Source organism: Garra rufa, chromosome 7, assembly GCF_049309525.1.
Source record: "Garra rufa chromosome 7, GarRuf1.0, whole genome shotgun sequence".
Classification (NCBI taxonomy): domain Eukaryota; kingdom Metazoa; phylum Chordata; class Actinopteri; order Cypriniformes; family Cyprinidae; genus Garra; species Garra rufa.
In genome coordinates, this window is record NC_133367.1 from 38,389,018 (window position 1) to 38,451,295 (window position 62,278).

Consider the following 62,278-nt stretch of genomic DNA (forward strand, 5'->3'; position numbering starts at 1 on the left):
TTGCAAAGCAAAGCTTGCACAGCTGGGAGAAGAGGCAGCACCAAACAGGTGCGCCAGCATGCGATTGTCTTTTGGATTTTGCTCAATGTCCCCTTCTGGCCACCAGAAGACCCTTCGCTCCCACAAGCCTCTTTGAGCACATGGTCATGGTGGAAGCCATTTAAGGGATTGTTGAGGCCTAGTGAGCAGGAATGGCCATGACTAGTTTATTTGTTGTGTGGACTATGTGCGTGCATGAAATTAACTATTGTTCAAAAACAATGTGCCTACTTTCGGATGAATGAGGTTTATGATTAATCAGATACAAACAGAAACACAAAACCAATCCTAAATGAAACAAAACAAGTTGACAAAACAAGTCTTTGCGCAATTGTGAATTTTTGCGGGTGTTTTCTGTCAATGAGAATGACAAATACCATGACAGTCTTGGGTGCAGTATTATTTCGGTTTCTATTATGCTGAAATGAATGGGCGACATTTGAATTTCTATTTGCATCTGAGTAATCGTAGGTTCAAAAACGAGGTGCCTACTTTCGGATGAATGAGGTTTATTAGTTAATCAGATGCAAACAGAAACACAAAACCAATCCTAAATGAAAGAAAAGAAGTTGACAAAAAGATTGACTCCAATATTTAGTAATAATAAAGCATGAGGTTTATAATTTAATCAGATGCAAACAGAAACACAAAACCAATCCTAAATGAAAGAAAAGAAGTTGACAAAAAGATTGACTCCAATATTTAGTAATAATAAAGCATAATGAAAGATTTATAAGCAATTGTTTGGAGTCCAGTCATTTTTGACCGGGAACACAAGTGTGACTTTTTGCAATTTCGTACAAAATAAAAGCATTTAAAAGCAAACTTCCTGATTAAACATTAAAGCACACTAGTGTGAGAAACCGGGAACATCAAAGGTGTGACAGGAATCCGAAAAACAAATCTAGTTCATCTGGTTCAGCTGGTTTCATGCTGAATCAAATAAGGGTCCGAGAGGTCTCTCAAACTAAGAAAAAATAAATAAATAAATAAAACATAGCACCTTTGTTTTGATATATTAAGTTTTATAATTCTGCTTTTCTTAAAAACTGGCAAGATCTGAACTGCTCAGGTGTATTTACAATATTTTTTTCTTCTGCATCTTGATGTCTTGAACTAAAGCAATAACAGTAGCCACACCCATCAGAGCACATGTGACCAATTACATTAAAGCTTCAGTAAAATAACAACACTGAATACAAACTGACGTAAATATTGTTGCTTTTTAATGAACACACCTGGCTAATTGGTCCAAACACATTTAGCCAGGGGTGTGGTTACATGCTTTTTGTGTTAATATGAAAATTAAAAATGTAACATAGGTTTCTGACCTCAGCACTTTCCTTATACTGTTTAGCATTTGTTAAGAACCTTGATTATTTTTGATTATTTAAACCTCTAAATTGTCGAACCTGAACAATCCAATTACTGAACATATTCAAAATGTCTGTCAGCATACGTAAGTGTGAGTAAGCTTGTGTGTATTGCTTTGTGTTTGTGCTTTGGAACTTTGGAATTTCAAGATGACTTATACAAGCTTTATGATAAATAAAACCAATAAACGCAACACTGGAATGGAAAAAAAAAAGAACATTAAAGCAGTTTAAACATTAACATGGTGGATATTACTTTTTATTATGTGCATAAAAGTCCAGTACAAAAGTTGCTATAAAACAATAAAAATGTTGTAACATGATGTTGGAAACTTCCTATAATAAACTTATCATGGTCATGTGTTTTTTGAAAATTGATATGTTGATACTTAGATTTAGATTTTTTTTTTTTTTATGATTTTACCTTATAAGGCACATTTGTATTGTATTGTATATATCTTCACATATCAGTGGGCCTTAACATGAATTAGCGATGCCTTTCAGAATAATACCTCCTTACTCATATAAATGTATATTTATTTATTTGTTTGTTTGTTATTTTTGTTTTGATAATTATTTATTGGGTTTAAACAAGGTTTAACTTTCATTGCAATTTATAAAGCAAGCCTTTAACAGTGTTTTAACAAACACTTCCTGGACTAAATTTAGAGACCCTGTTCACCTGAATGATATTTCTCTTTCTTGTTTTTCTTTCTTCTTTCTTTCATTCCTGTAATCTAATCATTTTTGACCGTAATTTTTTTCAGTTGTGTTGTGTACAGTATTATGAAGTACCACCCAAAATTCTGAAGATCTTTGTATTCTACAGTGGGTCTGATTTAGTCACAATACTAGATTATTTTTTCTTCTGATGTTTCCTTGAAGTGTCCCATTTATAAAGAAACGAAACGAGCAGGAAGGAGGCTTGTCAGGGCACATTTTAGTGCTTTAGAGTTTACCTGAACAGGCTGGGCGTTGTCCTATTTAAGTTCTGTGTGACAAAAGGAGTTTCTCATTTCCACTCACAAGAGCTGGAGCTGCTGTCTTGAACAGGATAAATGTTATATGAGATCTAATGAATGAATCAGTCTACCACACAATTTTCAGACTGCACAGTTGGTTCAACAGGGGGAATATGAATAGCTCAATGCGTTCAAATCTTGTGTTTCTTTCTTTATCACTACTGATCTTCATAAATGGTAAGATTTTATAGTTTCATCCTTTTCTTGCAACTCATGAACCACATACATTGATCAATCTGTTAGTTTGTGGATTTAAATTAACTTGTTATTTAGGATTTAAAACATGAGCTGAAATGTGTGCAGTTTGCAGAAAGAGAGAAATTTGGTTTCTGCATAATTACAAAGCTGTATGTCACAGATTCTCATATTCACTGTGACACACATCGGGAAACTTTATAACTAATTTATTTGAAAAAAGATACCTAACCAAAAGTGTGTCTTCTGTGCAATGGAAACTTCTGCGGGACTTGACACTGTAAATAAAAGAAAGATCACCGGTGTATGTTGTTAATGTTACCGAGGCTTTGAAGCTGATGTCGAAAATGCAAGGTACTTCCAACCTGAGGTCTAGTGATTTAGCCGCGTTTGATTGCAGTTCTTTGATAAAGTGTTAACTTTTTTCAAAATCGAGTCTGAAGACAATGAAAGAAATAGTGTTTTTAAACTTCCACTTCCAATGCATTTTGTCCGGTCTGCATTTTATCCAGTCTAAATAAACCTAACTGTAACTCGTTCTTATGTTGTACAAAAATAAAATATATATTTGTTAAATGATAATATGCTAATTTGTCTTCATTTTCTCAAAGGTTTCCCAGACTACTGATATCTTTAAACACTTGTTTTCATATCCATAGTTTGTCTTTATCCTATAGTTGAAACATTATATGGGACCAGTGAGGGTAGTAGTTAGTATAATTTGACAGTTATTCCATTTGTGCCCAAAATTTAATGCATATAGTCATGTTAATAGTGTCCTCTGTGCATATGAGCTGCATTTTTTTCCTTCAGGGTTTTTTTTTTTTTTTTTGTATTTGAATGTGTGGCAACTATTTGCCTATGGGCAAATATGTTGTATGCACTCCTTCAATGTCAGGAGGAGAACATTTGACATCTAACTATTAAAATAATAAATAAAATAACAATGCATACAGACAAATTGGCATGGCAAGACATTTGGAATGGGAAGTTATGTCTGTCAACCAAAAAATACGTATTAGTAACATGAAAAGTATGTTTCTTTGGAAGGGTTTGTCTTTGCCATCTTTGCACATAGAATTATTTACAGGCAATAGTTTTACTTAAATGGATAGTTCACCCAAAAATGAAAATTGGATGTTTATCTGCTTACCCCCAAGGCATCCAAGATGTAGGTGACTTTGTTTCTTCAGTACAACACAAACGAAAATGTTTAACTCAAACCGTTGCAGTCTGTCAGTCATATAATGGCAGTCAATGGGCACCAAATCTTTGAGAGTTAAAAAAAAAACCATACACAGACAAAACCAAATTAAATCGATACATTGATGTCTTAAGACACAAAACGATCAGTCTGTGCAAAAAACTGAACAGTATTTATATTATTATTTACCTCTGATTCACCACAGCAGTCTACCGTCTTAAGCGCACTAACAACAGTCGGCGTGCCACGCGTCAACATGATCCGCCTGATCTGTAGATCTGTCTTGCGTATACCTCACTTTTTGTTTACACAGTGCATAGCGGCTACTCGAAATGGTAATTAATTGTGCTTATCCTGATTCTGGCAACCAATTAAAACTCATCCAGGAGAGTTGACTTCTCACAGAATCCTTTGCCAGGGTATGTTGACGCGTCATCCGCCGGCTGTTGTGAACACGCTTAATACATTTGAACATTTGATATAAATACTGTTCAGTTTTTTGCACAGACTGATCGTTTTGTGTCTTAACAACTCAGTGTTTCATCACTAGCTGCAGGGTTTAATTTGGTTTTGATTTGAGTGAAAAGTCTTTGTTTGTGTTCTACTGAAGAAACAAAGTCACCTACATCTTGGATTCTGTGGGAGTAAGCAGATAAACATCAAATTTACGTTTTTGGGTGAACTTTCCCTTTAACTACTCATTACTGTCATGTCATTGTTAATCATGTAATCATACACCTTAAAACTGTTTCTGTTTTTGTTCACAAGGTGTGTTTGGTGTTGAGACAGAAGAGGTGCTGGTGATGGAGGGGAATCCTGTCAAGCTACCCACAGGTGTTGAAAAACAGAAAGATGATATGATAGTATGGTATTATGGACCTGAAAAAACTCTAGTTGCCCAAATCAATGGAAAAGCCAGTAACACCATAATAGGTGATAGGGTTGCTGGCAGAGTGCAGTTGGATAGTCAGACTGGATCTCTCACCATCACAAACATCAGAACCACAGACTCTGGACTTTATAATCTTAAGATCACCAACAACAATAGGGTTTCTTACAAGAGATTCAGAGTTTCAGTCTATGGTGAGTATTTCAATTTCAGTATACAAATATATGAATGAATATATGAAATTACATTTAAAAAAAATTAATCAATCAATCTTATAAAAAGAAACACTAAACAAACATCACTCATCAAACAACCAGAAAAATAAAACTCAACTGAATTTATTGAAAATGACAAGGAACATTATAAGAATACATTAGGTTTTAGTGTTTTGTATCTTCCTGTAGTCTATTATGAAAAAACAATCTTTTCTCTATTGTGTTTAGATCATCTTCCCATTCCCGTCATCATCAGAAACTCTTCACAATGTTCCTCATCATCTGAAAGTTCATCAGTCTCTAAATGTTCACTGTTGTGTTCAGTGGTGAATGTGAGTGATGCGACTCTCTCCTGGTACAAAGGGAACAGTTTAATCTCCAGCATCAGTGCGTCTGATCTCAGCATCAGTCTCTCTTTACCTCTAGAGGTGGAATATCAGGATAAAAACACCTACAGCTGTGTGCTCAACAATCCCATCAGCAACCAGAGCAAACATCTGGACATCAGTCAACTCTGTCTACCATGTGCAGGTACATCAGAGATGATATAAGTGTTAACAAACTGAGCTGTCTCTGTCAGTCATGTATTTAATAAATGTGGATTTAAATCATGCAATAATTTAATTATTGCTTAGAACTGAATGATTGATTAGCATATACACCAAACCCTTGATACAGTAACTGCATGTAGCAGGCTTAATTTAATGACTAAGTACTAATTCTGTGTAATAAAATCACCTTAAAATAAAGTGTAACCACAAGTAATTATCAGCCGGTTCTGATCAGTGACCAGTTGCATCCCTAATAGCTACTGTACTTGTAGGTCCTTAATGTATTTCATGTCAGTTTTTGTTTTTCTGTGTCTTTTTAGGTGTGGACATTGCAACCACACATTCTCCAGTGATTTTGATTCCAGTGCTGGTCTCTGTAGTACTAGTAATAGTACTAGTAGTAGCTGGAGCTGGAGCTGGAGCTGTGATATTCCTCAGGAAACAGAGAGGAGGATATAAAAAAGGCAGGTCTTATTTTAGAAACGAAACATTTTTCCTGACTTACGAATGTCTCCCAATGATTAAAATAAATGAAGACATCATTATGTGTCATTCTGTATTTCAGCCAACTTGATGCAATTTGGATACACCGAAACCAGCAAAGGAGCTCCGATGGCCAAAGAAAACACACATAAAATCCAGGAAGTTTGAAGATGCAAACACAGGGATTCATGGATGCTAGAGTTGTTTTTTCTTTCCTCTCTTCATTGATATCACTTATCTTCAGCAGCCTGAATCATTTACATTTTTCTAATCTCTCATGTCGTCCCATACCTGTATGAGTTTATCTCTTCTGTCGAACACAAAACAAGTCTATACAGTGGAAATTTATACAGTTTAAAGAAGAATGAAAGCCATACAGGTTTGAAATGGCATGAGGATAAATAGATTACATCAGAAAGATAAATAATTTTTTTGGCTGATGTAAGCCTTAACCCTTTAAGGCAATAAGTTATGAATGATGAAGAAAGGCGAAAAAAGAGACAATTTTAGTAACAGAAAACAAGCTAAGCCTGTCTACTAAAGTGGTGAACCCTAAGTTAGCAAAGGGGTGTTTGCCAGGTTGTCATCAGAACCGTAAGTATAATCATAAATAAATAGCTGCTAGGACTAAATAGTTTAAATACAGGGCTTTAATTTTATTGTATTTTATTGTCCAGTAGCAAAGTAATGTTGTAAACCTGCCTTATAGCGAATTCATCAGCTATATGCCGGTCCCAAGCCCGGATTAATGGTGAGGGATAAAGACAACAATGGCAAACAACTCTGTAAAACAATGTTCTGTCAAAAAAATAAATAAATAAAAAACATATATAAGAATCAACTATAATAACACAGATGTTGAAGTTCATCGAAAGTATTCATAAGTGAAAAAATGCTAACTTGTTTCCAGGTTTTAGGTCTCATTCGTACACCACTATAAAGGTTGCAGGCTCTGAGACTTTTTCAGCCAAAATTAGACAAAACTAATTGGATACTAAACTGCCGGCTGTCGATAGTGAATATTAATGTATGGGAGAGTCCCACTGAGTAAAACAGTAAAAAAAAAAAAAAAAAAAAAAAATGGGGAGCAAAAAAACAAATGCTGTCTGACAACAGATTTTTTTGTTGTTGTTGGTGCGTTTGTTTGTTAATTTTCTAGGGGAATTTTCTAATTTGCTGTTTTTTGAAGTGTGATATAGTTGTGAATACAAGTACTGAAATGATTACTGGCATAATGAGTTATGTTTTATAATTTAAAGGCAAGACACTCCAGGTGAAAACATTTATTTATTTTTAAATAAAGTCAATTTTGATTTGGGCCATTTGGCTTTTCATAGCACGTTGTTTCATACAGGTGTAAAGAAAACAACCAAAATACAGTATTTATTTTTTTGCACTTTATATATTTGTGTGTGTAGAATTTAATTACAACACATTTCTGTATGTGATTTTCTTAAAATGATTTTTCCCTCATGCACTGAAAACTGGTTTATATATAAAAACCTGAAATCTAAAATGTCTAAAACAAATGAAACAAGAAATTTAAACCATGTATTTAGCGAATGTTTCTGTTTTGGAAATGTATACAAATTACTGCATATTTAATTAGATAATGCATTATTTGCATATTTCAACATTGCATTTCAATTTTTTAAACAAAAAAGGTCCAAACCTTCTGTAATAGTTGCATATGAGTCCCTCAGTGGTCGTCAGTGTGAAATGGATCTCAAAATCATAAAGTCATCGTTGGAAAGGGTTCAAACACCGAAAAATGCAGAAAAACTACAAGGGACCTAAAAGATTTTTCTGAAAATCAGCAGGCAGTTTTAATGCTTTAAGAAAAACAAGGGACTCATAAACAACTACCACTAAAAAAAAAAAAAAAAAAACTTCAACTGTATGTTACTGAAATATTGAATATAATTATATAAATATATTCGAATAATTGTATTTTATCATGTATTTTAACTAAATAAAATGACAAACTACAGTTGGTGTGTGTTCGCCTTTTTTTGTGAAAAATAAACCTAGCATTTGTGCATCTGTGATTTGTTGTTGAAGCATCATTACGTCTTCAGCATATTAATTTGCACACAGAGTGAAGCCTTGGCACTAGTTGTTTCACAACAGTATATGGATTATATGGATTTTAGAAAATGGCTCGTCGGTTCTTTTTCTGCAAGAACTTTTTTTACAAGCAGAGAAATATTTACCAGTAAGTACATATCATTGTTTCCAACAGAAATTAACATTAGAGACAGTACAATAGTGAGCACTTGTTATTGTTTTCATAAACAGTTATGATTACAGCTCCATATGTTTTGCTTTACAGATGTAATAATCTTGTTCGGTAGCTCAGCCGACATGGAACTGGACTTAATATTTTCAATCAACCATCAACATCTAAACATCTGTTCATCTCAACAAGAACTTGTAGATGTATGACAGAAACAATGCCAATCTGGTTTACAATAGGTGAAGCTGGAAATGCTGGTTTTGGAGTTATTTAATGATGCTGAAACTTGACATCAAACAAAGGTTGGATTACACTTTCACTTTTCACAGAACATTTTAGATGGGAAGCTGCTTTATGCGACAGAAAACACAATATGAATGCACACAGACGTAGTAGGTGGACTTTTATGTGCTTTTCCCAAACCAGGGAAGTGACGTCGACGTGTCGCCATTTGTAGTTTTTGAGACTAGTAGTTCTCGGGTAAAACGTGTTTTTAAAACACTCATGGTGGACTTACAAATGTTCCGATGCAGCTTTTTGTGAGTACATACCCTATTTACACTACTGTAGAAGTTTGGTAAGATTACTTGCACGTTTAGTGGTGCAATTTACGAGATACATCACACTTACCATTCACTGCTGTAGCAAGCCATTCGAAAAACTCTGATATCTCCATAAATGTTCGACTAAGGTAAAAAAAACTGATGGGGTATTTACATGGGTTTCGGAGTGCATAGCAATGAAGTCAAATCTACTCCGAACCATCCCTTTAATGAAAAGTCTATAAAGTATTTTGGTTAAAAATTATCAATAGTAATGTAAAAAAAACACCCTTTTACCTTGTCAAAATCAGCTCTGCAAAATATCAACTCAGTTTATTGCCTGCTCCTTTAAATGCAAATGAGCTCTGCTCGCCCCGTCCCTCTCTGCCTGGGATGATGAGACGTGATGTTTACTTTAGCCGCATTTTGCCACGAAACATGCCAACAAGCACATTATTAAGAAAGGTAATTTGCAAATATACATAAAAAACTCACCTTATACTCACTTCTGCTGTGGGTGAAGCTGCATCATGATTTGCATGAACATAGATGCATATGTAGATCGGAATCGGCGCTTTCCTTTTAAAAGCGAAAGTAATGTTAATCCTCTGCATCTTCAGCGGCTCAGATGTCAGGACTAAATGACGACTGCTATGTTCATTATTACATCCAACAACAGAACACCTCAATCTTGATTCAAACATTCAAAAATGCTGAATCAAGAAATCGCTTAAATAGAACCTGTCTGACAAAGTGAAGCACGCTAAAAGATCTCATAAAGCAGCACATCATGCCACGATCTCAAGAAATTCAAGAACAGATGAGAAACAAAGTAGTTGACATATATTAGTTTGGAAAGGGTTACAAAGCCATTTCGAAGGCTTTAGGACACCAGCGAAACATGCTGAGAGTCATTATCCACAGATGGAGAAACTTAGAAAAGTGGTAAACCTTACCAGGAGTGGCAGGGCCTACCAAAATTACTCCAAAAGTGCAACGACGACTCATCCAGGAGGCCATAAAATAAGCCTCAAGCCTCACTTGCCTCAATTAAGGTCAGTGTTCATTATTCAACAACAATAAGAAAGAGACTGGGCAAAAATGGAATCAGTGGGACATGTCAGCCACTGCTGAAGGAGAATGTCCAGCCATCAATTTGTGATCAGTTTATGTAACAGGACAATGATCTGAAACTCACCAGCAATTCCACCTCTGAATGGCTCAACAAAAACAAAATTAAGGTTTTGGAAGTCCGGACTTAAATCCAGTTGAGATGTGAGCTGTGGCATGACCCTAAACAGTCCATTCATGCTCGAAAACCCTCCAATGTGACTAAATTAAAACAATTCTGCAAAGACTGGGCCAAAATTCCTCCACAACGATGTAAAAAACTTGTTGCCAGTTATCGCAAACACTTGATTGCAGTTGTTGCTGCCAAAGGTGGCACAACCAGTTATTAGATGTAGGAGGCAATTACTTTTTTACATAAGGCCAGGCAGGTTTGGACAGCTTTTTTCCCTTAATAACTTAAATCATTAAACTGCATTTTGTATTTACTTGGGTAATCTTTGTGTAATATTAAAACTTGTTTGATGATCTGAATCATTCAAGTGTAACAAAATAACTGAAAAAAAAAAACAGAAAGGGGGCAAAAACTTTGTCACAGCACTGTACTCATCTATAAAGAATCTACTAACAATGACTCCATCCATTTATATTAAAACCTTTGAACACATCAAAGATCCACAAACAGAGACAGTAAATATTACTAGTAAATATGAGATCAATTCACTGAGAGCTGTGTTTTGAAAAGCTTTGCTGTACAAAGTAAATAAAATACTTTGTCCCACCCATGAAACCAAACATTGCTTCCATTAGTGGCTAGAAAACACATCATGCTATAATGCTTAAAAAAGAAAACCAAATTAACATAAACCTGAAAGGGCATATGCAAGAGTTACAGAAGATAGAAAGAACAAAAACACAGCTCAGATAACAGTCATATAAGTCATTTACAAAAACATTATTAAACACACAGAGGTATGTACGAAATGACATCAGTGGATGTATCAGCAAAATAATAAAATTTTGTATTGTATTTTATACAACAGTTCTTTCTGGTTCTCAAATCTGATTGGCTGATAGAAGTGCGATATTAGAGCAATATCAGAACTCAAGCAGCCGTTTCACGGTAATCATATCACTTCCCTTGCAATACTTCTTACAGTGAGTGTCATGGTGGATGTTCAAATCCACAAAATTTTGTAAATGTTTTTGTGTCACGGAATGTAGTTTTAAGGCGAGAATGTATGTGTTTATAGTGTGACGAGCGTCCCGACTAATCATCAGCGTCACCCTGGAAACCAACGAGCTCAATGCCCTCACGCTCATCACAGCGGAATCGGGCTCAGCTGCGGCTCATCAGCCGGCGTCCTCATAAGCGGCGTGCCGCTGACTCACTGTGAGACTGATCTCCTAAGAGCTCGCACGTTAATGTTTTCTCTCCTCTCTCTACAGACAGCAGCTGAGCACAGATTCCCCTTCACTGTTCACTGGATCTGCACAGAGCACGAGGATTTGAGAGCACGCACAGCCACGGACTTCACCCACCGTATACTTACCACTTTCACTTTGTTTGATCTTCTTCTAAATAAAATCCACCCTCCGGGGTTAAACACTGAGTTTTCTGTCCTGTACTTTTTCCCGCCCGTGACAATAGTTAAAATATGCAGTTTTGCAATATGCAGTTCAACCCTCTCAGAGAGTATGGCATTGGCCATAAATTCATATCCCAGGCCCTCAAACTGATGGGATAGGGCATCAAGCTTGAAGTTTTTTGGGCCCGGGCCGGTACGAAAGGGTGAAGCCAAATCGGTCAAAGAAGAGTGCCCAGTGAGCTCAGCCTCTTCCATGAACGGATATATTTTAATTTTTTTTTGATCCATCCAGACCAAGAAGGACTTTGCTGACCCCTCCAACCAGTGACGCCACTCACCAAAGGCCAACCTAACCGCCAGCAGCTCCCGGTTGCCAATGTCGTAATTATGCTCAGTTGGGTTAAGGCGATGATAGAAAAATGCACAAGGGTCTGAGAGAACAGGAGCAGAGATAAACCAGGACTTTAAATGAAATTATCAAAGGCCTCCTGTGCCTGAGCACTCCAGGTGAACGGTACCTTGATGGAGGTGAGCACCGTTAAGGGTGCAGCTACCTGGCCAAAGTTGGCGAAACCCAGCAGGGGTTCCCCCAAAGGAAAGGACCAGGTATTCATAGTGTCCCGTGGGGGTTTTGAAGGCTGTCTTCCACTCATCGCCCTCGTAAATGCGGATAAGATGATAGGCGTTGTGGAGGTCGAACTTAGTGAAGACCTTGGCTCTCTGCAAGATTTCAAAGGCAGATGACTGTCAGGTCGTAACTGCTTGAGAGGCCAGGAAGGAGCTAGGAAAGCTCAGTACAACAGGGTAATTTTAGTTGCCACAGATTTATTGAAGCAAAATCCACCAACTAGTGTCCATTTAAGTGCAATAATTCCAAAAGAAAAGAAAAACAAAATAAAAAAAAAAAAAACCACAACAAACAATCACTGAAACTAATCAACACAAAGGAAAAAGCTGTCAGCAGCCAAACCTATAGCTCAAAATCACTTTGCAGGGGGACTTCATACAAACTTTAAACATATCTCTCAACAGACATGCACTTTCCAGGATTAACAGATGCAGTTTTCTGTCCCCCAGCCCTCCTCTACAATTTCAAAACACTCAATTTATAGGCAGTTTCCCGCCACACATCCACAGAACGATCCATTCTCATGGGTTAGTACATATCATTTTGTTCATCTCACATAATGCATTTCCTCAAAGTAGAAATACATATAACTCAAACAGGAATACCCCAGCAATGTATTTTCCTTACACAACACAATCACACTGTAACAGACTTAAACATATAACCGATGTGTTATCTCTACATCCAGCACACCCATTCAGAAAATGGAACGATCTTAATTATTGAAGCGTTCTGGTTACGCGCGCTACCAGAGCACTATGTGCACAAACTGGAGATGACAGGTAAAACAAATGAACTACACAACTACTACGACTACACTTAATACATAAAAATCACACAATACAATAAAATGCTTTGAAACACCCGTCTCATGTTATTATTGTTTGTACCAACCGTACTAATCACAAAAACACCGCAACACTTACGTTATGCAGACACGGTGAGTGACAGTTATAAAGTTTATAGGGATCGTAGTCTTTGAGGCATAATCCATACACATTTCATCAATACTCGTTCAATACGTTTTCAAATCATGCAGCTACAACATAAACATAGCCAAATGCCAGACCGGCGCTTCGGTGATGACGTCATCATTACGATCGTCATCACAATGACATTAAAGACAAGGGGTACCTGTTTTTTAACAGTAATGTCATTTAAACCTCTGTAATCTATGCAAGGACGCAGAGAGCCATCCTTCTTCTTAACAAAGAACTTCCCAGTGCCAGCAGGGAAAGACGAGTGGCGAATGAGACCGGCTTTGAGGGATTTTTGAATGTATTTGTCCGTAGCCTTTCATTCAGGACCTGACAGGGAAAAAAGAGATGACCCCCTGGGCGGAAAAGTGCCTGGGAGGAGGTTGATGGCACAATCAAACGGCTGGTGAGAAGGAAGCGAGGTGGCCCGGGACTTGCTGAAAATCAGCTGCAGATCACGGTACTCCTCCGGGACCCCGGTGAGATTAGCCGCCTCAACCTGCAAAACAGGAGACACAGACACAGGGGAAGAGGTAGCACCTAGGCAGCACACATGACAAGATTGACTCCAAGACAAAATCAGGTTGCGAGACCAATCCACATGAGGGCTGTGCTGAGCCAACCATGCGTGGCCCAGAACAAGACTAGTATGAGGGGACTCCAGGAGGAACAGCACAACAGACTCACAGTGATTGCCCGACACAAGACTTACACAGGGGGTGGTGTGGGTGATGGTGGCTACAGACTGGCCAGAGAGGCCCCAGACAGTGACAGGAGAGGAGAGGGGATTGGCAGGTATGGGCTTCCTCCAGCCTCCAGGAAAAGCAGGGAGCCAAGCGACGTTGACACAAGCGGAGACGACTTTCGACCCGTGTGGCCATATTGATAAAGCCCTCCAGGTCCTGGGGCAGATTGTGGGAAGCAATCTTATCTTAAATGTCGCAGGAAGATGCTAAAATCTTAGACAGGATGAAATACTCAGTTACGAAACGGCCTCCCTGACCGTGAAGCAACTTCATATCCCTTAACAAAGCAGTCGAAAAGCTTGTCATTTCAGTACAAAACTCCTCAAAATCAGTGCAGAAAGGGTCACCTCTGTCCCATATGGCAGTGCCCCAATCACAAGCCTTTCCTGTCATCCTGTAATGACGAAGGCAATCTTTAATCGTTCAGTAGCATATCGGCATTGGTTGCAGTGCAAACACCAGCTAACACCAAAACAAAAAACACCTGACATGAATTAGCATCTGCATCATACAAGGGCAGGTTGTTGGTCTTGGTCAACGTCTTGAAGTTCACAGAAGTGGCCGCTTAATTTAGCCAGTTGAGTGGTAGATGAGAGCTGGCTGGCTTGATGAGTAATGGCCGATCTGACGAACTTCTCACCTGCTGGATCCATATTGGTCAGTCCATGGTGTCATGAACGACACCGGGATCCAATTTCACGTGAAAAAAAGGTTCAATATATATTTGAAAACTGAGAAAACATAAAATGTAAAGTCAATAAGTCAACAAGTCAGCAACAACTGCCAAGAAGCGCCGCCGTTGAGTACCAGAGGGAGTGCGACGAGCAAGCAGTGAGAGAGCAGATGGGGCTACCGTGAAGAGAGGGGAATCCGTGCAGAGGTGAGCCATTGAAAGAGCAATGAGGAATCCTAGAGGGCAGGCAGGTAAAAAGCAAAAATATTACAAAAGACAGGGACACTAGACTGGCAGTTAAGACAGGCTCGGAATAACCACAAACAGCAAAATAGTCAAGAGCTTGAGAGCATTGAATCTTGGACTGACACAACATAGAGAACACAAGGGCACAATAAAGGGGAGATAATGAGGACAAAACAGGGTGCATGTGACAAGGAGAATTAGCTAACAGGGATAACAAGAGGGGCAGGGCAGACACCATGTTGTTTTAGGACAATAAAAGCACCCGAACAACGAACACAAGACCACAAAACCTAGGCAGACCACACAGAGATCGTGACATGCTCAATAGGTAAATCTAAAGTGTAAGAAGGAATCCAGTGTTAGTGAGCCAGCAGACTTTTTTTGAATAATCAAAGTTCCTTTGCACTCTGCTCATCCTAATCTGCTTTTACCAAAGTTATTATAATACCCACTGTTTTTGAATCTAGAAAAAAATTAACTTAAATAATTTGTTAAACAAACATCTGTTGTTTTTGTTGTTTCTGAGGTTGTCACTGGATTTTTTTTTCAGCCAGAGAAATGACTGGCCAGAGTGACATGAGAGAAATTGTGGAGGTTAATTTGTGCAACATCTAATGTTTACATTTACATGTATAATCATACCATTAAGCAACACCTATACAAACACCAGTCATTCATCCTCAGGAACATAAATATTGGATTAATAAATTAAATATTTGCACTGCAACGTCAGAGGTTTGACTGTCAAATCATTGGCCACTAAGCAGGTCATTGGACGGAAACCTGCCCTAGGACAAGATATATTTGAATTTATGACCATCTGTCCTGATATGTGGCACTTTATCTCCATTTCTCCTCCATGGCTTTGTTCTCTCTCTTTCTCTCTCTCTCTCTCTCTCTCTCTCTCTCTCTCTCTCTCTCTCTCTCTCTCAGTTCTGAACAAAAAGTTGCTTTGATAAACAATCATTACATTGAACCATTCTTACATTTACAAGCTTTATGATAAATATAAAAATAATAAAAATTAAAGCTGCGAGCAGCGATGAACGGGCCCTCGCACCCGTGCTCACCGCCGACCGGTGGCTTTAGGAAAACAGCAAACGGTGGGCAGTATGCTTTTAATACAGTAAATGTAGGAGAAATATGTCATAAGTCATTTAAATGTGCCAAACTTGCCGCTGCCAGCTGGTGGCGCTATGCCTGTAACTGATTATTGGCATGTAGATGTGTTCAGGCCAGCACTATTATCAAACATATGAATTTTGGTGCAAATTGATTTTGGTATGTTTGAGTTAGTGAAAGATATGATATATCCTACTGCCAACAGGTGGCGCTATGATAATAACTGAATATTGGTCTTTAGGTGTCTTCAGGCCAGGACTCTTACCAAACCTGTGAATTTTGAGGCAGATCGGACATTTTATGGCTGAATTATAACAACTTTTATGTCCATGGCGAAACAACAAACTTTGTCTGGCAGCCACGGACACGCCCTTTTACTCAAGATCTTAACAATTTAACATCTCTAAGGCCTCTAGATCAGACTGACCAAATATAATGTTGATATCATTAAATTTATAGGAGGAGTTTGCTATAAACCTAAACCCCTGCAAGGACTTCAGATAATGCCAACTGTGAACCAATATGCTAAATATTTCCTTTATTCTGATGATAAAGATAAGAACATGATTCATGATGATAACAAAATGTTATTATTGCTTGCTTTACGCCCACCATTTCTGCTTAAATGTCATCGTTACCTATCTGTACAATTTGTGTGTGGATATTGCTTTGCTGGTGACTCCTGTTATAAGACATCACTCTTAAGCGCTACATAACTAAGAATCAATTAGGAAAACGGTGCCCAGTTGGCACATGCATTCACAGTAACCCTCAGCCAGTTTGGATTTAAAGTTTACAGAATTGAAAGGGTTAAACTTTAAAATCAACACACATACATACTAAATATACAATTTTACCATCCAGTTTCATTTGTTAACATTGTTAACATGAACAATAATTAAATAGCATTTATTAATGTTAATTAATATTAACCTAAAAAAGTACTCATATATTGTTTAAAGGTAAATTAGTATCTTTTAACATTAGTTTATGTACTGTGAATTAACATGAACATGAACACAGTTCATGTGGGTGTACAGCAATACACAATAAAGTGCTCAATAAACGCTTCATTCTTTCAAAATATCTTTAAAAATCAAGTTGGGTATTGTAATGGGGCGATATATATATATAACTCATCTTAAAATGGTAAAATTTTCAGATGTTTTGAACAGATAAAAGCAAAGTTTGTTTTGTTGTCAAAGTTTGTCTTGAAATAGTTTTATTTATTGAATATAAAATTTGAATTAACAATGAAAATAAATGTCTATCAATGAAGATAAATTGCTCATGCTAAAAAGTTTATATATGTGTGTGTGTATTTCTTCCTCAAAGATGGTCTATTGCAAAACAGTTTCACTCTCTCTTTATCTCCCTTTCACCCCTCCCCCCTGCACTCTCTCACTCTTACTGTCATTCTGTGGTGACTGAACACACACACATAATGACATTCAGCCTGCTGAGTGACAGCAGGTTTCTGATTTATTTTTTTAATTTTCTTTAATTCATAGAAGCTTGTATAAAATTTATATTAACAGCACTTGCTCAGAATATTAAGATCTCTGTGTGAAAAAAGTTTTAAAGAGTTTGGATGCTGCACTTTAAAGATATAAAAAAACTACGCTCATCTTTTTTACTATATCTTTAAAAAATCACCACGTCAACACCGTTCAAGATATCCCAAATCCGCTCGCAATTTAACATCTTCAGAATCTTCTCTTCATGTTAAAAAAGTTTGGTGTGAAAAGCTTGTTGTTCTTAGAAGTAGTGTGAATTTGTTTACAGCCTGATTTTTCCAAAAATCCACATTCAAATCAAAATAGCCGGCTTCCTGTTGGTCTTAGCTAATGAGTTTGATTTAGAAAGTTGTCCAGATTGATGAGAACAATATATGTACAGAGTTTGGTGACTGTAGGAAAAACTAACCCCCCAACTTTTGTCAAAAGATGGCGCTATAGAGTGCCTGCTCCACGCCCATTTATGACCTTTCGCCAGTGTCTAACTATCCTTAATATTGATGTGTTTGTTGAGTTTCATGAAATTCTAAGCATGTTATCTGCCTCGAAAAGACAAGAATCTAATTTTAAAGTTTGACACGTTGCCATGGCAACAGCATTCGATTTATCTTTGACCCCTTTACATATTCTTATCGGCCGTGTTTTGACATGATTTTGATGAAGTTTAAAGAAAATCGAGTAAAATTAAGAGGCTAATTTTAAAGCATTTTGAAAATGACACACTTCCTGCTCCCAGTTGGTGGCGCTATAACTTTGACTCATAATAGTCACATTTATGGAATCGGCATCATACAACGAACAAACTGGTGAAGTTTCATCAGAATCAGGCAATGTGTGCAACAGTCATTAGACACTTCCTGTTTCTCATTTCTCGCCATAACTTTGTCGCCTTGCCACGGCCAAACCGTTCGAGATATCAAAAATCCCCTCGCAATTTAGCATCCCCAATGTCTTGAGATCATGCTGACCGAGTTTGGTGACAATCCTATGGAAACCCTGGGAGGAGTACGTTAAATTCCAGAGCATGCGCTTTTTAAACAGCCCTAAATATCTCACTTCCTGTTGCGTGGAGCCCATGACATAGAGTACAAAAGTTGTTCAGCTCGGTGAGTTCTATATGTGTACCACGTTTCATATCAATACGTGCAAGTATGTGTGCGCAGTACATCAAGTTTTCAAACTGTGTTCCAGGGGGCGCTGTAGAGGCCCTGAACCACGCCCGGGTCCCAGCCTCTGTGGCGTCCGGACGACGGCAGATTCCAACGTGTGTGCAAATTTTCAAGAGTTTTTGAGTATGTTAAGGCCCCCAAAAGTGCCCCAACGGTTGAAAAAAAACAAAAAAAAAACAAATTAAAGCTGCAAGCAGCGTTGACCGGGCCCTCGCCGTCTGGCAGTCGCCATCCCGATAGCATCAGGAAAACGGTGCCCAGTTGGCACATGCATTCACAGTAACCCTTTGGACTAACCCTAACTGTCTCTCCTCCTGTCTGACTCTTTCTCTTACCACCCATCCCACCTCCTTACACTCAGCCACTTACCACACAAACACACACATAGAGTGCAGAGCAGAGTGAGATCAGATTTGTTTTTTAATTTTCTTTCATTCGTGGAGTTTTGTATAATTATGAAATGAACTGTGTTTAATCAGAATGAATAGTTATTTGTATGAAAAAAGTTTCAAAGAGTTAGGATGCTGCACTTTAAATATATAATAAATCATTGAAAATTGAAAATGGAAAATAAAATTCTAGGCACGCTATCTGCCTCAAAAACACAGGAAACAAATATTTGAATGTATTTTGTATTTTTATTTATTTGCCATGGCAACAGCATTTGATGCATCAGGGACGCCTTTACAGACTCTCATCGGCCGTGTTTTTACATCATTCTGATGAAGTTTGAAGAAAATAGAGTACAAATATATTGTTCGTTGTTCGTTCGTGTGTTAGTTCATTAACCAATGTTAACAAAAGAGACCCTATTTTAAATAGTTACCATGTTTTATGATCTACATCCATTTTTAAATATTATTTTAATGATCTATAAGCATCTGTGAAATAATTATAAACAAATATATTAAAAATAAATACATATTAACTTAGTTGATGTATTTGTTTCTCATTCTAATTAAGTGAACTGAGCAGTATAGTGTCATACTTATAAGATTTTTTATTCTATCAGTGAGATTGTATATATCTATATAAATCATATAATTTTTCCTTAAAAGATTAAAAAAAGATTTTAATGCTCTTTAAGCACCTATACAAAATAATTATGTAAAAGTACACTGACAGTACAGTACATATCAATTGATTCTATGGATTATTGTCATTATTATACACTGACAATGAGCTAAATAGCATTAGAGGTCAAACGATTCCTTATCTTATGAGGACCTCTAGTGTTCATCCCTGGTATTAGAGCTTTAATCTGACAAATTTATGTGACACTTTTAATGTTTTTGGGGCCTCTGAGCATGATAACATTTTGAAACTACACGTATTTCCTAAGAATTTCTTGTTCTTTATATGTAAAAAGTTTTGATGAGTTAGAATAATGCAATTTAAAGATATATGAAAATAACTCTTCATCTTTTTTATTGTTACTTTCATAAATCACCACATCAACACCGTTCAAGATGTCCCAAAGCCGTTCACAATTTAACATCTTCAGTATCTTGGCATCATGTTGACAAAGTTTGGTGTGAACTGTCTGATTCTGCTATGAGTGATATGAATTTATTCACAGCTATATTTAAAAACACAGGAAACAAATGTTAAAGTTTGACATGTTGCCATGGCAACAGCATTTGATGTATCAAGGACCCCTTCACAGATTCTCATCGGCCGTGTTTTGATATTATTCTGATGAAGTTTGAAGCAAATTGAGTAAAATTAAGAGGTTGATTTAAAAGCGTTTTGCAAGCAACACACTTCCTGCTGCCAGTTGGTGGCGCTATAACTTTGACTCATAATAGTCACATCTCTGTGATCGGTATCATACGACGAACAAACTGCTTAAGTTTGGTCAAAATCAGATAAAGTGTGTCAAAATTATTAGACATTTCCTGTTTCTCATTTCTCGCCATAATTTGTCGCCCTGCCACGGCCAAACCATTCGAGATACCAAAAATCCCCTGGCAATTTTGCATTCCCAATATCTTGAGATCATGCTGACCGAGTTTGGTGGCCATCGGTGGAAAGGTCTAGGAGGAGTATTTCAAATTCCACAGCTTGATTTTTCCAAAAATCCATATTTAAATAAAAATAGCTGACTTCCTGTTGGTCGTAGCTAATGGGTGTAAATTAGAAAGTTGTCCGGCTTGATGAGTCCAATATATGTACCGAGTTTGGTGACTGTAGGACAAAGTAACCCCCCAACTTTTGTCAAAAGGTGGCGCTATGGAGCGCCTGCTCCACGCCCATTTATGGGCTTTTATCAGTGTTTAACTGTCATTAATACAGATGTGTGTGTTGAGTTTCATGAAATTCTAAGCATTTTAAGTGGCTCAAAAACACAAAAAACTAAAGTTAAAGTTTGACACGTTGCCATGGCAACATGATAAAAGTTATGGATAACGCCCTTCACAGATTCTTATCGGTCGTGTTTTGACATTATTGGGATGAAGTTTGAAGCAAATTGAGTAAAATTAAGAGGCTGAGTTTAAAGCGTTTCAAAAACGTCACGCTTTCTGCTGCCAGTTGGTGGCGCTATAACTTTGACTCATAATAGTCACATCTCTGTGATCGGCATCAGACGATGAACAAACTGCTGAAGTTTGGTCAAAATCAGACAAAGTATGTCAAAGTTATTAGGCACTTCCTGTTTCTCATTTCTCGCCATAAATTTGTCGCCCCGTCACGGTCAAACCGTTCGAGATATCAAAAATCCCCTGGCAATTTTGCGTCCCCAATGTCTTGAGATCATGCTGACCGAGTTTGGTGGCCATCGGTGGAAAGGCCTAGTAGGAGTATTTCAAATTCCATTGCATGCACTTTTTAGACATCCCTGAATAGCCGACTTCCTGTTTGGCGAAGCACGGACTATGAGTGTGAAATTTGTTCGGCCCGATGAGGTCTATATGTGTATGAAATTTGGTGACTGTAGGTCAACCGTTGTGTGCTCCAGAGCCCTTCAAAAGTCGCAATTTTTAACGCTGTGCCATGCCCCCCCCAGGTGACCCCCCCATGTCAAAGTCTGTCCGGCCCTGATGGCCGCAGGTTCCAATGTGTGTGCAAAGTTTCAAGAGTTTTCGTGTATGTTAAGGCCCCCGAAATCCCCCAAAACATTGAAAAAAAAAAAATAATAATAATAATAATAATAATAATAATAATAATAATTAAAGCTGCAAGCAGCGATGACCGGGCCCTCGCCGACTGTGCAGTCGCCATCCCGATAGCATCAGGAAAACGGTGCCCAGTTGGCACATGCATTCACAGTAACCCTTTGGACTAACCCTAACTGTCTCTCCTCCTCTCTGACTCTTTCTCTTACCACCCATCCCCCCTCCTTACACTCAGCCACTTACCACACAAACAAGAGTGCAGAGCAGAGTGAGATCAGATATGTTTTTTTTTTTCTTTCATTCATGGAGCTTTTTATAATTATGAAATGAACTGTGTTTGATCAGAATGAATAGTTATTTGTATGAAAAAAGTTTCAAAGAGTTAGGATGCTGCACTTTAAATATATAATAAATCATTGAAAATTGAAAATGGAAAATGAAATTCTAAGCACGCTATCTGCCTCAAAAACACAGGAAAAAAATATTTGGATGTATTTTTTATTTTTATTTATTTGCCATGGCAACAGCATTTGATGCATCAGGGACGCCTTTACAGACTCTCATCGGCCGTGTTTTTACATTATTCTGATGAAGTTTGAAGAAAATTGAGTACAAATATATTGTTTGTTGTTCGTTCGTGTTTGTTAGTGCATTAACCATTGTTAACAAAAGAGACCCTATTTTAAATAGTTACCATGTTTTATGATCTACAACCATTTTTAAATATTATTTTAATGATCTATAAGCATCTGTGAAATAATTATAAACAAATATATTAAAAATAAATACATATTAACTTACTTGATGTATTTGTTTCTTCTGCTAATTAAATGAACTGAGCAGTAAAGTGTCATACTTATAAGATTTTTTATCATATCAGTGAGAGTGTGTGTATATCATTTTTCCTTTAAAGATTAAAAAAAAGATTTTAATGCTCTTTAAGCATTTATATAAAATAATTATGTAAAAGTACACTGACAGTACAGTACATATCAACTGATTCTATGCATTATGGTCATTCTTATACACTGAGAATGAGCTAAATAGCATTAGAGGCAAACGATTCCTTATCTTATGAGGACCTCTAGTGTTCATTCCTGGTATTAGAGCCTTAAAATGAAAAACATATATTGCACTTTTATAATGTTTTTGGGGCCTCTGAGCATGATAACATTTTGAAACTACTCAGATTCCCTAAGAATTTCTTGTTCTTTATATGTAAAAAGTTTTGATGAGTTAGAATAATGCAATTTAAAGATATGTGAAGATTACTCTTAATCTTTTTTACTGTTACTTTCATAAATCACCACATCAACACCATTCAAGATATCCCAAAGCCGTTCACAATTTAGCATCTTCAGTATCTTGGCATCATGTTGACAAAGTTTGGTGTGAGATGTCTGATTCTGCTATGAGTGATATGAATTTATTCACAGCTATATTTAAAAACACAGGAAACAAATGTTAAAGTTTGACACGTTGCCATGGCAACAGCGTTTGATGTATCAAGGACCCCTTCACAGATTCTCATCGGCCGTGTTTTGATATTATTCTGATGAAGTTTGAAGCAAATTGAGTAAAATTAAGAGGTTGATTTAAAAGCGTTTTGCAAGCAACACACTTCCTGCTGCCAGTTGGTGGCGCTATAACTTTGACTCATAATAGTCACATCTCTGTGATCGGTATCATACGACGAACAAACTGCTAAAGTTTGGTCAAAATCAGACAAAGTATGTCAAAGTTATAAGACATTTCCTGTTTCTCATTTCTCGCCATAATTTGTCGCCTTGCCACGGCCAAACCGTTCGAGATACCAAAAATCCCCTGGCAATTTTGCATTCCCAATATCTTGAGATCATGCTGACCGAGTTTGGTGGCCATCGGTGGAAAGGTCTAGGAGGAGTATTTCAAATTCCACAGCTTGATTTTTCCAAAAATCCACATTCAAATAAAAATAGCCAACTTCCTGTTTATTATAGCTAATGAGTGTTAATTAGAAAGTTGTCCGGCTTGATGAGACCAATATATGTACCGAGTTTGGTGACTGTAGGCAAAACTAAACCCCCAACTTTTGTCAAAAGGTGGCGCTATAGAGTGCCTCCTCCACGCCCATTTATGGGCTTTTATCAGTGTCTAAATATCATTAATACAGATGTGTGTGTTGAGTTTCATGAAATTCCAAGTATTTTAAGTGGCTCGAAAACACAAAAAACTAAAGTTAAAGTTTGACACGTTGCCATGGCAACATGATAAAAGTTATCGATAATGCCCTTCACAGATTCTCATCGGCCGTGTTTCGACATTATTGGAATGAAGTTTCAAGCAAATTGAGTAAAATTAAGAGGCTGATTTAAAAGCATTTAGAAAACATTGCGCTTTCTGCTGCCAGTTGGTGGCGCTATAACTTTAACTCATAATAGTCACATCTCTGTGATTGGCATCAGATGATGAACAAACTGCTGAAGTTTGGTCAAAATCAGACAAAGTGTGTTAAAGTTATTAGACACTTCCTGTTTCTCATTTCTCGCCATAACTTTGTCACCCCGCCACGGCCAAACCGTTTGAAATATCAAAATTCCCCTGGCAATTTTGCGTCCCCAATGTCTTGAGATCATGCTGACCGAGTTTGGTGGCCATCGGTGGATACACCTAGGAGGAGTATATCAAATTCCATTGCATGCGCTTTTTAGACATCCCTCAATAGCTGACTTCCTGTTGGGCGAAGCACTGACTTTGAGCATGAAAGTTGTTCGGCCCAATGGGGTCTATATGTGTATCAATTTTGATAAATGTAGGTCAACCGGTGTGTGCTCCACAGTCCCTCAAAAGTAAAAATTTTTAACACTGTGCCACGCCCCCCCCAGGTGACCCCCCCATGTCAAAGTTTGTCCGGCCCTGATGGCCGCAGGTTCCAATGTGTGTGCAAAGTTTCAAGAGTTTTCGTGTATGTTAAGGGCCCCGAAATGACCCAAAACATTGATGAAATAATAATAATAATAATAATAATAATAATTAAAGCTGCAAGCAGCGATGAACGGGCCCTCGCACACGGGCTCACCGCCGACCGGTGGCTTCAGGAACACAGCTAATGGTGGGCAGTATGCTTTTAATAGAGTAAAAATAGGAGAAATATGTCAAAGTCACTTAAAAGTGCCAAATTTCCTGCTGCCAGCTGGTGGCGCTATGCCTATAACTGATTATTGGCATTTAGATGTGTTCAGGCCAGCACTTTTATCAAACATATGAAGTTTGGTGCAGATTGGCCTTGGTATGTTTGAGTTAGTGAATTATATGATATATCCTGCTGCCAACAGGTGGCGCTATGATAATATCTGAATATTGTCCTTTAGGTATCTTCAGGCCAGGACTCTTACCAAACCTGTGTAGTTTGAGGCAGATCGGACATTTTATGGCTGAGTTATAACAACTTCTATGTCCATGGCGAAACATCAAACTTTTTCACGCCGCCACAGACACGCCCTTTAACGAAAACTCAAGATCTTCGCAATTTAACATCTCTAAGGCCTCTAGATCAGAATGACCAAATATAATGTTGATATCATTAAATCTCTAGGAGGAGTTTGATACAAGTCATTTCCTGTTGCCAACAGGTGGCGCTGTGATTATAATACAATATTGGCCTTCAGATGTGTTCAGGCCAGGACTCTTATCGAATATGTGAAGTTTGAGGCAAATCGGACATTTTATGGCTGAGTTATAACAAGTTTTATATCCATGGCGAGACCTCGAAATTTGTCAGGCCGCCACGGACACGCCCTTTACCGAAAACTCAAGATCTTCACAATTTAACATCGCTAAGGCCTTTATATTAGACTGGCCTATTTTGGTATTGATCTGTATAAATTTCTTGGAGGAGTTGGTTGAAGAGTACAGCATGACACTTCCTGTTGCCTGCAGGTGGCGCTATGACTATAACTGAATATGGGCATGTAGATGTCTTCAGGTCAGGAGTGTTATCACACATGTGAAGTTTGGGACAGATCGGACATTTTATGGCTAAGTTATAGCAACTTCCTTTTTTATGGCGAAACATCGAAATTTGCGAGGCCGCCACGGACACGCCCTCCGATAAAAACTCTAGATCTTCGCAATTTAACGTCACAAAGGGCTTTAGATTAGACTCAGCAAATTTGGCGTTGATCCGAATAAATCTCTATTAGGAGTTCGTTCAAGTACGAGGCCTGAAAATGGCAAAAATGACACAAATTTTGCTGAGAAAATTAAAAATAACCGACTTCCTGTTGGGTGTCAAATTTTGCTCCAAGAGGCTTTTTTGTAGGTATTGGTGTGTTACATGTGTGTACCGATTTCCGTGCATGTACGTGAATCACAGCTGAAAGCGCACACCGCTGAACGTCTAAAGGTGGCGCTGTCGAGCCATTTTGCCACACCCACTTCTGCAACCCATATCAGACGTAAATTTTCGCCAGGTCTGATGTGTGTGCGAAGTTTCATGAGTTTTCGGGTATGTCTAAGCCCTCAAAAATGCGATTCATTTTGGAGAATAATAATAATAATAATAATAATAAACGAAGCAGATCCAATAGGGTCCTCACACCATCGGTGCTCGGGCCCTAATAATCCTTAGAAAAACAATAGGGCCTTCGCCCATTCTGGGCTCGGGCCCTAATAAGAATCCTTAGAAGAACAATAGGGCCTTCGCCCATTCTGGGCTCGGGCCCTAATAATAATATATATATATATATATATTAGGGGTGGGCATAGATTAATTTTTTTAATCTAGATTAATCTAGATTAAATCTTGGAATTAATCTAGATTAATCTAGATTAAAATGGCTAATTTGAATTCTGCTGAAGGCATTCAGAATATGTGTGCTACCCAAATAATGACTTAAAGGTCCACTGAAGTGCCTTGAAACACGCAGCGTTATTCTATGTGGTGACGTACTTTTAACTGAAACAAAAACATATCGCCCAGCCCCGCCCACTTATTTTGAATAGCCAATAGCGTTCCATTTATATCTGCTCCGGCCAGAGCCGTTGAGCTCAGTAAAGCCGCATTTGTAAGCTTATGACAGCCACAGACTAATAAATCACCCACAGATTCAATATGAAACTCTTGCTAAAACGAAATAGTGATCATAATCATGCTGAGGCTGTGTAGTTTAATACATGCCGATCGCACATATGATCTGCTCCGTGTATTGCGTCTCTGTGTAGGGGGCGGGACACTACGGATTCTAGAGAGCATTTGATTGGACAGAACGTTTGAGTAAAAACTGAAGTGCACGGTGATATCATCCAAATCCTTGATTCATATTGGCGGAAGTGACGAGACTGTAAGTTTTGAATGCTCATATCTTGTAAATGCAAATTTTGTCTTTGTTTTGAAGCACACTAGCTTATAGATAATCTTAAGGCTAATATATTCATACTAAAAGCCAAAAAACTTTAATTTTGATTTCAGGGGGACTTTAAAGTCTTTGAGAATGGATCATAAAGCTCATAAAGCTGTTCTATGATAATTTGTTGATGAAAATAAATTATGTTCAATTAGATGTACTTGTGTTTACTAACTAACTAACAATGAAATTATTTTTTCTCCCTATTAGATTGTGTTTTTTTTTAACGTCAACACCTACCCAGCCCATTACATGTTACACCGTACTTTTATTTTGACAGGTTGCCGTGAAGTTTCTGTGTCATACAGTGTGATATGATGCTAGTTTTCTCAAATGAAACGGTAAAAGTGACACTCACAGCAGTTTGGGAGATTGAGTTTATCTGTTCATGTGAGATGAAAATGCCAAAAATTACCGGGAGCGTCACGTGTGTTTCAGTATGAGTGTAGTAAAAGCTCGTCTCCGCAATGCATACATACAGCTAGGCAAACGGAACATATCGGATTCATATTAAAACGGTCTTTTTGCATTTCAGTTTTCACATACACTAGTCCATATCGCGATTTGAATTAAGTGACTGACCAACATTTGATTTATGAATCCAAAAAACGACGAATTTACGTGGCATTTCGCTATAGTAGATTCGGTTTTTATGAATGGAGGACGACGTGATCCCGTCTGTGTTTTGGCGGAGGAGACTTAAACGCGCGACCATATTCTATAGTCTTCGGTATACATCCGCGTTAAACTATCAAGGTGAAAGTCATCATAGCTTGCGTAGTTTAGACCCAGCTCCCAACCCAAATTTGAGAATAGATTAACGGCGATATTTTTTTTATCGCGCGACAAGAGTTTCACGTTAACGCAGCACGTTAACGCCGATAACGGCCCACCACTAATATATATACATACAACATTTCTTCTCTGGATCCCACACGTCAGAAACAACCCTTCACCACCCTTAATAGTAGCATAATAATTTGACAATACATATGGTGTGATGTCTTCTGCTAAAAATATCACCCTTCATGCAAGTGACTCAACAAGATGTTCCACTTCATCTGTCAACAAGATCAGAGGCCTTAGCCAGGAATGCTTTGTTTATTGTTTGCATTTCTGACATATTTGCAGTGAGGCACTATGAGGAAATCATAGTTAAGACTCTCTGACTAAGAAAAATTTTAGCATGTAAAGTATGTACAAAAATTGACTAATAAACAAGTCCAGTACAAAGGTTGAACAATAAGGAGATGTTGTAACATGAGGTAGGGAACTCTCATAGATAAACATATCTGCGCCTTACCTTAGACCAGTGGCGATTTCTTTAAGACTGCAAGGGAAGCTCAGCTTCCCCTATAATGTCACAAAATTAATGGTCAAATTACGTACTATTGTATTAACATTTTATTGACTAAAAATGCGTTAGAAAACGTTCATCTCAAAGACGAGTTCAGAATCAGTTAGATATAGCAGGTCGGCTGACTTGATTTTCTTCTCATACATTCCCGTAGCGTCACAGTGCATTTCCCCGTTGAAGCCCAGCGTCCATTGACTTCAATGGGGCTGCTTTGAACGTTTTTTTTCAGTGCTTTGAAACTAGACGGTCATTGGATAAACGCTGCGATTATGTCCCGCCCACGGACGCTCAGCGTCTCTGGGGGTGAATGAGGAGTGGGCTGGCATGGACTCCGAGCTTCTGCGTGATGATTGGAAGGTCTGTCGAAAGATTGCATCTCCTTTTGACTGACAGCGATTTTGTACTATAAGGAATCGCTGAAGCTATTCGCGCTCAGTCACATCGTGGATTTCTCAAGTTCAGTCGAAATAAAAACTGCTGCAACCTATTTCTTTATATTTGCTTGGTGAAATTGCTTGATTTTCATCATACATTTCACACAATTATACACCACATTCCTTGTTTCACTTTTACAGAGTTTAATATTTTTTTTAGATCGTTCATTCATTCATTCAATTCATATAGTAGGCTAGGCTAGTGTCCTGGGTGAAACTGCACACGAAAAGTCACTGGAAAAGACGCCTAGTTGGTACGACAGGGTCACAGACCATTTTCTTGAAAAGGAACGTAGGGCAGAATTTACTTTTAAATAAATAGACAATTTTATGATGTAGGCCGAAAATGAGCTTCCCCTATTTGACAGACCAGTAGCCGCCACTGCCTTAGACCCGCCCTCACCGAGCTGAAACAGTCCGACTCCGATCGCCATTGTGTCGACTCAGGTGCAGGGGAAGACAAGAATGTCTCAGAACTGTCTTCACTTTATTGTAGTGTGAAAGAGACTGGTTTTGTCAGGGTAGTATGTATGTGAGATGTCAAATACAATTTAACAAAAGTGTGGTTACTTGCCTTCAGATCAGCTGTTTTAACCTGGAATGTTTTGTTTATTGCTTGTACTTCTGAACTTTTTTTTGCCTATGTGCAAACCAGTTGTGACTCTGACACTGAAGAATCAAATTTCAGCAATGACTTTCTTCTAAGCAATATGACTTCTTGATATGTAGGCCCAGAGAGGAAAGGCAAGACTTCAGTGTGCTAACAATTCCATCTAAAGTGGTTTAAATGTTGACATAGGTGCAGTGTTATATGTACATAAACTGAAGTCCAGTACAAAGGTTACTATAAAACAATAAGGACATGTTGTAACATGAGGTTGGAAACTCCCTATAATAATGAACGTATCTGTGTTGGCAGCTTATCATGGCCCCATTAGTGTTGAGCAACGGCACTCTATTCGATACTTATTCAGTAAGGTTGTAGGTTTAGATGTATAGTACGAGTCCCTCAGTGGTCCTCAGTGTAAAATGGATCTCAAAATCATTAAAGTCATTGTTGGAAAAGGTTCAAATACACAAAAATGCAGAATTTATGGGACCTAAAGGATTTTTCTGAAAAACAGCAGGCAGTTTTAACAGTTTAGGACAAACAAGGGACTCATAAACAACTACCACTAAAAAAACACAGAATTAAGAATCAAATGTATGTACTGTACATTTTTGATTACATTTCCTTTTTATAGATTTTGTATGATCCCTCTTATTTTGGTATAATAATTAACATTTTGCAGATTTTGCAAGGTAAACTTTAGACTTCAACTGAATATTATTAAAATATTTAATATAATTATATAAATATATTTAGATAATTGTTTTTGATCATGTATTACATGTTACATAATACATACAAAATAAAATGTCAAACTACAGTTGGTGTGTGTTTACCTTTTTTTGTGAAAAATAAACCTAGCATGTATGCATCTGTGATTTGTTGTTGAAGCATCATTACGTCATCAGCATACTAATTTGCACAGAGTGAAGCCCTGGCACTAGCAATGTGATTTTTTGTTTCACAACAGTATATGGATTATATGGATTTTAGAAATGGCTTGTCGGTTCTTTTTCTGCAAGATAACATATCACTGCAGTTTCCAACAGAAATGAGCATTAGAGGCAGTAAAATAGTGAGCACTTGTAATCCTTCTCATAAACAATTATGATTACAGCTCCATATGTTTCGCTTTCCAGACGTAATAATCTTGTTTGGTAGCTCAGCCAGCATGGAATTGGACTTAGGATGCGGAATCCTTGGGCACAAATCCCATGAAAAACATGGCTCACGATGAAAGAGCTGAAAGATGAGAGATTGAAAAACAAGCTAAAATGGTATGCTTGCAATTGCGTTTTTACGTCACATTCACTTTTGTTCATATTATCGGGTAGGCTGTTCACTGTCATAATAAAAACAGCCAGCCAAACATACTGAAAAACCATGCTATTTTATTCCACAACTAATCTTTTAAATTTAACGAACTGAGGACAATACAAGAATGAAAATATAAACTAACAAGCCAAAACTAATTAATGTAAAATGTTGTACTTTTTGTACAAAATGAATACATTTTAACTTGCAACGTACTAGAGAAACATCAAATTAAGATATGTATATTTTAAAGGTAACTCGTCTTTTTCTTACCATAGGCCTATATAAAATAATTTTAGATATAATCTAATAATATGAATATGATTTCATATTACCTGCTTTTGTACTACAGAGAAAGGTACTTTAAAGTGGGCAACACGACGAACACAGACTTTGCCTATTGACTAATTCTGACATGCGAGACCACATTTTTTGCGTTAAAGCCCCTTTTCTCAACAAAAAAGTGTTTCCACATTTATTTTTGCGACAGGCTGACCACACTGGATTTAAAAAAAAAAAAAAAGTTCCCTTCATCTCAGGGGCATGACACACATATCTAAAAACACACAAAAAAATCCGGACTTGATTCGGTTGAAAATTAATGGAAGTGAAAAGTTTTTTTTTTTTTTTCTTCATTTCGTTTGTCCAAAAAAAGCAGCAAATCCAGTTTAAACCTGAAATTATTTACATTTAAATAAAGGCCTGGTCCTAGAGCATAAACTCAAAGTGGAACGAATTTTCTATCTCACACACACAAACACACACATGTGTGTAACAGGGAGAATTTATGTAGAAACTGGCATAAAAAACAACATATCTGGCATAAATCAGAAAAAATTCATACATGAATGAAGGACTGGTACTAGAGCTCAAATGCAACATGGAACAAGCACGTTGACTCACACACACACACACACACACACACACACACACACACACACACACACACACACACACACACACAGAGGTGCATTTTTTAGATTTTGCAAATAAAATCAGACAGAGAGAGAGTGAGAAGAGAGGGAAAAGTGCAGATAAAAGAAAGATGAAAAACAACAACAAATTCTAAGCTTTTACAAAAAAACACATTTTTTATTTATTTTAGAATGTTTATATATATATATATCATAAAGTTGTGAGGAGTAGTTTTAGCATCAAGAAAAATTAAGTGAAAATGAAATTAGTCTCTAAGGGCCTCTGCTGGATATATGTGGTCATTGCATTCTTTCTTTAACTATATCTTCAAAAGTTTTTCCACTAACCTGCAGATGGCAGTACTGTATTCCTAACACATAGAGCACTGTCCAAAAACAATTTAGATTAAATTTAGATCATAATAAAAGTGATTTTTTTTTATTAAAAATTATTTTTTATAAGCAAATTGGTGGCGTAGTTGAGTAATTGTGCAGTAAATAGGTATAAAAGTACCAAATATCCATGAAAACACAACATACATGTAAAGTTGAGAAGTAAACGAAAAAATGCTGTATAGTTTATTATATTACAAATGTATAATTCTTTATGGAATCACAGTTTCAATCCTTGGGGTCAAATTGAAAGTAAAAAGGGTGTCAAGATGGCGCCGTTGTATCTGGCATGCCGTCTTTCGCTCTCTCTGTCTCTGTTGTTTTTAGTGCTTATGTTTTTAACGTCTATTTTAACTACTAGCTGTGAAACGGCGTTGGTATGACCGCCAAACACTTCTGAACATTCGAGTGGCTTTTGAAACAGCTAGGACCGACACTTGTGCGTCATCTAGGATTGACGCTTGTGCGCCTTGTCCCTCTCCGTGGCCCTCTCATTCCTGCATTTTCCCTGCCTGCCAGTGTCGGCATCTTACTGACTTACCCTGGAAAAGGAAGCGACGGAGGAAACGCGGAAAGCGAGGTGGAGTTGCAGCTCGTCTGAGATCTTCCGGCTGCCTGCTGTCTGTCGGGACTGGGATGATCCACGGGTTACGTCTTCATTGGCGTTCGCTGGATGCATCGTATCGTTGGCTTCGACCAGTTGTCCCCAGCCTTGTTTCTCTACGCTGTTTTCCTCCACGTGTTCGTCGTGGTGGAGTAAATGAGTCTAACCTTCGACCGATTCGTAGATCGACACAACCCCAGGGAGAGTTGCGTTTCATGTGGCTTTAATCAACGCACGCTCTCTGGTAAATAAGACTTTTATTTTAAATGACTTTTTTACTCTACATGCTCTGGATGCTTTATGTATCACCGAAACTTGGATTAAACCTGGTGATTTAAGTCCTTTCACCGAACTCATACCCCCGGGCTGTAGCTTTTTAAATTCACCTCGGTTATCTGGCCGTGGCGGGGGCTTGGCTACAGTGTTCAAAAATTCGTATCTCTGCAGCCGACTACCAACTGGGCCTTATAACTGTTTTGAAGTTCTGCTGTTTCAACTTTCTCTAGTGAACCCTGTTGTTTTTGCCGTCATCTATCGACCACCCAATGTTAATAAGGTTTTTCTTAATGAATTTGCTCAATTTTTGAGTGAAATTGTTGTTAGTTATGACAGGATTTTAATACTGGGAGATTTTAACATCCATGTATGTTGTGGCTCTAAACCACTTTCAAAGGATTTTCTTAGTTTACTTGATTCCTTTGATTTTGTGCAATGGGTGACTGGACCTACTCATGTTCAGGGACATACATTGGATTTGATCCTATCTCGTGGTCTGTCACTGTCGGATATAAAGATCATGGACGCTGGTATATCTGACCATCTGCCTATACGGTTTTCTATGATGTTCGACGGAAATAATCCAAATCAATCATCACTGCCACGCTGGACTCGTATTTTTACGGATTGCTCAAGTGAAGAATTCTCCTCGAAGTATGAACTATTAAGTGCTACCCAGGTTATGAACTCTGTCACCTGTTGCTTGGATGCCAATGAACATCTTAGTATTTTTAACAATAACTGTTCAAAAATCTTAAATTCTATTGCACCATTAAGGGTGAAAAACCGTTCCCTTAGACAGGCTTGTAGAAAGGCGGAACGAAAGTGGAAAAAAGACAAATTACAAGTTTCATATGAAATCCTACGGGACTCTCTTTCTGCCTTTCAGCGAGCTGCTAAAGCAGCAAAGTGTAAATATTTCTCAGACTTAATAACACAAAACAGTCATAAGCCTAATATTTTATTTTCTACTATCGAGACTGCACTTCATCCAAAAGTTAATCTTTTTCCTGAGGTATCTGTCACTCTATGTGAGAATTTTGCTGTTTATTTTAATGATAAGATTTCTGAAATAACAGCTACATTGTCAATGTCATCATACAAATTGGTCGATGGTCCATACTCGGGTTCTATTTGGTCTGAATTTGAGTCTGTGAACCTGGACACCTTGATTAGGACTATGTCTAGCTTGAAATCCACAATGTGTCCCCAGGATGTTATTCCACCACGCTTTCTCAGGCAGATTATTGACACTGTTGGCCCAGATCTGCTGTCTGTTATTAACAAGTGTCTCCAAACTGGGACTGTTCCCCATGATTTTAAACTTGCTACAGTGAGACCTCATCTCAAAAAAACAAATCTCGATTCCACACTGCTGTCTAACTTTCGTCCCATTTCAAATTTGCCTTTTCTATCTAAAATCCTTGAGAAAGTTGCTTTAAACCAACTTCAGTCACATTTATCTTATAATTCTATTTACGAAAAGTTTCAGTCTGGTTTTAAATCTTGCCATAGCACGGAGTCAGCCCTCTTACGAGTTTTAAATGATGTCATGTTGACTACGGACTCTGGCCAGTTTGTGGCTTTGGTTTTGTTAGACCTCAGCTCTGCCTTTGATCTGGTCAATCATAACGTTCTAATTTCGCGTCTTGAAACGTGCGTTGGTTTACGGGGCATAGTTTTACAATGGTTTAGGTCATATTTTTCTGATAGGAGGTTTGTGGTCAATATTGGGCACCTTTCCTCTTCTGAGATACAGTTAAGATCTGGTGTACCTCAGGGATCGATTCTGGGTCCAGCGTTGTTCTCTCTTTATCTGCTTCCATTGGGGTCCATTTTTAGTAAATATGGGGTCTCTTTTCATCTGTATGCAGATGACACTCAGATTTATATTCCTTTAAAGCGTGGAAATAAGAATGCCTTAAAGCCTATTCTGGACTGTTTGGAGGAGCTAAAACTTTGGCTGGCAACAAACTTTTTGAGCCTCAACGAGAGTAAAACTGAATTCATAGTGTTTGGTCCTACTGATCAAGTACATGATTTCAAAAGTACATCTCTATCACCGTACAGTACCCCATGTGTCAGAAATCTGGGTGTTTTGTTTGACAGTAACCTCAAATTTGATAAGCAGATAAGTACAGTGGTTAAGTCTTGTTTTTACCATATTCGTCTTCTTTCAAAAGTAAAGCCATTTCTATCTCTAAAGAAGCTTGAAATAGCTATGCACGCATTTGTAACATCTCGGCTTGACTACTGCAACTCTTTATATGTCGGTGTCTCTCAGTCTTGTGTCTCTCGTTTGCAGTTGGTCCAAAATGCAGCAGCCCGGCTTCTCACAGGAAAGCGCAAATATGAGAATATTACGCCGGTTTTAATTTCACTTCATTGGCTGCCAGTTAAATATAGAATTGACTACAAAATCCTAATGTTTGTTTTTAAATCTTTACATAGTCTGGCCCCACAGTACCTAACTGATTTGTTACAGCCTTACATTCCATCAAGATCACTCAGATCTAATAATTTTAATTTGTTGCAAGTGCCTAGGACAAGACTAAAAACCAGAGGTGACCGTGCCTTTTCTGTTGTTGGTCCAAAGTTATGGAACGATCTCCCGCTTCACATCAGAACTGCCCCAACCTTGTCTGTTTTTAAGTCCACTCTTAAAACCTATCTATTTTCCTTGGCGTTCAACATCTCTTGAACTATTGTTCTGTGTTTTTGGCCTTAGGAACCTCGCCTGTGTTTATGGCTTGTGTGTTATTATGCTTAATAATTTGTGTCTGTTTTACTGCGTATTTATTAATAGTGTTGTAAAGCACTTTGGTCAACCTCGGTTGTTTTTAAATTGTGCTCTAAAAATAAAAATTGTATTGTAATTGTATTGTAAAAATAAAACCTATAAGGAGACACTTGAAAAATGTTATCGCTAAATTTTTTTTTTTTTTTTTTTTTGGATGGAAAACACACCATGGCTACATCACTCTATTCACCCCTACATCTGGTGTGTGGTGGGCTTTCTTGTACACTACTGCAGTAAAAATAGAAATTAAAAGACTCCTGTACCAATTCCTGGTTAAAATGCATTTAATTTTGAATAATAAAAAAAGTGACTTTTAAGTAATCAGCATTAAACATACATTAAAATACCAAGACATAAATCACTTACAAAAAATATCACAAATAAAAGAATATTTTAAATAAAAATTATATATATATATATATATATATATATATATATATATATATATATATATATATTTTTTTTTTTTTTTTTTTTTTTTCTATTTTTTTTTTATAATATTTAAAACAAAGAAAAAGAGTTACTATGAGCAAAACATAATTAATGAGCAACTAGAATGTGATTATCTCACAATGCCTGCATACACAACCTCATCCTCTTGTTTAACGCTCTGAAAAAAGAAAAAACAGACACAACTTTTGTATAATATGAAGCACTTATATAGGATCAATCACAATGAAAATGTTACATACCTTGAGTATATATTATGGATAGAACAAAGAACAAAAAATCCACACAAAAATAGCAAGAGCTAAAAAGTTATAAAATTCACTGTAATTTTGCCACCAATTAAGTTTTTTTTTTCCTGTAAAGTAATGCATTTGCTTGTCACTAGATCTAACACACAGCAAAGTCATTAGTTAACCTTTTTCTTACCTTTTTTTGTGCCTTTCTTTTATAGAACGTTGGATCAGCGTAAATTATCTCTTCCTCATGGGCCTGGGCTATAATAACACATAATACATTATGTTTCTTCATATTTTTTTTAACACACACACACACACACACACACACACACACACACACACACACATTTAGACATTTAGCAGATGCTTTTATCCAAAGCGACTTTCAAATGAGGACAATGGAAGCAATCAAAATCACAAAAGAGTAATAACATGCAAGTGCTATGACAAGTCTCAGTTTGACTACTTAGCAAGGTTTTTTTATCATATAATAAACTAGTGATAGAGGCCTTCTTTTTTGCTTTTTGTTAATTGTATACTAAAAAAATGTAATACATATATCTATATATAACACAATTTATTAGCTGTACTTTAGTTAGACTTGCCTTTTTTATCCGTTTTTCTACATTTCTTGCAGATCCAGAACATCCCAACTGAAGCCACAATCAACAGAGTTCCAGCAGCAACAGATATCAGCACTATGTGTTTTGTAATGCCTGAAGAGGAACAGGTCATTATTAGTGTAAACTCATCTTCTAGTCTAAATATCACAAATAATTACACTGCTTCCAATCACTGCTTAGATCACAAACCTGAACACAACAAACAGAGGTTAAATCACAAATATGACTGATGTACCTGCACACGGCTGACAGAGTTCATTTGTGTCTAGATGTTTGCTCTTGTTGCTGATGTTGTTGTTGAGCACACAGCTGTGGGTGTTTTTATCCTGATATTCCACCTCCAGAGGTAAAGAGAGACTGATGCTGAGATTAAATGCACTGATGCTGGAGATTAAACTGTTTCCTTTGTACCAGGAGAGAGTCACATCCCTCACATTCACCACTGAACACAACAGTGAACATCTAGAGACTGATGAACTTTCAGATAATGAAGAACATTGTGAAGTGTTTCTGCTGATGACAGGAACTGGAAGAAGAGCTGGAAATATTATGTTGAAGAGAAATCTATATTAAACTTTTTTTGGGATCACTTAGTCAACACAGAGTAAATTTCTTATGTCTAATTAACTTCAATATAGCATTGTGTGATTAAATGAATGATCATTTGTGGCAAAGATTTACGGTCAAAACAGATCGGGAGAGAACAGACCAAATTATATACTCACCATAGACAGTTACACTGAACGTTCTCTCTACTACTGATGTTTTGCTGGTGATGTCTACTTTATAAACTCCAGAGTCTGTGGTTCTGATATTTGTGATGGTGAGAGATCCAGTCTTATTGTCAATCTGCACTCTGTCTCTGAATCTCTCATCAGTAACATGACTGATATTTGCCGCTCTATTGATTTCACCTATGCGAATATCTGGGTTTTCAGCTCCAAACATCCACTCTATCACTGCATCATTTCCCTGTATGTCAGTAACATCAGTGTGTAGAGTGACAGAATCTCCCTCCATCACCGACAAAGCCTTCGTTTCATCTGACACAGCACCAAACACACCTAAAAAAAAAAAAAAAAAAAAAAAATTCATTCGTCTTAACGCAGATAGACGTGAATAAACTGAAATATTCTTTATTAGCAAAATATTAAGGTGTTGTTTTTTTACACAAATTATAGGTCTACGTTCTTATTACACGTTCTGCGCGTTAATGTTAATACTGCAAGTTTTCAGTGTTATTTTACTCGTAAAATAACAAGTGAATAGATAAAAAAAACCTTAGATACTTACCATCCAAATACCAAAACCAAAAACGCAGCAAAACTAAAGCGATAGTCATATTCCTTAGACGTTAGATGTGTCAAAAAACCTGTTACTATCAGCACAGATATCGCTTCACGTTCCTAGACAGAAATTACACGTCTTGTCGCGTGAACGCGCACAGGCGCATAGCCGTTTTAGTTTTTTGTTATTTTAGCACTAACAGAAAACAATTTTTTAACTCTGATTTTTACATATCTTAACATTTTGAGCACTTATTATTAAGTAAACAATACTACTGGGCAAACTGATTTTGCTTACATTTTTTTGGTCTGTTTCTTTGTTATCTTAAATAAAAAAGTTTATTTAAAAAATAAATAAAATGTAAAAAAATAAAATAAAATAATAAAATACATTTTTTAATTGTTTTTAATTCTTTATTTTTAACCTGAATCACTCCATCTTTGCATGTCCAGTACATTACTAGTTATTTCACAAACACTGATTTTATCAAAGGTTACACAAACAGACTTTCTCAGTGTAGGGCTCTGACCAACTACCTTCCAGTTACCAGCTTCAGCCACTTAAAGGTATAGTGTGTGTTGGTGACTTTGTTCTACGGTAGAACAGTAAAGATGTTTTTTTTTTTTATAGCTAAAATCGCTAGTCCTTGGTAATTAATGCAAAGGTAAGTCATAAGCTACTGGTATTTAAGAAAAAGAAAAAGAAAAAAAATATATAGCAAGAACATAAAAAAAAATACTTGATTAGATCTATACAGGAAACTGAACATTTACAACATTATTAGTTTCAAAAGTATATAAATGTTATAGTCACCTATTCTTTCGAAACCTCTAATAGAACAATTTTCATAAATAGCAATATAAAACCAGCTACTTTAATCTTGCTTTAATATTTGTTGTTTAAATAGATTAACTCTTTTTTTTTACTCTGCTGATGTATTACTTTGATTTTGATTGTTTTGTAAAAACATTAGTCTAGAGATTTATGTATTTTTTCACTTTACAGCTGTTTTGTTTAGAACAAAACAGGCATTAGATTGCAAAGTTCAAATTGACAGTTGTACAAAACATCCTTTACTCTCAAACTACACATGCAAACTAACCACACACAGAGAGACACTCAGGAACAAGTACCATTTTTTCATCCAGCAGAATAAACCACATTCATCTAGTGGACCTATGTGCTATTCTGACTCAAATAAAGTTCAGACCACAGCAGGTTTCTGTTTGACTCACAAACTAGGCCGGTCAGTGTGCTTTCATATTTATATATATATATAAAAAAAAAAAAAAAAAAAAAAAACACCTTTGTTTTCATCTGAGATCTTAGCACTTCTAAACTGGTAAATTGTTGAGGTAAAGATCTGATTTGCTCATATTCTCCATAACCTTGGAATATTCATATTCAATTGTATCAAATTGAGACATTTGGAAACGTTATAAGAACTGTAGGCCTATATTAAGAAATTGGCTGTGTTCCTCTTTTAAAGTATCTCATTTTTCCATGTTTGATGATGAAAGCAGTTTTCTTTGAATAAAACCAAAAAAAAATACGCTTCACTTAAGACAACTTAAAATGTTTTAAATAGCTCTTGTTTATTGTAATGTAGCTGTGACTGGTTTTGACAGGACTGTAGGCTCTGTGTGTGAGATGTCAAACAATCAACCAACACTGTGGTTACTTGCCTTCTGTGTGAATGTGACCACAGACTTGTTTTCCTATTTACGCTTAGTAGACTTTTAATTAATAGACTCACTATCAGGAACAAGTAACATTTGTTCATCCAAAAGAATAAACCACATTCATCTAGTTCACCTTGCTACACTGACTCAAAAAAAAAAAAAAAAAAAGATCAGACCACAACAGGTTTCTGTTTGACTAATAAACTAAGCTGGTCAGAATGCCTTCATAAAAATAAATAAATAAATAAATAAAATAAAAAACTGTGCATGTTTTTCATGTGTGAAGATTTGTAATTAAGTCTGATTCTGATATTATTATTTTTGCTATTATTATTAAATTTACGATTTTTTGGTAATCGTGTGGATGTTTTGTTTTTTGTTTTGATTTTTGGTATGTCACACTGAAAATGTGACATCAGACCAATTTATTTATGCGTTTTGGTGATTGCCTAGTTATTTTTGGCTGTGCATGTTTTAAATCTTGTTACTTGTGTAGCGTTAATGAAGTATTAATGTCTCAGCCCCCGGACGGCCCCAGCCCATTTTAAACCTTGAGTTAATCACTTCTGACGTTACAGTCAGCTCTCGTTAAACCTGTGAAGTAAAAAAATAAAAAAATAGAAAATTACAAATTTGAAAAAGGCTTGAACCCAGCTTTCATACGATATCAAAACATAAAAAAGGTACATATTCACAATGTGTTGGGTTTTCCTAGATCGCATCACATATATGTGACCCTGGACCACAAAACCAGTCATAAGGTTAAATTTGACAAAACTGAGATTTATACATCATATGAAAGCTCAATAAATAAGCTCAACAAATAAGCTTTCTATTGATGTATGGTTTGTTAGGATAGGACAATATTTGGCTGAGATACATCTATTTGAAATCAGAAATCTGAGGATGCAAAAAAAATCTAAAAGACTGAGAAAATCACCTTTAAAGTTCTCCAAATTAGGTTCTTAACAATGCATATTACAAATCAAAAATTACATTTTGATATGTTTACAGTAGGAATTTTACAAAAAATCTTCATGAAACATGAACTTTCCTTAATTTCTTAATGATTTTTGGCATAAATGAAAAATCAAAAATTTTGACCCATACAATGTATTTTTGGCTATTGCTACAAATATACCCCAGCGACTTAAGACTGGTTTTGTGGTCCAGGGTCACATATCTCAGAGACAAAAAAATATCTGACAATTTCTGGATAAATTGGTCTGATGGAGCTATCAGTCATGTACTGTATTCAAGATATCGTCACTAGAGGACGTAATATGAGCTCCCTCGGAAGGGAAGATTTCAGGTTACATTTTTTTACCATGGTTCCCTGAGAAGGGGAACGAGACACTGCGTCCTTTGCCACTGCCATGTCAAAGCAGTAACTAAATCAGCATACATATCACAAAAACATTGCAAGAATTGGATGTTTTGTTTCCCGTCAAGACTTGGAGAAACTTGTTCATGCCTTTATCACCAGCAGGGTGGACTATTGTAATGGTCTCCTCGCCGGCCTTCCCAAGAAGACCATTAGACAGCTGCAGCTCATACAGAACGCTGCAGCCAGGATTCTTGCTAGAACCAGAAAATCAGAGCATATTACACCAGTCCTCAGGTCCTTACACTGGCTTCCAGTTATGTTTAGGATTTATTTTAAAGTACTTTTACTCGTTTATAAATCACTCAATAGCCTAGAACGTAAATACATTGCAGATATGCTCACTGAATATAAACCCAACAGACAACTCAGATCACTAGGATCGAGTCAGTTAGAAATATCAAGGGTTCACACAAAACTAGGGGAATCCGCTTTAGCTATTATGCTGCTCGCAGTTGGAATCAGCTTCCAGAAGAGATCAGATGTGCTAATACATTAGACACATTTAAATGCAGACTCAAAACTCATCAAGTTCAGATGTTCCTTTATTGAATGAGCACTGTGCTACATCTGAACAGATTGCATTGTATTTTATATATAATCATTTTTATTCTTAACTGATTTTAATTAATTTTAAATCAATTTTTAAGTCATTTTAAATTTTCTTAAATTCTCTGTTTTTATTGTTGTGATTATTATTATTATTTTTCCTTTTATGATTATTTTAATTCTTCTTATTTACAGCACTTTAAATTACCATTGTGTATGAAATGTGCTATATAAATAAACCTGCCTTGCCTCTAGTGACCCCTAGCGACCTCTAGAGAATGCAGTTTTAGTTCCCTTTGGAAGGGAACAGATTTTACATAACATACAAAAGTGAGTTTAGTAACTACATTAGAACAAATTAAGCTAAATAAGTCCTTTGATACAAGAAAACAAAAGTAAAAAGTAAACTTACCAACAGAAGTGGGCAGTAGAGCCCTGCACGGGCCTTAAATCTAAGCCCTAGCCCGGCCCTGGCCCGAAACGCACAGGCTGTAGCCCGGCCCGTGTCCGACAGCTTATCAAAAATTTTGGCCCGAGTCCGACCCGAAGCCCGTCTTTTTTTCCGCCAAACAGCTTATACTGTTACAGCCATTAAAATAGACCAGATTCGTATTTAATAGAAAGTTTATGTTTTTTCGTTTTGGTTTTTTTATCAGAACAATTTAGAGAAATGTTTGGAGTTTTTTGTTTGTTTGTTTTTTAAATGTAAGTTTTAGTTTTTTAAGTGACATCGATATCCAAGCGGTATGTGGTCCACAGTGAGTTTACTCAATTTAACCTATATATCAAATCAACACTTGACTAGTCTACAATGCAATCCACAGATATAAAACAAACATCAATATATCACAATGTTAGATTTAAAGTTTATTATCACCATCTCAGAACAAAGGCATTTTGAACAGGGCAGGCAGCTTTGCTGCGCAAAACCGGAACATACAAAGTCGCAGTGGTAAAGTAAACGAATAATGAACAAATATATAAAGAATAAATAATAATATAGAAAACTTCAAAAACACAACTTTACCACGTGGCTGAAAATCTCTGTGCTGCGCAGAGTATGTGAGCGGAATGGAGCGGCAACAATTTCCCCCCGCGCTCCTTGCATTTAATAATCGCTCTGCTCCAGCTCCACTCCTCGCTCACTGATATCAGAAACACCGCTCCGCGTCAAAAATAAATAAATAAATAAATAAGTATGTTTGAAATGTAACAGTCCTGTTCATAAAATATAATAAAATAAAATAACAGGAGAGTTTCAAACATAGTGTGCAATATTTGTTCCGACCACAGCTGATAATTGTCAGCATTAAAAGAGTATTGCTGCTTTATCCAGTGCAACGTTTGTAATGAAAATAATACGTTTTCGTCAGTTATTTTACCTACAGATCACACTATTTCTGATTTGAGTGATCCATCTCTATCAAGCTAAACATGTTTAACATATGATTTCCTGCTTAATGTGCAGTTATATTATGGAACATTGGCATGAATTGTACTCATGATGGAGCGGTGTAGCGCTCTTGAAGAGAGTGAAAACCATGACGCTCCGACTTTTAAAAAAATCCGCTCCTTCCTCCATTCAAAATCACACCGCTCCACTCCGCGCTCCGCTCATACTCTGCTATGCGCGAGTTATTAGGCATCACTGGCGCTTCCGGGGACGCACGCATTAAATCTCATTAAACTTTTTTTTTTTTCTAAAGCAGGCCCGAAGCAAGTTATGACGTGAAAATTGGCCCGAAGCCCGGCCCTAGGGGCAAAAAAAAGTCGGGCCCCGACGGGCTCGGGCTCAAATGCAGGGCTCTAGTGGGCAGTGTTATTCCTATTGGCATATGATGGGTTGCTGGTCTTTGCTGGTACAAACTGGTCTCCCCGGTTGACCCGCTGAAGTTACCCAAAATGTCTCTAAAACCAGAAAAAGTTCCACCTGACAAGGCTGGGAGACCAATAAGACCCGTAAACCAACTTACTTAATATAATAATACCGTGAATGATAGGATAAATAATTGAATGACCAAAAATATACTGACTACTGACTAAAGGTGTCTTATAGACTTACCTCCAGTGATTACAGTCTACTGACCTCTAGTGTTTTTTTATTTTCACCTGCTGATTCACCGGAATTATGTCTGATTATCCTGTCTGCCACAGAGGCGCTGTTGTGTCTTCATCTCTAAAGAGAAGGTATGTACTGTAGAGACCATGGAAGATCACTATAGACGTGTATGACATGTCCAGGAAATAGCAAATGGAAATGTCACATTATTTATTACTCAAAGCTGCTGAAATTAGAGATTCACTAGAGAGTCAATTCAGCATGTTTTTTTTTTGTTTTTTTGTTTTCAAATAAAACTGCTCAAACACAAGCTTTATTCATACAGTATTTTATTTAATGGAGAAAACATAGCAGAAATTTCACATAAAGTCATTGTTATAAAGATTAAGAAGTCAGATCCAACACTTGCATTTTTAGAGATTAATGGGTGATTTCTCCATTATACCCATTCAGAGTATAATGGCTTTTTTAATGCTGAAGGGTGTCAAAGACAGAAATGCTGTTATCTATAGCAGCAGTGTGGTTTGAAAACTTGGACAGGATGTTCAGAACAACTGTCCTCGGTTGGCAAATATTTCTTAGTAATATTTGTGTAGCTGTCCCCACCTCCACACGTTCCTTTCTGCAAATTATCACACCTTTTTTTTAAAGCCTTCTGTAGAAATGTGATGATATGAGGGGATTTCATGACATTTTAATTTAATATGCATTTTAATAAGCACTTTAAGTTAATAACATTAGCAGAAGCTGAAAGAATTTTATTTGCTTTAAATGAATAATCTATCATAAAATATCAAACACTTGGTGAGAAGACTGATACTCATCACAAAATGTCAAACACATTAAGCACAGGAAGTCAGGTTTGCTCTGACCACTTTTTCCAAACAATGCACTTCATAAGTGACTGACTGGAGATATCACGTAATATAAATTTAAACATTTACATTTGTAGTACAACACAAAAGGCAAAGATAAAAACTCTTCAGTGAGTTAAAGTGCAGAACACCTGTTAGACGCAACACTTTTTCTGAAGCAAACCAAACCACAGTGCACAGCCATCATCTACATGTGTACTTGGACAACCGCAAGAGTTTCAGTTTGTTCTTGAATGTTGTAAGAGGTCAGCTGCATGCTTCTGTTTATGGTTTTGGCAGCTGTAAAGCAACATAAGCGCTGTTGACTGGACGAATATTTGTAGACAACATGGAAGAATCCTCCTCAGCATGCTGCAAGAACAATGAGGAAAATAGTTTTGCATAGATAGATAGATAGATAGATAGATAGATAGATAGATAGATAGATAGATAGATAGATAGATAGATAGATAGATAGATAGGTAAGTAGATAGATTCAGGTAGATTCACATAATGTACCTGTGATTGGTTTGGATCTGGATGCTGTTGAATAACTTGTGTCGGCTGTAGATATGTGTTATGACGTTGTTGTGAAAGTGCCACAGGCCTTTTATTTCTGCAAGCACAAACCTTCAATAGTCCTGAAAATTAAATAAAACAAATGTTTATGCAATTACAACACTTACAGCATTATGTTGCACAATATATTGGTTATCCTTATCGGTTATCAACTCTATCTCATGAGAAAATGTAACTACGAGGTTGCAATTTTGTATAAATTTGTACGAAGTGATTCATGCAGAAAGTTTTTTTTTTTTTTTTTTTTTTTTTTCGAAAAAGTAAGCATAAAGATGCAGACCTAAATCTCATCAAGTTTATGTAAATTCAGTGCTGTATATCAAAGCGCTGCCTGTGTACTTTTGACTGAATTGCCTAGAAGCTTTTATGATGGCTGTTGTTGTTTATTAAATATTATTATTCCACAAATTATACTTTATATAAATAATAGTATTTAATAATAGTGTTTAGTATTGAGAAACTGTGCGTGTATCCATGCACCATGTCCACTTTTAGTTTCAACAACAGCTTGATGCAGCTAACAAATGCATTGAGCAGCGTTGTCATTAGAAATCACCCTTCAACAGATGAAAGGATACCTTTCCTCAGCTGATATTCAAACTAAGATTTTATTGTGAATATGAGATTGAGCTGAAGAATGAATGCTGTATCAAGTGCAAGTAATCACACTCGCTCAGTCCATCTCTCTCTCTCTCTCTCTCAAAATACTCTACATAATACAGTGAGCTTTTATTACAGTAATACAATAAGCTTTTAATGAAGCAACTCAACGTTCCTTCATTGCTAGTTACAAAGTGACGTTTTTGAATTAGTAACGGAGGCCTGGGCTCAGCTGTTAAACTGTATATCATATACAATATATAACTATATACTGTATACTGTAGCTGTGCAAAATTTCGCTGTGTGCCGACATACAGTCATATCGCACAGCTATGAGTGTGATATTGTGTTTATACAACAGTTTGACGGCATGAGTGTAAATTCGTAAGAAACAACAATGGAGTGCCGTTAAAAACCCTCTTTTGTGCAAACTACTTCCTTCTGTTATGAATTCTCGAGTTAGAAGTTAAACAGCTGAGCCCAAGCCTCCATTACTAATTTGAAAATAGATTTTGCCCTCAGCCAAATTAATGAGACCAAAGACTGACCCTTAGATTTACCCAAAACAAATTATGTGTCATGTTTAACCATTATATAGACTTCAGAGCCAGCAGCAAATGCCAGAAGATCTGTCTGAGGTAAGGCTGCTGTCAGTGCTAAACTGCCGCTGACGCTCTGGATCTCACGCCTCCGAAAACATTGAAGCAAATTTTAAAATAAATGTTATCTCTATTAACAAACTGCAAAAGTCTAAACAAGTACATTCTCGCCTAAAAAACATTAAAACCACATTCCGTGACACAAGAACAGTATTATTTATCAAATTATAGTGGATTTGGTCACCCACCATGACACTCCCTGTGATACAAATGGTGAAATGGTTGGAGCTCCTACATCACTAGAATTTTGCATTCCTCTCATCCAATCAGATTTGAGGACCAGAAAGAACTGTTGTGTAAATGAGCAATATCATACGAGTAGCAGTGTGATATGGCTGTATATCAGTACAGTGGTGATTTGGCTACATAATCACAGCATGCTGATATACAGCCATATTGCATGCTACAATTTTGATATTGCATTTATACAACAGTTTGATGGCACAAGGGTGTAAATACATAAGAAACAACAACGGAGTGTCTATTTTGTTCATAAATACTTCTTTCTGCCACAGATTCAAAATTCAGTTTTAGCCCAAGCCTCCATTACTAATTTGAAAATGTCACTTTAGAATTACTAAAGTTTTTTACACTAATAAAAACTCACCTATGACAGCAACGACCAAAACAGCATTTATCAGACCAGAAACGAGGGTAAGAGTCTGCCATGATGTCTGATTCTGCTCAGTGTACTTCACTGATGTATGATTCTGCTGAATGTACTGCACTACTGTATTATTTTTACACTCCGCTGGTGAAGTTGGTTCTGTAAGGAAGGAATAATGTCACCATCAGGTAATAATTTCTAAATAATCACTTTGCTGAACAACTTCATTAGCAATAGTGCGCTTACCAGTGATGTACAGTCTGGTGGCATTGCTGAATTGTGGATCTGTATTTGTGCTCATACAGCAGTAAACTCCTAAATCCTCCATTGTGACATTATTTATGAACAGATTATGTGTAGAGCTCACTGAATATTTGTGAATAAATGCTTTGTTGCAGTAATACGGATGCTGATTCGAGAAGGAGCGTAATATCAGAACTGGAGAACCAAGTAGTTTCAGTAAAAACCAATACACCTCAGTTACATTAAGATCACAGGTTATAGTCACATTTTGCCCCAAATCTGTTAGATGATCTGTTAAAGTCTCTGTTGATTGACACCATATGAGTAGATCTACAAGATAAAAAAAGAAAGAAAATGACATTCATTTAACAGTACCTCCTTAAACACTCTACCAGTTATGTGCACAAACCATGTTTGTGAACATATTCATATGACCTTCACAGTTTATTTTCTGGTCATCTATTGACTTTTCCTTAATATCCTATTTTTAGCAACCATTTTTAAGTTTTTATGAGGAGACAATTAACTAACACAGTGTGTCAAACATTTTGACTGGATGTGTACATGAAATAAAGTTCAGAAAGCACATTAAAAGCTGTAATACTCACAGAGATAAAGCTGCAAAATCCTCATGTTGTAGCTGCAAATACAGCACTTAATATGAAACCCCTGGTCCCTCTTAGACAGCACCGGATGCTAGTACAGAGCAAAGAGAGATAAAAGTTCAGCCATGTCAAGCACAGGAAGTCAGATTTGCTCTGCTTTTTAACCTACCACATATTTTTCCAAATGATGAAATAGTTTTGGTTGATGCAATATGACACTGGATGTGCTCAAGGTTCAATATACATCTCTCTCTATCTCTCTCTCTCTCTCTCTCTCTCTCTCTCTCTCTCTCTATTATTTAGTTTAGTTTTTTATTTAGTTTTTTTCTCTGGTGTGCATGATCTCAAAATGTAACACTTTATATGAGCTAAATTCCAATTTAAATATTATAGCTTGAGAAAAATAATGAAGTAAAGAAAAAAAAAACCTCACAGGTATCTAAATTACACATTTTACAAAAAGTGGCCTATTTTACCAGAATTTACTCTGTTGTTTATTGGTGTCTTTGACAGTTATGTTTCTTGGAATAATGGTTTACTATACTTTTCTTTAATGATCAGCTTTCAAATCACTGTTTTACTAAATGAGTTTACAGCAGGATTCATTACAAAAGACAAAATAAAGTATTCTCTTTATTCTATTTATTCTAAATGGGCCTACCTGAAATGCTTTTGCATTTGTATTTACTGAAAATAAACGCTAATAGTTCACAAAGAAAAAGGAAAAAGATCCGTAGTTTATGTCAAATAATATGCCTTTATTTCACTCCAAAGAGCCTATAAATAACTAATGGTCTAAGTAGTACTTTGTCTTGTTTCTAGTCAAAATATCTAAAAATTCTTAAATTAAGATGCATTTACTAGATAAGCAAAATGACATACTCATACTCCTGTTTTAGAACATTCTTCTTACCCCACTGACTAAATAAGTGCATTTTTCATAGTGCATTTTGATTAAAACCAGACTAAATATCTTATGTCATTTTTCTTATCTAGTAAATGCATCTTTATTTAAGTTTTTTTCTTTATTAATTAAAAAAATGCTAAATAAGATAAGCCTTTTTTGCACTATGCACACCTCATATTGAAACGATTTAATTGTAGAATTTGTGAGATATAGCCTAACATTATTCTCCACTAAGAGTTCCATAGAGAACCCTAAGAAATCGCTTCTTTATAGACCTAGGCCTCTGGAGTGAAACAGAGTCATATTTATTAACAAAATTATCTTTTTTTCCACTGTAAACTAGTCGATGTTGTATGGCTTAAGTGTCGTCTGATACGAGTTTCCCTTTTTTTATATTCGTTAGTTAAGCAGACGTCAGTGACCTCCTGCGGTCAAACCAGTCGCGTCTTGAAAATACACGGCACACGCCAGCCGCACTTTTTTTGTCTACCGCACTTACGGTATGGGTGCTGGGAGCCGTCAAAATGGATATAAAGACGCTGTTAGAACGGCGTTTCCTTTTTACTTTAGCTGATATATTCCAATAGATTTCTGTTCACGAATATTACTGCATAAAATGTAATTTAAGCCTTATAAGACTATTAAGCGACATCAGAAATTTTTTTTATTGCTATATTTCCCTGCTGAAAAAATTGCTTAAACTTGCTTGGTTGGCTGGTCGTAGGGAAGGAAAGGAAAGGACGTGGCGTGGCGTGTGGCCAAGTATGGTGACCCATACTCGGAATTTGTGCTCTGCATTTAATCCATCCACGTGCACACACGCAATAGTGAACCCGGAGCAATGCTGCGGCGCCCGGGGAGCAGTTGGGGGTTCGGTGCGGCTGGCCCGACAAAGTAGGGCTCGCTGCAGCCTGCGGTGGACATCCAACCCCGCCCACATCCATGTGTGACGTCAGACACCACGCCCACTTCAATGCGTCATCGTGTGACTCCCCTCCCCATCGGTGCATTTCAAAATACTTCACGAAAGTTATCCATGTAAAGTAGCTCTTTCTAAATTCATGGACATTGATAATAACTGCAGTTTCTGTAACACACTTACATTATTTCTGCAAAGAAATGATAATTATATGCTTTCTTTAAACGATGTTATCTGTACTTATTCTCATAAAAGTAAAATGATTGAGTGCGTTAACTTTTACATTTTGAAAGGCAAATATTATATTCATAAACATAAATTTGCTAAATGCATACCAAAATTTAATAAATTTTTATCAGAAATAGAAGTTTTTTAAAAGTCTTTAAAACAAATCAATACATTTGTTGTTACATTTCACGGAGATCTTTTTTTCTGGTTATGCTCCCACATTATAATTTTTGTATATGTAGCAGGGTGCTATAGCCCCTATTCTTATTGGCTGGCGTCATCCTCATCTCTATTGGCTGGTGTCATGCAAAATCATTAAACCAATCAGAGCGTATTTTGGAGATTATAAATGCGTGAGTGTTGTGACTTGGGATGCGCCATCAGTGTTACCGCCCCTTTTTCCCGTTTTTGGCAATTCTTTCCGGTTCCAAATCGAAGGTATGTGTTGTAGCCCTGAAGCAGTAAATTTGTATGTGGATGTAATATTGGTAATATTAGTAGTGATGGGAAAATGAAGCTTTTCGAAGCACCGAGGCTTTCCCCTCAACTGTATCGTAAAAAGGTTCGTTACTCGAAGCTTTTCAACATGTTGCACACTAATGACATCTTGTGGACAAAGGTGGGAAAAGCTGCTTTCGCGTCCCAGATCTTAAAGCGATTTTGGACAGTTTCATTAAACACATCAATTTGTGCTATGTCAGAAAAACAGTAATTTTACTCGAATTGATCTGTAAATAAACGTTTTAATAAAATTATACAAGTATAAGCATGGTTCATGTAGGCATATATGTTCAAAGTAAATTAAGAATAATTTTGACTAATATTAGTGTTAATTAGAAGTGCTTGTGAAGCAAGGATAACTACAAAATGAATATGCACAAAACTACACATGTACATATTTATTCGTATTATGATTTATTCTTAACAAAAAGTGAATGACACTTGATACTTGCACAAGGGGTTCGCGTTATTTGAATCAGAATATGAAGCAGTCACGTGGTTGTGTGCGAAAACGAAGCTTCGGACGTCACAGGTCACGTGGTTATGGACAAAACGAATCAAGCTCCGGTACAGTGCTTCACTGTGAGATGTTTCGTTTTTTTGATACAAGCTTCGAAGCTTCGGTGTCAAACGTCACATCACTAAATATTAGTGTACTTGTTGCCATCAGGAAAGTTTGCTTTCGGTTTTCCAGCTGCTGTGCATTAGACGCCCACAATGGTTCACAGGTAGGCTTGTTTGTTATTAGAAAGGAACGTTGCCCATGAATACGAGGCTGATGTATTTGTGTTTGTAGTTTGTCATCATATAAATAGCCACAATTTCCTATGACTGGTGACGGTGTGTAACGCGATGCCTTAACACTCTCGTGGTATGTATAGTAGTTAGTTTTTTATTTTGTTTTTAATGTTTGATTTATTGTAAGTAATTCTTTTTTTCTGCTCCCATGTTCGGCAGGTAACTGCACGTGCAAGGGTTTCTGTGAATTGTAGTTCGGGGCAGAATATCTACTGCGGTGGCGGCGCTGCTGTTTTGCCTGGGTCTCATTTGCTTAATGTAATTCACAGCGTTTGTGAATACGTTCTGAATCAGTGCGTGTGTGTGCTGTATGTGTGTTCCTGTACGTGTGTGGTGTTGTGGATCTTATTGTAATTATTTTGGTTTTCTTTTGTTTTGTATCGTTACAGAGAATTGTAGTATTTCTCTGTGTTTGAGTGTGTAATTGTTTTTTTGGTTTTGTAATTTGTGTGGGAACTGTAGCCCTTTTCTTTTGTTTGTGTGTGTGGGTGTATATTGTATTCTTCATTTAATTAAGTTGGGAGGGCCAAGCAGTGGTGATGCATTGTGTGCACACCGAGTGTCGTGTTTAATAAGTTTGCTGTGCTTCACCAGTGTGTAGTGTTTTTTTTTTTTTTTTTGGGGGGTTTCTGTATAAAATTTTGGTGGAAGTCTGAGGACCCCCGCTGGCCATCCTTTGTCTTGCTATTGTTATTGTTGTAATTGTATGTGTGACTGAGTTATTTTCTTTGAGTTTCTTTATTTTTGAGACTCTGTATGGAATAATTGTATATTTTAACTTTTGTATATCAATAAAGTACTTGTGATCTTTATTCTCATCCTAGTCTCCATACTCACCCTGCCTTTGGCAGCGAACCTGTGCCCATAAGGCTGGTATTTCCTGGTATATTCCAGATGGCGTAGTCAACTAATAATTAAAATCAAAATAGTGTTTCTCATCCCTGACCCCTCTTGCCACATATATGTAAGGGAAAAGAAAGAAAATTTGAACTATTGTTTAGTTGTTTCTAGGTTTTAATTTAGTTTTTACTTTTTATTTATACGTTTATTTTTTTTTCTCACTATTGTATTAGTTTATTTCTATTTATTATTATTATTATTTCCCCCCCTCTTATTACATATTGTATTACTGTATACAGATTAAGCTTGTATTTTGTGTATCTGTATTTCTATTTCAATATTTTTGTAATGTCCAATTATTCTTTAATAAAATAATAAAAAAAGAATCCCGATGTTGTACGCATGTGCAAGAATGGCGGAAGTATGTTGTATCGGGGATGTAAACAAAACAGTTTGTATTAAATAATACAAATTAAACCTAGATCATCTTCCATATGGAACTAATTACATTCGAACAGCCGGTAAAACGCTTGCTTTGGTTGATTAAAGTTAGGAAAAAGGTAATTGCTAATAAAACATTTAAACCTTACCCTATTTGTTTGTGTAATGACATTCACGTTAATTATAATCGATTTTGACATAGCAGACAAGATCAGATTTAGATGGACAATTAAGTTTTGTTATTGTAAAAGTAACACTTAGCATATTTTCGTTTTCATCTAATTCTCTAAAGATATGTCCACAAATGTGAACATTGCTTATCTTATTATCACTATTTTAATATGTGTTAATACTATTTAATATGTTGGATGTGTGACGTGTTTGAACATGGGCGTGGCGTCTGGCGTCACACATGGATGTGGGCGGGGTTGGATGTCCACCGAACCGACATGAGAACCAGGTAAACTATAGTCTAATATGTTTTAGTCTATGCGAATGTTTAGTCGTAATGCAGCACGTTGCTGTTTTTCTTTATCATTGAGCTGACCTTTTCTGTAGATGCTCAATAACATTACTTTTCTTTTGCTGTTTGTTAATTTGAATAGTTCGTTTAAAGACCACTAACAAAATAGCTGCTAGCTTAAGCATTCTAATTTTAGACTGCAGCTAATATGAGATAGCCTGTCATGTTGTATACTTGTGCGCACTCCAGTCTAGCTGTAATACACTGACCTGTGATTGTATTTGCCTAGATTTTGTACTGTAGTGAATACTAAACTACTATAGGGAAGAGTATTTTGCAGTGGTCTGTGGGTAATTTCTGTTATCCAGTATTTTGTCTTAATAATTCTTGGAAAAAAGTGTTTAAATGGTTTTTGCATTCTACCAAAATAGTGACATGTTTAACTATTAGGAATACATATTTGCCAAGCTCACGGACTCAAAAAATAATAATTATGTGTAGATTGTTCAGACACTGGCTGTAAAAATATTCCATAGTTATCACAAAATGTGATGTAAATGCTAATCAATGATTAGCTTTTCTTGTATGATATTATGCACTGATCTATAATAGAGAACTGGATTGCTCATGACGTCATAAAAGTGAAGCCACCGCGCCGCCATATTAGTATTCCCTAGTATTCGCATACATTCCATTGAATGAATAGGAAACTACGATTTTATTTGGAAAACATCACATACCAAGTCAGTGTTTTTATACCTGAAGTCTCACTGTACATTTTCACAATGCAAACGTCCTAAGCATGTAAACGGTTAATGTTGGGAATTCCCTCTGCTTATTAAAAATGTACGTTCATAGCCTACATTACAGTTGCGTACATCAGATAAACAAACATCATACGATCTCAGTACAGTTATTCACGGTTTATGTCATTTTGTTGTTTATATTCGTACAGTAGACTAACTGCATGTTTCAACAATATTTAACAGTAACGTTATTCATTTTGAAGCAGGTAATGATTTGTTCGTTAAATTAATAATTAATTCAACACACACAGCATTTTACTCAGATGGAAACGGTAATGTTAGTAAATCATTACAGAATTTGCTGATCTGAAGAGTCTGAAATAGATGTTGCTCAGTCAGGCACATTAAAAATACACACCATGACTCGGAGAACACCACTGACTACAAATGGTACGGACTTAAAGACATAAGCTTTATTTCAAAGATTTGAATTTCAATATAACAAGCAATATAGTAACAGAGACTTGTATTATATTATTTACTGTATAATCGAATCAATTTCAGATACTTATACCAGATATATGGTACTGTGTATTATTTCCTGCATAATTAGGTACATAAAGAAATATATTTAGTGTTAGATCAGTTACCTGTTTCTGCAAGGGCGCAGCTGACACGCCCACCTAAACGATTTCAATATATTGCTTATCCAGCCCGAAAAGACCATAAACATTCCAGAAAACATAAGTAAAAATTAATTTACATACACATATCCTAAAAACTAATCCTGTGTGAAAGATACGCTTCAAATCGGGTGATTTTAGGTCAGCAATTTACATGTGACTCAATGGCGCTCTCTGCAGGTAGGGAATAGTAAGATGGCGGATCGAACACTTCCAGTGGCTTCACTGCCTAACGGCAGTTCCCTTTCGAAGGGAACTCTCACTGCGTCCTCTAGGGCGCTTTGGGGAAAAACTACATGAAATGGCCAGCGTCAGCGTATGACGTCACCGCGGCGCGCACGTCGCCGCCGCTGCGTCACTACCGGGCGACCATAACATAAAAGAGGCGCCCGTGCAACACAATACATCTTCGCTGTCTTCAGCTTTCTCTGTCTGAGAATGCATTGGAAAGAAACGGTAAGAATCCTTTCTTTAACTACTATCATGGCGAGCACTAGCAAATCGTTTAAGAGGTGTGTTGATCCATGTCCTCGTTATTTGACGTCTGATGACACACATGATCTTTGCGTATTTTGTTTGGGCGAAGAGCACACACGCGATGTCCTTGAGGGGGCATCGTGTGTTCATTGCGAGCGCTTTTCTATGAGAAAGCTCCGGTCTCGTCTGTCTCTCTTTCTGAGGAAAGATGAGCGTCCACTTGCCCCTCGCGGTTCGGGTCCTGCCGCTGCTGAGGCACGGAGGAGACTGAGCTCGTGGGGTTCGCAAGTGGAACTGGCTGACGAGCTTGAAAGGGGACTTTCCCTTTCTTACTCGCCAGCCAGAGACGATGACAGACTCCTAGCTGATGATGACGCGATATCTCTGACATCATCGGATTCGGGAGCGAGTGCTCTTTTGGGTTCCACCCAAGAAGAACAGGAAGAGCTAGAGATGGATGAGGAGGCTGAGGCTGAATCCTCTCAGCCTTCCTGCCCTGCATACGAAGAGCTGTTGGAGGTTATGGACCGCGCCACGGCCAGGCTTGACCTGCCGTGGAAGCGGGCTAGAAAGGTAGTATCGCGAGGCCGCCTCGACGAGCGCTATCTTTCAGGCCATAACCACCCAGCTCCAGTGAGCCTCCCATTCCTTCCCGATCTTCATGTAGAGATCGAGAAGGTCTGGAAGAAGCCGTATTCGTCCCGCATCCATAGTTCATCTATGGCGAATTATGCTAACATCGAAGGGTTGCGCGACCACGGCTATGAGAAGATGCTCCCTGTTGAAGAGACGCTAGCCTGCTATCTCTCCAAGGGCCAGGCATCCTCTCTAAAGACTCCCTCTCCGGCCCTGCAAGTAACATCTCGGTTGAATGGCAGAGCGTATGCAGCAGCAGGTCAGGCGGTGGGTGCATTGCACACCATGGCAGTGCTTCAAGCCTACCAGGCCGATCTGCTGAAAGACCTGGACAAGGGTCAGGGTCTCTCCCCTGACCAGGTGGCTGAGCTCCGTCGCTCCACAGATCTTGCTCTTCGTGCCACCAAGCAAGCCGCTACCCATATGGGTAGGGCTATGGGGGCTATGGTTGTTATGGAGAGACATCTGTGGGTGAACACACAGAGACGTTTAGAACGCAATGAGCAATCCAGTCATTATATAGATCAGTGGATATATGTCAGTTATGCCATTATAGTATTTTTTATTCTTAAAATAGATCACAAACTTTTGAATGCTAGAGTAGATAAAGGATAAAAGAACATAATAAAAGGAAAAAGATCTTGGTGTATGTGTACTTACATGTCAGTAATTCCACTGAAAATCCTTCGCATTGCAAAGAAGACTGGTAACTTGGGCTCACTTTAAAACATAAATTACTGTTGTAACAATGTGTCAACATGTATGAGAATTTAATGCTTTAATGCTTTCTTTATCACATTTATTTAATATTTTAGGACAAATATTTTTTTCTTGTTTAAGTTAGGCATAATAGGCAGTGCTGAATATTTTGTCCAGAGCAGATATTAATTTTATAATTATAGTGGGTAATTAAAGACATTATTGCAGAAACAGTTTAAAAAATCAGCTACTCTAATCCATCTGACCAGGACTTTATTCCACAAAAAGCCATATTCAACCATATTCGCAAAACTATCGTTTTCAACATCTTTAATAACAACAGTTTGATCGCTATTGACCACATTCAACATCAAACGACAGTGACACTTATATTTCATTATGTACTTTACATTATGCAATTGCTCTGCAGTAAAGCCATTCAAGCCAGTTGCAGATAATATTATTTGTTTTATGACGGTAGTGTATATAATGCCGGTAGCGGTAATTATGAGTAAAAAAAAAAAAAAAATCCATCATTATGTTTTAAACAGTGCCACTTTGAGGAATAAATGTGAATTGCACTCATTGATTCTACAGACGTGCAATTGTTGTTTTAATCTTTCCTGCTGTTATGGAGCAGTCCGGTGACATGACAAAGAAAGTTGATCCTGATTGGTCCTCTTGTTTGCATTCGAAGTGCTGATTGGCTCACAGATAGAACCTTATAGAACCAAGTTATAGTTCGACTTTGTAGATAGAATCTTTTTCTTTTCTAAATAAAAAGTCCTAAAATGAACACAACTTAAAAAAAAAAAAATCACATAATGTAAATAAGTTGTCACAGAATAAGAATATGTGAATAACTCAATTTTGACAAAAATGTCAGATAGAATCTTATAATTCTAAGGCGACGATGTTTTTAAAGGTGCCATAGAATGCCTTGATACAATATTTTAAATTGTTCTCTGATATCTACATAGAACGTATATGGCTTGGGTAAGGGCAATTCTCCAGAAACGTTTTACAAGTCCATTTACAACCCTAGGATTTGTCCCTAGAATAAAATTTATTTATTTGGAAGGTTCATGAATAATAATGATGAGCTCTGCTCTGATTGGCTGTTTCACAGAGCGGGTCAGCTCTCACACAGCAGGAAGGAAACACATGGAGGAAAATATATATTTAATTACGGAGCTCGAGCCGCTGTTAAAATGCGGGGCACTGAAACTGCCGTTTTGAATGCACGATTAGGTTTTACTTTTGTCTTAACAGTGGTGTTTAAGACTCACGGTATGTTATGCCCATGTACATAATTGTTAATATTCAACTATGCCAAGTTAAAAACAGTTTTCCATTCTATGGCACCTTCAAATTTTTTTGACCAGACAAACATTCTCCATAACATAGCCTAACAGGGTGGAACTTTAAGAGTGTGACAAGCAGGATAACATTTAATAAACTAAAAACTAAAAAAAAAGGTAGGAGTGAGAGTTGACACTTACCTCAGTTTTTGCAGTTGAATTCAAGTGGGAAAAATAAACAATATCTCTTCCTGAAAATGGTCTTAATGGAATTGCAGTCTGTTTTGGAAGGCGAGAAAGTACATACTAACAGGGTGGAAGGTAACTTTAGTGACACAGTAAATGATTCAAATTGTAAAAAACAAACAAACAAACAAAAAAAAAACTATAGTTTCACATGATTTATATGTATGATTAGATGCAGTTTAGCCTAGTCTATAACATTAATTAAAAATATATTTAGAGGTTTTTTATCATTTAATGGTATACATTTCTTGTGGAAGTTGATTACTTTGCACTGAGTATGTGATGAAATTTTATCAATTTTCTATATCAATAAAAAGGTGGGTAAAATACAAAATAGTATTTTTAATGTCTATTATCTCTGTTGAAGTAAAAAAAAATATGAGAAAGTAAATCACAGAGACAGAAAAGTTACTTTAAAACAGGAATGACCCCTGTATTGTACAGTAAAGAGTTGTAAAAATACAGTAGCCTTAAATAAAGGCTTTTTAAATGCAGTATTTTTTTTTTTTGCAGTGTCACTGCACCACATTGCACAGAATCATTTATTCTGGAGAGCAAATCAATAATGACTGTATTGGCTGCTTAATGGAAACTTCAGTACAAAATTGACTGTACCAATGGGGTGCATATAGCAGAGACAGCAGCCAGTGCTGCTGTGTATACCTGATGCAAATAGTCACTTTTGTAATTTTAGTCATTTTTGTTGTTGTTGCTGCTGTAAATAGATATAACATACATGTGTTTTTTACAGTTGCTGCTGCTTCTATATCTGTGTGTTTGCAGTATTATTAAACAAGGGTGAGTGTATCCATTTCCATTCATTGTGTCAGTGTTTAATTGTACCAGAACTTATTTAATTTTTTAATTTAATTTTTTTTCTCATTTTCAGCATGTCTGCAGGTCACTGTTGAGGGAAAAGTCGGAGGCTCTGCTGTCTTGCCCTGTTCTTCCACTGGCGACAGCCTTAAAAATGAAGATGTAACAGTTTATTGGAGACATAACAGCAGCCAAAATGTTTATGACATATTTGAAGGTAAAGGATCGGTGGAGAAGCAGGACTCTGCGTACAAGAACAGAGCTGAAACCTTCCCAAATGAGTATATGAAAGGAAACTTCTCGCTCAAACTCAACAACCTTCAATATAATGATGCCGGAAAGTACGTCTGCTACATTACAAAGGCACATCAAAATCCAAGCACGCAGCTTTTGGTCAAAGGTGTGTGGAATATGATATTAACATTTATTTATTTATTTTAAACAAGCTTGTATTTATTTAAACATATCCAACTTTAATATTTCCTTAATGGCTGATTAATTCTATAAAGCCTATCATATCAAATTTCTAAGGCCTGTGAAATGACAAATCTGCTGTACACAGGCTAATAATGTTCCTCTGGGGGCTTAAGCTTCTGCCCTTTACAAAATTAATCAGAAGTTCTCGAGAATTCTGAAAAATAATATTGTGGTTAAGTAAATTAATTGTTGGTCCGCAATTCTTTTATGCTTAAATGAAGCTTTGATGCCACCTACAGGCCAATTATGTGAAGTGCAGGCCTGAAGATGGAAGTTTTTACAATTGCACTAAAAGCCCTTCTACTTGATAAAAAAATAATCATTATCAAATCATTACAGACATGTTTACACTACAGATTACAGATTGTGTACACCAGGTCTTTTCAATTTAGAGGCCTTAGAACACCTGAAATATTGAAAACTTTTTTTTTTTTTTTTTTTTACTTTTTTTGTGACATTTTATCTCACAGACGGAGGAAACCATGGAGCAGCAACAAGTGCGGGGAGGATTGTGCCATTTTTCATTCTACTCTATATTCTGCAATATATTTGACCTAGAATTCACATTCATCTCAATGGCAGTTGCTCTGCTGACACATGGCAAATAAGTATGCAGGCACTGAGTATGTCATTTTCGAGCAATAAATGTTTAGCTGATCTCAGGATTTTTCTCTCTAACAGGGGTTTTCTCTGTAGTGAAACATGCTGTGAATAAATGTGAATGTTAAAAGAGTTATATTATCAGATTACATGGCTATTTTGAATGACAAAGTTATTTTTCAGATTTTTGCAAGTACATGTTTTGGAGAGCTGTAGGTGCCATACAAACATACGAATGTAAATTATGCAAGGAAAACAGAAATTATGGCTTCTGTAACATTTTTACTATTATGTGCAGTCAATTCAATTGTATTGCATACTAAAGAAATCAAACAGCTAGTGCAACTCTAACACTGTTATTTCAAAAGACATGTAACATATATTGTAATTTAAATAAATAAAACAATAATTGTAATTTGTTTTTGAGCATTTACGATTATTATAAACGATGCCCTTAATTAATTACACTAAAACCAAAGCAAACGTAGTGGTAATCATGTCGGTAATTTATGGCCATGCAGTCTCAGTTGAAAGAATATTAATAGCAAGTTACTTTTCACTGATTCTTGAGATAAGGGACAAAAAAATGTCCCACACACATACACTTTATGTTAGAAATTACAAAATTAAAACAATAATGCTTAAAGATACATCTAAAGACAAAGACTTGAATTATATGTGACCCTGGCTGTGAAAACCCATCCAAAGTTTTTTTTTATTTTTTATTATTATTATTATTCATAATAGTATGAAAACAGGAAACATGCAGAGAATGTATTTGATAGCTTGGGTGTTGGGGTCCTAGTTTTGGTATCAAAATATGTTATTTCCATACCAAAATTACATATTTAACAGTCACCGTTATGCAGATTGATCATAAACACAGCTAAAAAGCTTCCCACAGGTAGAATGCAAAATGTTTCAATACAAGCATTTTAGTCAAATGGAATGTTTTCAATATTTCAAACTTTTAACCCACTGGAGAAAATCAGCCCAATTCCGTAGAAAAAAACTGCGGATTTGGCAACCCTAAGCGATTTAAACACTCCGCATATTAATAGCGAATTATATATTCAATATTAAAATGTTTGCGGGAGCAGGATTAAGAAAACAGTCCCGCGCAAGGCTTTAATACAAAAACACAGTGAATGGCGACTGTGGAAAGCAAACGCCGGGTATTTTGGGCGATTTAAGTCCAAATAGAGGACATGTCCGGGGAAAAGAGAACGTATGGTCGCCAGGCCCCTAATATTTTATATTTGATCACTTCAGCCGCCTTACTGAACACCATTATTATTTAAGACTTTATTGGATGGATGAAATTGAATGAAATTAAAATATCATGCTTTTTAATGCGTCTGAAAAAAAAAAATCAGTAAAACCCGTTCAGAAAAATAAATAAATTAAATAAATAAAAATATGGAGCATTCATTAGCTGAGACATTTCTCTACGAATGTATTCGTTTATATATTTTTTATATAAAAATTTTAAAACCCGTTTTGTCCCTTATCTTATATGTAATATTTTTAATCATTATCACTTTTTTTACATTTAGAAAAGGGGTTTTTACTTAAGGAAGGTAAAAACCTCTTGTTTTTGTTGTCTATGCACGACACGCCCCTTTCTGCCACACCCCTACCTTTCAACTCGTCAACTTCTCTGAAGTGGAGCTATCCTGTCTGTCTTCTGGTGCATTCTCAAAAAAAAGAGGCGAAACAAAAAAAGACACCTGTACTTGGCTGAACTGTGAATTTTAGCAGTAGGCTACTTGAGCAGCGACTCAAGACACAACAAGAGGAACAGAGAAGAACGCATATCGAGAAACAGCTGTTGAGAGGAACCGGTGTTTTGTGCAAACGCTTCATTTGGATTAATTTACGCTCAGAAATCACCAATTAACAGCGTGAGACTCTTTCAACGAGGAGGACAAGGTAAAAATAAAATATATCTCTTATTAGTGTGAACTAGCCATAACTGAGGTAAATTGATATCACTTACAATGTTTACCAGTTGTGACCAAGTTAAGCTTTCTGCAGTTAATAAAATTCCAACATTTGGTGAACTTCATTATTTGAGGAAGTTAATGTTGAAATGTATTGTGTCCAGTCTCGATTATTAAGATTTGAACCCATAGATAACCGTACTAGTTACTGTACTGCTCATCATCAGTTTACAATAAAACACCATCATGTACTATTATAGTTGAATATTACAAATATATCACAGAACAGTTAGTGATATGTTTAAAATGTCTTTAAGGTATTCAGTGATTGGGAATTGGGAACAATCGCAAAAAGAACAACATTTTCACTTTCTGTTAGTTATGATACAATAAGGAAATAAATGGTAATGAAATTCAGGACAAAGGTTTCAGGTTTTTAATTGCTTTATTTATT

The 62,278-nt window shown here is 36.7% G+C and overlaps 3 protein-coding genes across 3 annotated transcripts; 2 read left to right on the top strand and 1 right to left on the bottom strand.

Moving 5' to 3' along the window:
• The first annotated feature begins 2,390 nt into the window (after nt 1-2,390).
• Nucleotides 2,391-7,961, top strand: LOC141339022 (CD48 antigen-like). Its single transcript, XM_073844638.1, has 4 exons — nt 2,391-2,611; nt 4,602-4,916; nt 5,166-5,468; nt 5,809-7,961. The coding sequence occupies exons 1-4, from the start codon at nt 2,488-2,490 to the stop codon at nt 6,060-6,062; spliced, it is 996 nt and encodes a 331-aa protein (XP_073700739.1). The 5' UTR covers nt 2,391-2,487; the 3' UTR covers nt 6,063-7,961.
• A 28,287-nt stretch (nt 7,962-36,248) lies between these two features.
• LOC141338153 (SLAM family member 9-like) lies at nt 36,249-38,337 on the bottom strand. Its single transcript, XM_073843712.1, has 6 exons — nt 38,289-38,337; nt 37,721-38,059; nt 37,231-37,533; nt 36,978-37,088; nt 36,563-36,630; nt 36,249-36,296 (listed from the first exon to the last, which is right to left on the bottom strand). The coding sequence occupies exons 1-6, from the start codon at nt 38,335-38,337 to the stop codon at nt 36,249-36,251; spliced, it is 918 nt and encodes a 305-aa protein (XP_073699813.1).
• A 14,809-nt stretch (nt 38,338-53,146) lies between these two features.
• LOC141339310 (V-set domain-containing T-cell activation inhibitor 1-like) lies at nt 53,147-60,296 on the top strand. Its single transcript, XM_073844930.1, has 4 exons — nt 53,147-53,197; nt 58,740-58,786; nt 58,878-59,204; nt 59,752-60,296. Exons 1-4 carry the CDS (start codon nt 53,154-53,156, stop codon nt 59,832-59,834), a joined length of 501 nt encoding a protein of 166 aa, XP_073701031.1. The 5' UTR covers nt 53,147-53,153; the 3' UTR covers nt 59,835-60,296.
• Nucleotides 60,297-62,278: the final 1,982 nt, after the last annotated feature.

Coding starts and splice junctions, on each gene's coding strand:
- LOC141339022 (XM_073844638.1), top strand. CDS start 2,488: ATGAATGAATCAGTCTACCACACAATTTTCAGACTGCACAGTTGGTTC. Junction 2,612..4,601: donor ACTACTGATCTTCATAAATG/GTAAGATTTTAT, acceptor TTTGTTCACAAG/GTGTGTTTGGTGTTGAGACA. Junction 5,469..5,808: donor ACTCTGTCTACCATGTGCAG/GTACATCAGAGA, acceptor GTGTCTTTTTAG/GTGTGGACATTGCAACCACA.
- LOC141338153 (XM_073843712.1), bottom strand. CDS start 38,337: ATGACTATCGCTTTAGTTTTGCTGCGTTTTTGGTTTTGGTATTTGGAT. Junction 38,060..38,288: donor TTGGTTTTGGTATTTGGATG/GTAAGTATCTAA, acceptor TTTTTTTTTTAG/GTGTGTTTGGTGCTGTGTCA. Junction 36,631..36,977: donor TAGAAAAACGGATAAAAAAG/GCAAGTCTAACT, acceptor GTGTTATTATAG/CCCAGGCCCATGAGGAAGAG.
- LOC141339310 (XM_073844930.1), top strand. CDS start 53,154: ATGTGGGCGGGGTTGGATGTCCACCGAACCGACATGAGAACCAG. Junction 53,198..58,739: donor CGAACCGACATGAGAACCAG/GTAAACTATAGT, acceptor TGTTTTTTACAG/TTGCTGCTGCTTCTATATCT. Junction 58,787..58,877: donor TGCAGTATTATTAAACAAGG/GTGAGTGTATCC, acceptor TCTCATTTTCAG/CATGTCTGCAGGTCACTGTT.